The sequence below is a fragment of the Coregonus lavaretus genome (assembly GCF_964263955.1).
Source record: "Coregonus lavaretus genome assembly, chromosome: 3".
Classification (NCBI taxonomy): domain Eukaryota; kingdom Metazoa; phylum Chordata; class Actinopteri; order Salmoniformes; family Salmonidae; genus Coregonus; species Coregonus lavaretus.
Window position 1 is genome coordinate 10,517,210 of NC_139990.1, and position 72,089 is coordinate 10,589,298.

General features: G+C 44.5%; 4 protein-coding genes across 4 annotated transcripts; 3 read left to right on the plus strand and 1 right to left on the minus strand.

Moving 5' to 3' along the window:
• The first annotated feature begins 1,839 nt into the window (after positions 1–1,839).
• On the plus strand, positions 1,840–8,052 carry cdca7b (cell division cycle associated 7b). Its single transcript, XM_084157469.1, has 10 exons — positions 1,840–1,944; positions 2,546–2,683; positions 2,948–3,042; positions 3,177–3,435; positions 3,605–3,661; positions 3,912–4,094; positions 4,253–4,408; positions 4,522–4,671; positions 4,778–4,914; positions 6,952–8,052. Exons 1-10 carry the CDS (start codon positions 1,927–1,929, stop codon positions 6,974–6,976), a joined length of 1,218 nt encoding a protein of 405 aa, XP_084013595.1. The 5' UTR covers positions 1,840–1,926; the 3' UTR covers positions 6,977–8,052.
• A 1,561-nt stretch (positions 8,053–9,613) lies between these two features.
• LOC311125047 (transcription factor Sp4-like) lies at positions 9,614–19,689 on the plus strand. The gene is made up of 14 exons (XM_084158364.1): positions 9,614–10,138; positions 10,550–10,620; positions 11,405–11,509; positions 12,611–12,904; positions 13,089–13,219; positions 13,356–13,881; positions 13,987–14,055; positions 14,169–14,216; positions 14,314–14,400; positions 15,663–15,942; positions 16,222–16,420; positions 16,513–16,580; positions 16,955–17,086; positions 17,188–19,689. The coding sequence occupies exons 1-14, from the start codon at positions 10,132–10,134 to the stop codon at positions 17,466–17,468; spliced, it is 2,298 nt and encodes a 765-aa protein (XP_084014490.1). The 5' UTR covers positions 9,614–10,131; the 3' UTR covers positions 17,469–19,689.
• Positions 19,690–23,683: 3,994 nt separating this feature from the next.
• itgb8 (integrin, beta 8) lies at positions 23,684–40,709 on the minus strand (the record flags this gene model as incomplete). The annotated part of the gene is made up of 16 exons (XM_084158380.1): positions 23,684–23,815; positions 23,899–24,059; positions 24,685–24,798; positions 25,005–25,108; positions 25,278–25,500; positions 25,646–26,129; positions 26,652–26,795; positions 27,368–27,448; positions 27,748–27,843; positions 31,005–31,163; positions 32,331–32,496; positions 32,655–32,794; positions 33,030–33,136; positions 36,414–36,585; positions 39,343–39,428; positions 40,610–40,709. The coding sequence occupies 16 exons, from the start codon at positions 40,707–40,709 to the stop codon at positions 23,684–23,686; spliced, it is 2,469 nt and encodes an 822-aa protein (XP_084014506.1).
• Positions 40,710–62,976: 22,267 nt separating this feature from the next.
• Positions 62,977–67,610, plus strand: LOC311121144 (transmembrane protein 196-like; the record flags this gene model as incomplete). Its single annotated transcript, XM_084157928.1, has 5 exons — positions 62,977–63,141; positions 63,791–63,847; positions 66,916–67,051; positions 67,301–67,443; positions 67,542–67,610. The coding sequence occupies 5 exons, from the start codon at positions 62,977–62,979 to the stop codon at positions 67,608–67,610; spliced, it is 570 nt and encodes a 189-aa protein (XP_084014054.1).
• Between the last annotated feature and the right edge of the window lie 4,479 nt (positions 67,611–72,089).

Sequence of the window (72,089 nt, forward strand, 5' to 3'; positions counted from 1 at the left end):
AAAATAAATAAAAAATGTATTCACTAACTGTAAGTCGCTCTGGATAAGAGCGTCTGCTAAATGACTAAAATGTAAATGTAATGTAAATATTTGGGGAGTTTCTCCCATTCTTCTCTGCAGATCCTCTCAAGCTCTGGCAGGTTGGATGGGGAGCGTCGATGCACAGCTATTTTCAGGTCTCTCCAGAGATGTTTGATCGGGTTTAAGTCCATGCTCTGGCTGGGCCACTCAAGGACATTCAGAGACTTCTCCCAAAGGTACTCCTGCGTTGTCTTGGCTGTGTGCTGACTAGTCTCCCAGTCCCTGCCGCTGAAAAACATCCCCACAGCATGATGCTGCCACCACCATGCTTCACCGTAGGGATGGTGCCAGGTTTCCTCCAGACGTGATGCTTGGCATTCAGGCCAAAGAGTTCAATCTTGTTTTCATCAGACCAGAGAATCTTGTTTCTCATCGTCAGAGTCCTTTAGGTGCCTTTTGGAAAACTCCAAGCAGGCTGTCGTGTGCCTTTTACTTAGGAGTGGCTTCCGTCTGGCCACTCTACCATAAAGGCCTGATTAATGGAGTGCTGCAGAGATGGTTGTCCTTCTGGAAGGTTCTCCCATCTACACAGAGGAACTCTGGCACTCTGTCAGAGTGACCATTGGGTTCTTGGTTACCTCCCTAACCAAGGCCCTTCTCCCCCGATTGCTCAGTTTGGCCGGGCGGCCAGCTTTAGGAAGAGTCTTGGCGGTTCCAAACTTCTTTAAGAATGATGGAGGCCACTGTGTTCTTGGGGACCTTCAATGCTGCAGACATTTTTTGGTACCCTTCCCCAGATCTGTGCCTCAACACAATTCTGTCTTAGAGCTCTATGGACAATACCTTTGACCTCATGGCTTGGTTTTTGCTCTGACATGCACTGTCAACTGTGGGACCTTCTATAGACAGGTGTGTGCCTTTCCAAATAATGTCCAATCCATTGAATTTACCACAGGTGGACTCCAATCAAGTTGTAGAAACATCTCAAGGATGATCAATGGAAAAAGGATGCACATGAGCTCAATTTCGAGTCTCATAGCAAAGGGTCTGAATAGTTATGTAAAACATTTATAAAAACCTGTTTTCACTTTGTCATGTGGGGTATTGTCTTGTGGGGTATTGTGTGTAGATTGATGAGGATAAAACAAATATTTAATCAATTTTAGAACAAGGCTGTAACATAACAAATTGTGGAAAAAGTCTGAATACTTTACGAATGCACTGTATGATATGGTCCTCTGTAGCTCAATTGGTAGAGCATGGCGCTTGTAACGCCAGGGTAGTGGGTTCGGTCCCCGGGACTACCCATACGTAAACATGTATGCGCACATGACTGTAAGTCGCTTTGGATAAAAGCGTCTGCCAAATGGCATGTTATTATTATTATGATATGACAGAGATTTGTTCAACTTAGTCTTAATGTAGGCAAATCCAAAACAAGTAGGCGCCAAATGTTTCCTGATGCAACTTTGCTATTACTTCTTTGTCGCCGACAGTGCAGTACAGTAGTTGCATTGTAAAGCACAGAACGTTGAAAAAGCCAATTTCGCGGGACAGTGTGATTCTGCCACGCTTACATTGTCTTTTTGCCGCGAAACTGGGGAGAGGGCGGGACTCGGGCTGTTCCATTCTGGATCCGGGGGTGAAGGAGAGAGACTCGGAGTTGAAAAATAATTGTAATGATAATACAAATCAATCGGATAACTACTTCTACATACAATAAAAGTATTATGGGCTCACAAAACCAAGTCATCAAGCCTGAAAACCTATTTGATTGAAATTAAAAACTGGACTGCACCCCTGCCTTTTGAGCCAAGTACATGAACTCGTGTAAAAAAATGTTTTAACCATTCATTCTTTGTTGAGTGAACTGCATGTGACAATTCGTCTCTCAAACGAGTTAAAATGCAGTTATCATCAAAGGTAAGTGAGGTTTAACAGTTGCAGCTTTTATATCGCTACCCGGTACAGCCAGAAGAGGACTGGCCACCCGTCAGAGCCTGGTTCCTCTAGGTTTCTTCTTAGGTTCCTGCCTTTCTAAGGAGTTTTTCCTAGCCACTGTGCATCTGCATTGTTTGGGGTTTTAGGCTGGGTATCTGTAGCCTACAGCACAGTCCAGGGTCCTAATAAGGCCCTTTGGCTTTGCTCCACTGAAGGAAAAGGCTAGCTAAGTCAAGTCATAAAATGTCCAGTTCCTAATTTTATAAATTAAATGTAATATCGACAGCCTATCATAGAAATCAGTGCTACAGTATTTGAATAGGAGAAATGTAATAGGAATGCATTTGGTCTGTTTACATTTTTGTTAGTGGCCAACTCTTTGACTCACACTACTGAGCCGAGCTGTTCTGTACTGGCCTGGTTACACCTCCACCACAGACTACTTTCTGGAAAGGACAGTGTGAAAAGGGTATTATATATTAGTGTAGCTTTAACACAGATGAGTAGGGGAAACTATAGGAAAACAGCCAGAGTTAGTTATACAAGTATCTTTGGCTTTAATCTGTTGTTGTCCCTCCTTCAGACCCCCAGGGCCCTGGCGGCCATCTTTGAGAGTCCCAGTGATGACGAGGACTTCCTGGGTTTTGCCATGTCACTGCCTAGTGACAGTGAATCAGACGACGGCAGGGACAGCCTTGCCTCTGAGGACTCTGGGAAGCCGGTGAGTAGCTGCCAACCTTTACCACACACACAGACGCCCGGTGAGTTGGTAAGTCTGTTCAGCCATTCAGACAGTGAAGGGGATGAGTTTGAGGGCTTTGGTGAGGAAGAGAGGGTTCAGAAGCAGGATGAAGGCTATGGTATTGAGACCTAACTCTCTTTTCTCTTGGCCCAGCTTTTCTCCTGTTCTCTCCAGTGGTATGTGTGTATGGGGATGCTTGGTTGTACCATGACTCTTCTTCTCTCCTGTTTTCGGTCGCTCCAGTGCGTAGCGGAGGAGAGTGATGAGGACACAGGTTTCTACTCCGAGGGGGAGGAGCCAGACACACACAAAAGGAGGAGTCTCTGTGTTGCCTTTAGGTGAGTGTACGAGTGTTCAACTGTGTGTGTGTGTCTCTCTCTCAAATGGCACCCTATTCACTATATGATCCACTGCTTTTGAATACCGTCATATGGTTATTTTTAAATTAAAGTAATAATTCTCTCTGCTTCAGATTTCCCACCAAAAGACTCTCTGCCCAGAAAGGGGAGGCACCAAAGAAACCCCAGCCAATCACTACCGCCCCTCCGGAGAGGAGAACCAATGAAAGGCTGCATCTGAAAAGGGGTGTGTCTCAGGTGTCCAGTGGGATGGTGACACGGGGTCAGAAACAACCTCTAAAAAAAGAGGTAGAGGAGGAGAAAGAAGAGAAGGAGGTTGAGTCTCCAGTTCTAAATAAACGAGCCAAGAACATCCAGGAGAACAAGGCCATGGTACATGACCTCTAACCACTGACCAAGGTCGTGTTCCGTAGGCAGTTACACTACTGAACACAACCCTGCTGTCTACTTTCCCTGTACCACCTTCTTCCACTGCTCTGATTTCTCTCTTATTATTGTGTATATTAGAAGGGTTTTCTCATCCTGTATTGTTGTCCTTCAGTTGGCCAAGCTGTTTGCTGACCTGACCAATATAGCTGAACTCACCCCCTCTACCACGGTGAGTTAGTACATTACACACTGGACTGGGCTAATGGAATTGGTTCATATTGTGCATGTTTCAGATTAACTTACTACATTGTAGTTGGACTGGCGGAATCTGTAAATCACATTGCATCCCAAAGATAAGTGGCACTGCACCTCATCTTGTTCAAACTGATCCCCTGAAACACGCAGACTTTCTCAGGTGACTCATGACTTCTGGGTGTTGTAGTTCTGACTGGTGCATTGTGGGTGTTGTTGTGTTCCAGAAGAAGAGGCGTGTGAGTGAGAAGCCAACCCCTCGTAGACGAGGTGTGTATGAGGGGGGTGAGAGGAGGAACCCATCGCGTGCGGCCAGACCGCCAGAGAAGTTTGGGGTGGAGGAGAAGAGTACCTCCCCCTCACGACACAACAGATCTGTGAGGACTATTGATGTCAGGAAACTACTGGAGGTGCACACACACAGTCATAACGCACAGGCGTACACACACATAGCTTACATACGCATGCTCAAACAAATACACATACTCATTATGCACACCCTTTGCACAGGTAACTCTTGATCATTGTGATTGAACAGGTAGATGATGGTGTGTGTGTGTGTGGCTAGGTGGATGATGATTTGAGTAGAAGTGGGAGGAAGAGGAGGGCGAGCAGTGGGAAGAGGAGGAAGATTACACATGTGAGATCAGTCGACGAGATCACAGAGGAAGAGCTGGACAATGTGGCGGAAGGCGCCAAAGACAAGATACTGGACAAGGACCACGTAAGACACACACAGCAAGGCTTTTATAATTGTCACCTTTCATCAGCTGCTCAGTTCTACGCTATCCCATCTCCTGTCCTGTGATAGAGATGGAACTGGTTTGTGTGTTCCAGGGCAGCACGTGTCACCAGTGCAGACAGAAGACTCTGGACACCAAGACGGTGTGTCGTAGCGGAGTATGTTCAGGGGGCAAAGGTCAGTTTTGTGGGCCCTGTCTGAGGAACCGCTACGGAGAGGACGTACGCTCCGCCCTGCTGGACCCAGTTAGTATACACACACAGCCCATAACCTCGGCCCAATCAGTACACCGAATATATTGTTTTGTCACTAAATCATGTATTTTTTTTTTTCTCTCTCCTATCTATCTAGGACTGGGAGTGTCCTCTGTGTAGAGGTATCTGTAACTGCAGTCTGTGTCGACGGAGAGAAGGACGTTGTGCAACAGGACAACTCGTCCATTTGGCTCAACACAAGGGCCACAGCAACGTCCAAGATTACCTGGAGAGGTAGGTGCAGTGGTGGAAAAAGTACCCAGTTGTCATACTTGTGTAAAAGTCAAGATGCCTTTATAGAAATTAACTCAAGGGAAAGTCACCCAGTAAAATACTACTTGAGTAAAAGTATTTGGTTTTAAATGTACTTAAGTATCAAAAGTAAAAGTATAAATCATTTCATATTCCTTATATTAAGCAAACCAGATGGTATTTTTTATTTAGGGATAGCCAGGGGCACACTCCAACACTCAGACATGTACAAACAAAGCAGTTGTGTTTAGTGAATCCGCCAGATCAGAGGCAGTAGGGATGACCAGGGATGTTCAATTGATGTGTGTGAATTGGACCATTTTCCTGTCCTGCTAAGCATTCAAAATGTAACGAGTACTTTTGGGTGTCCAGTGGTATAAAGTACTTAAGTAAAAATACTTTAAAGTACTACTTAACTTGTTTTCTGGGGTATCTGTACTTTACTATTAATATTTTGGACAACTTTTACTTCACTACATTCCTAAAGAAAATAATTTACTTTTTACTCCATATATTTTCCCTGACAGTAGGCTACTTGTTACACATTTTGAATGCTTAGCACAACAGGAAAATTGTCCAATTCACACACTTGTTTGGGGATGCTTTGCTGCCTCAGGACCTGGACGACTTGCCTTAATAGAAGGAACCATGAATTCTGCTCTGTATCAGAGAATTCTACAGGAGAATGTCAGACCATCCGTCTGTGAGCTGAAGCTGAAGCGCAGCTGGGTCATGCAGCAATGATCCAAAACACACAATCAAGTCTACATGAAAATTGCTAAAAAGCAACAAATTTGAAGTTTTGGAATGGCCTAGTCAAAGTCCAGACCTAATCCCAATTGAGATGTTGTGGCAGGACTTGAAACGAGTAGTTCATGCTTGAAAACCCACACGTCACTGAGTTAAAGCAGTTCTGCATGGAAGTTATCCCACTGGCTATAGGGTGAACGCACCAATTGGTGAGTCGCTCTGGATAAGAGCGTCTGCTAAATGACGTAAATGTGCCCTTGAGCAAGGCACTTAACCCTAATTGCTCCTGTAAGTCGCTCTGGATAAGAGCGTCTGCTAAATGACTAAAATGTAAATGTAAGAGTGAGCCAAAATTCCTCCACAGCGACGTGAGAGACTGATCAACAACTACAGGAGTCACTGGTTGGAGTCATTGCAGCTAAAGGTGGCACAACCAGTTATTGAGTGTAAGGGGGCAATTACTTTTTCACACAGGGGCATTGGGTGTTGCATAACTTTGTTTATGAAATAAATGAAATAAATATGTAATTGTTGTGTTATTTGTTCACTTATGTTCCCTTTATCTAATATTAGGTTTTGGTTGAAGATCTGATAATGTTCAGTATCACAAATATGCAAAAGTAGAGAAAATTAGAAAGGGGGCAAATACTTTTTCATAGCACTGTAAGTATATTTAAAACCCAATACTTTTAGACTTTTACTCAAGTAGTATTTTACTGGGTGACTTTCAGTAAAAGTAATGTTCTATTAAGGTATCTTTACTTTTACTGAAGTATGACAATTGGATACTTTTTCCACCACTGTGGGTGTCAGGGGAAATGTATGGAGTAAAACATAAAAAGTACATTCTTTTCTTTAGGAATGTAATGGAGTAAAAGTTACCCCCAAAAACTACTTAAATAGTACATTTACATTTTAGTCATTTAGCAGACGCTCTTATTCAGAGCGACTTACAGTTAGTGAGTGCATTTATTATTATTTTTATACCCCCCGTGGGAATCGAACCCACAACCCTGGCGTTACAAACGCCATGCTCTACCAACTGAGCTACATCCCTGCCGGCCATTCCCTCCCCTACCCTGGACGACGCCGCCCCATGGTTCTCCCGGTCGCGGCCGGCTACGACAGAGCTTACTTTAAAGTATTTTTACTTAAGGACTTTACCACTGCATAGGTGGTGTGTGTGTTGGAGTTGGCTGTGTGTGTGTTGGATTCAGACAATAAAGGTTGTTTTAAATAAAACATCTCTCTACTTTTCTCTCTCCACAGCATCCAAAAAGATCTTAGAGCCTAGAGACAGACCAGACAAGCAGACAGCTCCCCCCGTTGGTCAGGACAGAGAATTACACCCTGGAGGCCCGGAGGGAGAGACCCAGCAGAGAGGGTGCGTCTCAATAATCTCACCTTTCTCCTGAAGTGTACACTCGTTCAATACTTCCCACACATCTGAAAGCATTGGATTTGCAGAGGCATGGGCTAAAGGGAGTTTCCACCATATTTCTTATACCAGTCATTTCCCTTCAAATCAATGAATGGAAGTGAACAAGTGCAAGCTTTGGGCAGAAGGAGAGATAATTAGGACGTAGTCATACTGCCACACAGCATTATCCTGCTTTAGTACTGCCACAGTTCAGACTAGAGTCCAGGGTTTTGGATCTCGAGGTAGTCTAGAACAGTGTTCCTCAATCTCTGCCACTTTCCTCTGACACCCTATTTAATCACAGTCATGTTCAGTAGGGAGACAACGTTTTGAAACAGGAGGTAGTACCTGAACCTTTCCAGTAAGAACATAGAATTAACATTTACTTTGCAAAATGTTTTGCTACGGTGTACACCACTGAATATGACCCAGGAAAAGCAGAACTTGTGGATCCCTGCAACACAGGTCTAGATGGATATATGTGGTTCCAAGGCTGTGTTTACACAGGCAGCCCAATTCGGAAATTCTTAAATCATCTTTTTATGCATCAGCAGTTAGGCAGTGGAGTTGAACTTTTATTAGACCAGGGATGAGACGGAGGATAAAGACTGTTAAATTGCATACCTTTTTAATTTGGGGAATAAAGTTTACGCACCTATTATTATGCTAAATTAGCATAGTTTACGTAACTCGAGAGTTAACGCACCTATTTTACCGCTGCATCCCTGGTAGTAAGACATGGTCTACCTTTTACTGAATGGAACATAACATATTCCCTTGATTATAGACCATAGCCAATACAATTGGACCTGTGACATGTATAGTGTACGGTTTAATACACTTTGTTTTAATGTTTTTTGTTCTATATTGAGTTAAAGTTTTAAGACTGCTTCTGAAAGTGGACACTGTATGTTAGTTGAATCTGAATAAATAACTGAATTTATAATGTTTACTAGTTTGTGTATATCTATTGGTGTATATGGCTGTAGTAGCAGTTCGGAATGGCTGTAGATCGATATAATCCTCTAGGGATAGTGAAGGAGAACACATTTCAGGAGGAAAGGGGAAGAATCTAAATTGGGCTTGAGAGGTCAAAGGGGGGTCAATTGTAGGGTCCTGAGATAGTTATGTGACCACGGCTAACAACCAGGTGCCTTCCCTGTCTGTCAGGTTCAAACTGATGTGTGTGTGTGTAAGTAACTTTTGGTAGATTCGTGGACACCAATTTACATTTTAGTAATTTAGCAGACGCTCTTATTCAGAGCGACTTAGTTATTGCATTCATCTTAAGATAGCTAGGTGGGACAACCACATATCAGTTATAGTAAGTAAACATTTTCTCAAAGTCAGCTAGTATGGAGGACGACACACCTGTTTGACAGAGCAAGTGAGAGACTGAGACAGAAAGAGGGAGACTGACCCTAATCAGGGAGAACTTATGATAGAGAGACACAGACTCTAGCCCTTATACTGAACAAAAACATAAACACAACATGCAACAAGTTCAATGATTTTACTGAGTTACAGTTCATATAAGGGAGTCAGTCAATTTAAATAAATAAATTAGGCCCTTATCTATGGATTTCACATGATTGGGCAGGGTGCGCAGCCATGGGGGAGCTTGGGAGGGCATAGGCTCACCCACTGGGGAGCCAGGCCCAGCCAATCAGAATGAGTTTTTCCTGTGTAATGATCATGCTGTTTAATCAGTTTCTTGATATGCCACATCTGTCAAGTGGATGGATTATCTTGGCAAATGAGAAATGGTCATGAACGGGGATGTAAACAAATTTGTGCACAAAATTGGAGAGAAATAAGCTTTCTGTGTGTATGGAACATTTTGGGGATATTTTATTTCAGCTCATGAAACATAGGACCAACACTTTACATGTCACTTTCTATTTTTGTTCAGTATAATATACAGTAGACAGACAGGGAGAGAGGCTGTATATTATAAGGGATAGTCTCTCTCTGCCTCTCTCTCTCTCCCTCTGTAAATCTGTCTGTATATTATAAGGTCCAGAGACTAGACCTTATAATATGCAGAGAGAGACTAGCCCTTATAATATACAGATAGGGAGTGTCTCTGAGAAAGGGAGATACACTGGCCGTGTAATAGAAGGAGCGAGACAGACTCACCCCTTTGATAGAGTGGGAGAGAGAAATTAAGGGAGCGAGATGCCGACCTTTATAAAAAAAAAAAGAGAGAGAGGGAAGGAGAGACTGGTCCTCTTGATAAAAAAGAGAACAAACGTTCACAGCTCTCCTATTGCCCAACCCCCACATCACACAGTCACTGCCCTTCTCTCTGCTTCTCACCCTACCTTGACAGTACGCCGCACCAGCCCAACAGCTGACCGCAAGGCAGGCTGGGAGATTAAGTCCCCGTCGCCACAACACATTTCGAAGGCGAGGCTTCGCCAAATACAACTCCCATCTCAACCCTCGCAGACCGAGTCCTGAATATGTGGGAGGAGCGCACCGCCCACAAAAAGCTACAGCTATCTGTCTCCAGCTGCAATTCTAAAATTCAACTATAAAAAATAGGCATAAAATAGTGGTATTAATGAGGGGTGCTTTTGCATGAAGATCGTTGGAAAGACTTGTTGTACCTAGAGGCAGAAACAGCAGCGGCAGAAAGAGAGGAGAGAGAGCGAGGGGTGTTGGTCTGATGGGTAAATGGAAGTGGGTGGGCCTACCGCGGACACACTACTAACTTGAATTAGAATACATTTTTGCAGTCGATTTTTCCGTTAATTTAATTAACGCGCGTCGGTCGTTAAAGGGTGTTTTAGGTTGGTTCTGAGAGGCTTCGGGCGCGGAAACCGGACTGTTTCCCGTTATAACGGGAGGTTTGATTGTTGCTCGAGTTTTGTACCGCCCTTCCTGCCGAGTGGGTGGTTTAGGTGCTAACCGGAGCGACGACACAGCCCAGCTCGAACTATTCGCGGAGAAAAAAGGCCGTCCTTACCCGGTGCTTCAGCCGGCCTTTCTCCCCTAGCCTCTCCTCTCTGGTTTATGAATGCGTTATGAGTGGTAGGTACCCTCCCCTCTCATCTCCGTCTCCACCCCTCTATCCCTCTTTTCTTTCTCCCTCGCTTTCTTTGCATACAGCCTGACAGATATGCATAAACTGTTTGGTGATAAAGAATAGCGTTTTCCTAAAAAAGAGGCAACACGTTTCCATAACTGATCTGTTTTGTTGTATTAGTCTCTAATCGGGTTCCGATCACTGTGTATGCCTTTTTGGCCAGTAGTTGAACCATATGGTGTCACTACTCTTATAAAACCATGTGCAGGGAAATATTGACATCTTCATAGCCTATTTCCATTAGGTAGTCTCCGTTTACTCACAGTGATATTTATAAATGTGATCACTAATCATTCAGTCCTACAGTGTTAGTCTATTGATTATTGATCAAGTATTGTTTGATGGATGGTCCTCAGATCAGAAGAAGGAAGTGTCGGGATCAGAAGGAGGGAAACCAGGCAAGAAAGGCAAACGTTCTGGATCACAGGTAGACTGGTACACACACACACACCACTTCCTGATTCTGTCTAGAGACCATGTTCAGAGGATTGCATTATGTCTTTCAACACCAATAATGGACTTGTGTCTTTGGCTCCATGTCAATGAGATGAGGTTTTTAACAGTATAATAAAACATGTATTTAATATTTTCATAGCATTTCCATAGCATGTGTTCTGACAGGGTTTCCAAATGCATGTTTGATTCTAGTGTTGATATAGACTGTTATGTAGCTTCTGTATAAAAAAACACACTAGCTGTCTATAAAGGCAGCTTTAGGGGTGTGTTTGTGTACGTGTGTATGTGTGCGGGTGATATTAAATATTTGCCCGCGACCTACACAATGGTTCTTTGGCTGTCCCATAGGATAACCCTTTGAAGAACCCTTTTTGGTTCCAGGTATAATCCTTTTGGTTTCCAAGTAGAACCCTTTCCACAAAGGGTTCTGCCTGGAACCAAAAAGGGTTCTCCTATGGGGACAGCCGAAGACCCTTTTGGAACCCTTTTTTCTAAGAGTGTAGTTCCTTTGTGACTACTGCTCTCTCTCTCTCTGTCTCTCTCTCTGTCTCTCTCTCTGTCTCTCTCTCTGTCTCTCTCTCTGTCTCTCTCTCTGTCTCTCTCTCTGTCTCTCTCTCTCTGTCTCTCTCTCTGTCTCTCTCTCTGTCTATATGCATGTTGTCTCTGTGTGTGTGTGCATTCTATGTTTGAATTCCCCCTATCTGCCTGTGTGTGTGTGTTCTGTGTGTGTGTGTGTGTATTCTATCTCTCTCTAGGATTCCCAGCCATCTCCCCTAGCACTACTAGCTGCGACCTGCAGTAAGATAGGAGGTCAGGGAGGAGTGGAAGGACAGGTCCAGTTGCAAGCTGGTCAAATACAGGTAACAATTATTATCATCACAAGTTTTGTTATTCCTTGTATTAATGTTCTTGTTATTGTTATAGTTGTTACAATGTTGGTAATGTAAGTTCTGAAACAATAAGACATTATAAAGGCTCATACATGCTTTATAACATGGTACATACACTACATGGCCATTATAAAGGCTCATACATGCTTTATAACATGGTACATACACTACATGGCCATTATAAAGGCTCATACATGCTTTATAACATGGTACATACACTACATGGCCATTATAAAGGCTCATACATGCTTTATAACATGCTACATACACTACATGGCCATTATAAAGGCTCATACATGCTTTATAACATGGTACATACACTACATGGCCATTATAAAGACTCATACATGCTTTATAACATGGTACATACACGACATGGCCATTATAAAGGCTCATACATGCTTTATAACATGGTACATACACTACATGGCCATTATAAAGGCTCATACATGCTTTATAACATGGTACATACACTACATGGCCATTATAAAGGCGCATACATGCTTTATAACATGGTACATACACGACATGGCCATTATAAAGGCTCATACATGCTTTATAACATGGTACATACACTACATGGCCATTATAAAGACTCATACATGCTTTATAACATGGTACATACACTACATGGCCATTATAAAGGCTCATACATGCTTTATAACATGGTACATACACTACATGGCCATTATAAAGGCTCATACATGCTTTATAACATGGTACATACACTACATGGCCATTATAAAGGCTCATACATGCTTTATAACATGGTACATACACTACATGGCCATTATAAAGGCTCATACATGCTTTATAACACGGTGTATATCTGCAGACTTTCAGTGTACTGTGTGTTGATTGTACTTCCAGATCCAGAGACACATAGATTCACCTGGGAACCAGACTCTGGTTCCTACTCTAGTACATGTTTATTCAATTATGTTTATTTATTGTTTATTTATTATTGATGTATTGTTTATTTATTGTTTATGTATGTTTATTTATTTTGTATTTATTGTCTATGTATGTTTATTTATTGTATATTTATTGTTTCTGTATATTTATTTGCAGTTGCAGGGTGGGCAGATCCAGGGTCATATAGTTGTAGACGCAGCAGGTAATCAGACTCTGGTTCAGCAGCAGTTAGAACTGGTTCCTGCCCAGTTCACTGGTAATGGCTGGCAGATTATCACTACCGCTCCCCAAATGGCCAATGACACTGCCAATCAACCCGTCGCCGTAACGCTGGCCACCACTTCAGCCAATGACAGTGCTCCAGCAGGCCGTAAGGTGAAGGCGGTGGGCGGGACTAAAACCATAGCTGCCAATCAGCAGCAGCAGCAGCAGCAGTTCCAAATCATCCAGGTGTGTGTGTGTGTTTGTAGAATGGAAAGTTGACTGGAGGGATGCAGTCATGTATTTTTCTTATACTTGGGGAATGGAGTACTATATACTGTATAGTATACTATTTCTGTTTGTGTGTCCAGGTTCAGCTAATGCCCACCTAATGTCACAATGTTTCTAAGTAATATTATGTTTGTCTCTCCAGGTGCAAAATATGCCTTCGTCAGGGGGTGGGGTCCAGTACCAGGTGATCCCCCACCTGCAAACGGCAGACGGCCAACAGATCCACATCAGCCCCCAGACCGCATCCCTGGGGGGGCAGCACATCCAGATCAGGTAGGTGGCAGCTGTTTTAAAGGTTAGACTGGTAGTCTGCATGTTAGAGGTTAGACAGGCGGTTTGGGCGATTAAAAAAGTGGGAAAATTACCTTTTTACAGATGAAAATAGATGAAGTGTTTCTATTCTATTCAGTCCGGCCCAGGGCGGTCTACCAGAGCAGGTCCAGCTGATCCAGACCCAGAACCAATCCCAGACCCAGGCCATCCTACAGCCGGCCAACCAGCAGGCCATCCTCACTGGCTCAGCCAATCAGACGTTGCAGCTTCGTCCAGCCCAGTCCTTCCCGCTACAGATGCAGACCTTACAGGGCTCCCAGACCCAGGTAATGACTACAGTACCCATAAACATTGGCGGTATGACCCTCGCCCTGCCGGTCATGAATAATTTAGCGGGGAGCGGAGCCGTGCAGCTTATCCAAGCAGCCGACGGCAGCTTTACCGTAGCTAACAGCAACCAGCTGGTGACAACAACGGCGGCGGCGGTGTCCGGGGCAGCTACTGTTACCGGGTCATCTGGCGGTACCATAACAACTATTGCCGGGGGCGATGGAGCATTGTCGGACGGAACACAGCTGAGTTCTGTAGCCGGGTCGGACGGAGGGGCGGAGAGAGACTCACAGAACCAACCCAGCGAGCAGGACTCACAGAACTCACAGATGGTACGTGGGTGTGTGTTTGTGTGACTTAACATTCGTGAAATAAAAGGATATATTGATTGATTGATTGGTTGATTAATTAATTGGTTGGTTGATTGACATGTCCAGAGCCAGGCCAACGGACTGCAGGGCCAATCAGATCCTCCAGGGACCATCCAGCAGGTCATCGTGGGACAGGTGGGTTCTACTCAGCTGCTTTTACCTTTTGACCTTCCATTCTATTCTATTATGATATGATATGGTATTATACTATAATTATATTATAAGTTGTTATTATCATCATTGTCCAGATGGGCAACCAGGTGTTGCAGCAGATCCAGATCCAGCCACAGAACCAGGTAACACACACACACACACACACACACACACACACACACACACAGGGACCATCCAGCAGGTCAGAAAGTGTGTAAACCCTGTGTTTGTTTCCACCAGATCCAAGGCCAGCCGCATCAGATCCAAACCTTTCAGTTAGGACCAGGCGGGACCCTACAGCCCATACAAGCCTTCCAGAACCAACAGGTAGCTAGCTGCTCTCTGCTGCTCTCAACAGTTTGGGGAAGGGCCTTCCCCAAACTGTTGCCACAAAGTTGGAAGCACAGAATCGTCTAGAATGTCATTGTATGCTGCAGCGTTAAGATTTCCCTTCACTGGAACTAAGGGGCCTAGCCCGAACCATGAAAAACAGCCCAGACCATTATTCCTCCTCTACCAAACTTTACAGTTGGCACTATGCATTCAGGCAGGTAGCGTTCTCCTGGCATCCGCCAAACCCAGATTCGTCTGTCAGACTGCCAGGTGGTGAAACGTGATTCATCACTCTAGAGAACGTGTTTCCACTGCTCCATAGTCCAATGGGGGCGAGCTTTACACCACTTCAGCCAACGCTTGGCATTGTGCATGTTGATCTTAGGCTTGTGTGCAACTGCTCGGCCATGGAAACCCATCCCTACTAACAGTTCTTGTTATGACATTGCTTCCAGAGGCAGTTTGGAACTCGGTAGTGAATGTTGTAACCGAGGACAGGCGATTCTTAAGCCCTACGCGCTTTAGCACTCGGCGGTCCCGTTCTGTGAGCTTGTTTGGCCTACCACTTTGCGGCTGAGCCGTTGTTGCTCCTAGATGTTTCCACTTCACAATAACAGCACTTACAGTTGACCGGGGCAGCTCTAGAAGGCTATGTGCTCGATTTTATACACCTGTCAGCAACGGGATGAAATAGCCGAATGCACTAATTTGAAGGGGTGTCCACATACTTTTGTAAATATAGTGTATGTTATCAGCATACAACAAGATGCCCAGGAATATATCCACAACTTCAACACCAAATTTAGCATGTTTGATTTGTAGGGCTAAATCATTAACATATAGTGCAAATAAAGTGGATGAGCGTAGGTCTCCCTGCGTTACACTGTAAGGGGTTGGAAAGCAGCCAGTCCTGAGGTCATTGACCTGAACACAGGCAACTGGAGCCCGATCGAGAGCTTTGATGGGATCATAGAATCTTCCATCAATTGAAAGTCACTGAGCTCTTCAGGAAGGACCATTATACTGCCAATGTTTGTCTATGGAGATTGAATGGCTGTGGGCTCGATGTTATACACCTGTCAGCAACGCGTGTGGCTGAAATAGCCGAATCCACTAATTTGGAGGGGTGTTCACATACTTTTGTATATATATATAGTGTATTTCTTCTATCCTCTATGATTTTAATGTGTGTTGTATTGATTTGAATTGAATGTCTGAATGATTGATATACTTTTTTTATTAATTGATTCCTCCAGGTTCTGATCCGGACCCCAACCCTCTCCTCGTCGGGCCAGATCACATGGCAGACCCTGCAGCTCCCCGGGGGGATGTCTGTGCCCCAGCAGCTGACCCTGGCCACTGTGGGCGGAGGGGCTGTGGGAGGAGGGGGCTTCGTGCAGCTGGGGGGGGCTCCCCTGACGCTGAGCGCGGCCCAGATCAACCCTGGGTCAGGGGTGCAGACGGTCAACATCGCTGGACTGGGCACCGCTGGGGTACAGATGCAGGGGGTACCCCTCACCATCACTGGACTACAGGGTGAGAACAGAGAGACACAGAGAGAGCAGGAGAGGGACAGTGTGTGCGTGTGTGTTGAGTGTTGTTCTCCAAATGTGTATTTGTTTATTTTCTGGGGGGTTGGGAGCAGTGCATATTATACTCTACTATACCACAATTGAAATACGCCTCTGGGCTTTATTGTGTTTTTATCCTCAATAATTGTTTATTAATGTAATGTTGTCTTTGGCTGGAGCAGTCTACTACTTTTAATTATCCAATAAATAAAATTAAAATTAAAATACTATATTCTGCCACCAGGTCAGCCGCAGGGTCAGGAGGGCGGGGTTAAGGTCCAGTCCTCCCCAGTAAAGGTAACCATGGGTAACGTGGCTGGGTCGTCACTAAGTCCAGACCAGATGGGTTCTGTCCAGAGTTCATCAGACCAGGAAGGACCGCCCAGCAAGAGGCTCCGCAGGGTGGCATGCTCCTGTCCTAACTGTAGGGACGGAGAGGGGAGGTACGGACACATGCACGCACGCACACACACACACACACACACACACATGCACACTCTCACTGTCTCTCTCTGACTGTGTGTGTGTGTTGCAGGACCAGTGGAGACCCATCTAAGAAGAAGCAGCATGTGTGTCACATGGAGGGCTGTGGGAAGGTCTACGGTAAGACCAGTCTATACTGTGGAAAGGTCTACGGTAAGACCAGTCTATACTGTGGAAAGGTCTACGGTAAGACCAGTCTATACTGTGGAAAGGTCTACGGTAAGACCAGTCTATACTGTGGAAAGGTCTACGGTAAGACCAGTCTATACTGTGGAAAGGTCTACGGTTAGACCAGTCTATACTGTGGAAAGGTCTACGGTTAGACCAGTCTATACTGTGGAAAGGTCTACGGTTAGACCAGTCTATACTGTGGAAAGGTCTACGGTTAGACCAGTCTAAACTGTATGAAATAGAGATTTACCAGTCTATGGAACCAATAAAATATAGAATATTAATATGATATTAACAATCTGTAATAATATTCTATCTACCAGGTAAGACCAGTCACCTGAGAGCTCACCTCCGCTGGCACACAGGAGAACGACCCTTTGTCTGTAACTGGATCTTCTGTGGCAAGAGGTTCACACGCTCGGACGAACTGCAGAGACACAGACGGACACACACAGGTACGCACTCCCAAGCGCGTGCGCGCACACACACACACACACACACACACACACACGTCCTGTGTCTATGTTGTTCTTATTCAGATGTACCCATCCTCCAGGTGAGAAGAGGTTTGAGTGTCCAGAGTGTAGTAAGCGTTTCATGCGAAGCGACCATCTCTCCAAACACATCAAAACCCACCAGAACAAGAAGGGAGGGGCTTCTCTCGCCATCATCACCACTGACGACATGGAAGATTCCAACCAGGGCTTAGGCTCGTCCCCTCGCATCGTAACTGTGGAGACGCTCTCCCAGGACTCCGCCCCCACCACTCCAACAACCTCCTCGCCCAATCAAATGGAGGGAGAAGAGGAAGAGGAGGAAGAGGAGGAGTTTGAGTAGTGACCAGTGACCACTTCCTGTTTAGGGAGAAAGCAGGGAGAGCTGACTTCCTGGTTGGTCTCCATGGTTACGCTGTGGCTGTGGAGGTCAGGTGGCCTATTGTTTTTTTAGTTTTTTTTTAAGAAGAAAAATATGATGAACTGAAAATGACATAAACAGACAGAGGTATCTGAACTAATGAATGAATCTAACGACAGACTAAAGGTATGAATTAGTAGAATGGTGTTTATAACAGAACAGAGGTCAGGGGAAAAGGTATAATATAGATTTAGGGTGAATCTGAACTCGCACCCTATCCCCTATATAGTGCACTACTTTTGGCCAGAGCCTTCTGAGTAGCGTTGTTATGTAGGGAAGAGAATGCCATTTTTGGGATAGGCTAATTAGACTAACACAAGACAGAACCCTAGAGTTCTAAAATATCAAGAAGAGACATTGGATGTGTCCCAAATAGCTAGGGTGCCATTTGAAACGCAGCAATTGTATCTCTATGCACAAAGATGTTCCTCTGCTAATACTGTAATGATGATGATGAAGAAACATGATATGTGGCATGGTCCAGACTGTAGGACAGACAGGTGAGAGGAGCAGGGACAGGTGTGTGTATGTGCGTACGTACGTGTGTGTGTGTGTGTGTGGGCATGTGTGTGTGTGTGTGTTTGAGAGTGTGTGTCAATGTATCTCGGTTCAACAGGACTATAGTTCAGGTAAAGACCAGTCTGATAAACTCTTACTGAAGAAAGACAAGAAAAAGAGGAATAAACCTCTAAATGGTTGAAAAAAAAGCACATAGAAAAAAATATGTATAAATGATGCATTCCTATAGAAACGCTCTGCATTTGAAATATTAATAGTTTCTATAAAACAAACAATCTAGCTTTCTGCAACAGGCTGTTTAGTGAAAGCAATACTATAAGACAATCCTAGTGAAACCATGTTTACATTAATGACAGTAGAGGAAAAGGTTTCCCTGGTATGAAACAGCCAGTCAGCTCACAGCATTAAAGGTACACTCAGCAATATGACATCATACACAGCAGGTGACCTCCTGCTTGATGATGCCATATTGCTGAGTGCACCTTTAAGAAGTAGCTCTCCTGGGGTTGGTGGGTGGGTAGGACAGTGTCAGTAAGCAGTGCTAATGTCAAAACACATCAGCTATTGTCTATACTAGAACCAATTTAGAATACAGCAGTAATGTGACTCAATCATCGTATCTAAACTCGAAACTTGTATAAAGTATCAACGTCTGAGATAAACGAGATACATTTCAGTAATTTGACATATTCCAAATAATATATATTCGAGATATTTCATTAACAGTAAAAGAGTTCCAGTGTGATTTGATGTTGGTGCTGCTTTCTCTGCATTGTGAAGGTAGAGCCCCCTGTGTGTGTCTTGGTACTACAACGCCTTAAAACAAGCAGTATTACACACACACACATACACACATTTGGGGAGGGGGGAATGAAGAGAAGGTGTGATGAAGGGGAGAGAAAGGGTTGTGGGAGGGGGGATGTTATTACCATGTGGTTGTTATGACATGTTTCTGGTGATGTTGCTCTATGTTAGTGTAAGTGCATACGTTTTTTTATTGTATTTTTAGCTCTTTATTTTCTTAACCCCCCCCCCCCCCCAGTACATTCTGACACAGATGATTACGGAGTACAGCTAATTTATTATCTGTCCTATTTTAATATCTGCCTTTTGCTGGAGTGTATCGTACGTAAGCGTTGATCAGAGGTGTGTGTACAGCATGTTGCCTTTTAGTGCTGTTTTCTCTCCTTTTTAATTAATCGTAAACTTATTTTGCTAAGTCCGTCGTCGTCATGACTGCGGCCCGTTATTTCTACTACTCTTTCGCGCCATAATATGTTTAAAAAAGAAAATGAAAGCAAAAAATTAATAAAATATAAAAATCATATTTGAAAATTAAATGGTTAATATACCAATCAGATGTGGATGTTTACGGTAATATTTTGTGTGACAACCAGTTTTCTTTAATATTTTCTAGTGACATCTCATTTGTAAAATGTTTTTCTAAGCAGTTTGTGGATCTCCATGATGATTGATAAGGCTGGCCTCCAAGGCTGCAGGTTCTTGATTATTGATATTTTATTGATATTTTTAAATCAACTTTGTACAAATGTGGTATGTGGCTGGGATTAAAGAAGTGAAAAGAGAAAAAAAGACTTTGCCTGCATAACACTTAAAATAAAGTGATGAAATCAGTCTAAACCAGTCTCGCTCACTCCTCCCAACCGTCTGTGTGTGTTCTGTTGGTCATGTTGTAAAGAGTAAACACTGACCTCTTGCTATGAAGTTTCTCTGATAACACTTTAACATACAGAGGACTTTGGCAAGCTCTCTCTTCCCTCTCTCTTTCTCTCAGTTCTCAGCTGTGTTGTGAGTGTGACAGTGGTCTGGTCCCGTGATTGTGATGACTGAGACTGATTTAAAATGCACAATTTTGCCATCTCTCTTCACACACACCTGCGGTGCCCTAGAAACATGTCTGCTGGTGTGTACTCTGTAATTACCTCGGAAGCGGAACCTCCTCCGTCCCGCCCTTCTCAGCGGGTTGCTAGGCAACGAAAGTAGTCTGCAGGCTAGAGGCATGGCTGGTTGTGTGTTTGTGTGAGCAAATGTAGCTGGTTGTGTGTGTGTGTGTGTGTGTGTGTGGAGGCGTTGTGTGTGTGTGTATGTTGATTGGAGGGGAAGGAGAAACCACACAAACCATGTAGGAATAGAAAAGGTGAGGTTATAAAAAATCAGAATGAGTTACACATCAGTTTAAATCTAACACTTAAAAATGTCATTCAAACATTCATGTTACAGGAACTCTTAATCACATGCATTTACAGAAAATATACACAAAAGTGCTTTTATTATACAAACACAATGCCCAGTTAGCAGTCTGAGGTCAAATACACGTCAAATAGCTGAGCTTTAATTTAGCTTGGATTTGAACTTTTGGGACTATTGCAACTTTTGGGACTACCGCACAAACTCAGTGATGTGCTGAAATTATCAACTTGACATAAGAATTTTGTAAACACAATTTAAGTACTGCTTATGAATGACTTATTTGTGGGTTATGAACGTGTAACGAAATCCTTATGTACAGTGCATTTGGAAAGTATTCAGACCCCTTCCCTTTTTCCACCTTTTGTTACATTACAGTCTTATTCTAAAATGGATTAAATAAAAAAAATCCTCATCTACACACAATACCCCATAATGACAAAGCAAAAACAGGTTTTTAGACATTTTTGCAAATTTATTGAAAATAAAAACAGAAATACTTTATTTAAGTAAGTATTCAGACCCTCCTGTTTCCATTGATCATCCTTGAGATGTTTCTACAACTTGATTGGAGTCCACTTATGGTAAATTAAATTGATTGGACATGATTTGGAAAGGCACACACGTCTATAGAAGGTCCCACAGTTGACAGTGCATGTCAGAGAAAAAACCCTGGGGAAGGGTACCAAAACATTTCTGCAGCATTGAAGGTCCCCAAGAACACAGTGGCCTCCATCATTCTTAAATGGAAGAAGTTTGGAACTACCAAGACTCTTCCTAAAGCTGGCCTCCCGGCCAAACTGAACAATTGGGGGAGAAGGGCCTTGGGAGGTGATCAAGAACCCGATGGTCACTCTGACAGAGCTCCAGAGTTCCTCTGTGGGGATGGGAGAACCTTACAGAAGGACAACCATCTCTGCAACACTCCACCAATCAGGCCTTTATGTTAGAGTGGCCAGGCGGAAGCCACTCCTCAGTAAAAGGCACATGACAGCCCGCTTGGAGTTTACCAAAAGGCACCCAAAGGACCATGAGAAACAAGACTGAATGCTTTGGCCTGAATGCCAAGCGTCACGTCTGGAGGAAACCTGGCACCATCCCTACGGTGAAGCATGGTGGTGGCAGCATCATGCTGTGGGGATGTTTTTCAGTGGCAGGGACTGGGAGACTAGTCAAAATCGAGGAAAGATGAACGGAGAAAAGTACAGAGAGATCATTGATGAAAACCTGCTCCAGAGTGCTCAGGGCCTCAGACTGGGGCGAAGGTTCACCTTCCAAGAGGACAACGACCCTAAGCACACAGCCAAGACAACGCAGGAATGGCTTCTGGACAAGTCTCTGAATGTCCTTGAGTGGCCCAGCCAGAGCCCGGACTTGAACCTGATCGAACATCTCTGAAGAGACCTGAAAATAGCTGCGCAGCGACGCTCCCCATCCAACCTGACAGAGCTTGAGAGGATCTGCAGAGAAGAATGGGAGAAACTCCCCAAATACAGGTGTGTCAAGCTTGTAGCGTCATACCCAATAAGACTCTAGGCTGTAATTGCTGCCAAAGGTGCTTCAACAAAGTACTGAGTGATGGGTCTGAATACTTATGTAAATGTGAATTTTAGAATAAGGCTGTAACGTAACAAAATGTGGAAAAAGTAAAGGGGTCTGAATACTTTCCGAATGATTGCACTGTGTAGGTAGCCTTCATTGTCTTCCGACATGCCATGAACTATGCACTGCAGAAAGGGTTGTCAAGCTTTCTGACGTGAGACAATGGGTACCGTTCTAATAATGGGATACCAGTCTTTGAAAGTATTTGACCCAGGTCTGCCAGTTAGAGAGATTATTTTTTATTATTGCTGGCCCTGTAGCCAGTCAGTACCTTTAATGAAAAATATAATATAATGAAAAAATAAACAATAAAACAATTGAAATAAATCACAATAAATAATAATAATTAGTGTTATGGACTAAATAAATTAGCAGCTAATGCTCTAAACATCAGACATGATGTAGAGAAAAACTGAACATGAAACAAATGTATTATTCAATATTATTCATAGTTTTGTTTACTGGAATTCTTGTAGATAGAAGTGTAATATGGAACGTTCAGGATCCAATCAGGAGCCTTCACAGTAGTTTAGGAGCCAATCAGCAACCTTCCCAATAGTTCAGGAGCCAATCAGCGCTCAGTAGTCTGACAACACTACGACCCTATCATGCTACGTAACGATGCTAGTGCACATTTCTACTCTGTCTCTCCACAAGTATGCTAATTTTTAAAAAACGAATGCTCGTTTCATATATTAAAACTAGATACAGACGGTACATTAACAACCGTTGGAAGCTACCCGTCCTCTCAAAACTCCAGTTATGCCAGGCACACCTACTCATTCCAGGGTTTTTCTTTATTTTTACTATTTTCTACATTGTAGAATAATTTTTGCTTATTTGAGCTGTTCTTGCCATAATATGGACTTGGTCTTTTACCAAATAGGGCTATCTTCTGTATACCACCCCTACCTTGTCACAACACAACTGATTGGCTCAAACTCATTAAGAAGGAAATTCCACAAATTTACTTTTAACAAGGCACACCTGTTAATTGAAATGCATTCCAGGTGACTACCTCATGAAGCTGGTTGAGAGAATGCCAAGAGTGTGCAAAGCTTTCATCAAGGCAAAGGGTGGCTACTTTGAAGAATCTCAAATATAAAATATATTTTGATTTGTTTAACACTTTTTTGTTTACTACATGATTCCATATGTGTTATTTCATAGTTTTGTTGTCTTCACTATTATTCTACAATGTAGAAAATAGTAAAAATAAAGAAAAAACCTTGAATGAGTAGGTGTCTAAACTTTTGACTGGTACTGTAGTTTTGGTGTCAGGCAAAAAAAGGTAATGATTGTGGAGTGTCACATATTCACACTTTACTGCTGCTGCAACGTCACCATTCATTCATTCATTCGTTCATTCATTCAATTATTCATTCTGACCACTAGGTGGCAAGCTAACACAGGACCCACAGGTTGAGTGGAGCGAGAGAGAGATCAAGTAAACTAATACACTTTTAGTGTTCTCTGTGATAAAAGCATACATATTTAGCATTGATAATTCTATCAATGATCAATGTTCAGTACCTTTCAATGGCTGCCAGTCCATAAAGCCACATAAAATGACAGTATCAGTGTTACCCTGTCCAGTTTTTCATGATTTAGTATCCTTCCCCTAACCTGTAACCAGTGCAAGTGGACTGAGAAAAGATTCCTGTAGGCCTGCCCACTGTAATTTTACCGTACCTGGGCTTAGTTTTTCAGAGTTGCTGGTTCTCAAGCAGTATAATATTAGAGGTGCTGCTTTTTTGTACCTGTCAGCAATGGCCCACTTCAACCTTTGACCTCTAACCCCTGACCCCTCACTGCCAGGGTTCGCCCAGGGGCATCTTGGGAACGGTGATATGCATCTCCATCGGACGGTCAGGGCTCGGGGGGCGGTCCCTCCGGTAGGATACCGTCTTCTCATTGGTCGCTGGGATGTGTGACAGATCCTAATGATACAACATGCACAAGCAGTCAGAAACACGCACACAAGTGTGTTCCTGTGTGTATCTAAAATATTGGAGAATCTTACCTTGCCAGTGGGGTTGTATTGTTGGTCAGTGGCGCCACTCTGTGGCAAAGATCGTCTCTGCAGCAGCAGCACCAGTACAGCCAGCATCACCAAGCCAGGGAGGAACGTCAACACACACACACTGAGGAAGGTCCCCACATACCGCCTACTGGATACACACTCTGGAGACACACACACACACACACAGTTGTGAGTACTTTATCTCTATCCATTGTAGTATACAGGGACACACAGACCCAACACACCAATATTTGACCCTGAAATAGTTACAAATTACCACTGTCCGCAAACACACACATGCATGCATGGGCACACACACACACACACACACACACACACACACACACACACACACACACACACACACACACACACACACACACACACACACACACACACACACACACACACACACACACACACACACACACACACACACACACACACACACACACACACACACACAAAGGGCTCATCCTCAGACAAAGAGACTAAAGTTCTACTCTGACATTTATAACTGTTGCCATGGAAACTTGGCTTCCGCAACCGGGAGTGTGAGTGTTTGGGAATACAGTGGGGAGAGGCGGGAGGAGAGTGGGGGAGGTATGGGGGGAGGAGGGTGTGGGACAGGGAGAGAGGGTGGAAGATTGGGGAGAGAGACAAAGGGGAGAGTGGGACACACACAATGAATAGTGCTGTTTCCAAGAGAGGTGGTGGGGTGCAATTGTTGCAACTTACACTTACACAGTGTGTGTGTGTGTTTGTTTGTGTGTGCGTGTGTCTCACCAGGTTGTGTGTTGAAATGTAGAAGAGTATTTCCTGAGACAAGTGCAGTGTGGAAGCGATAGTTACAGTTGTCTTTCTTATACACACACTGTCTCCATTCCTGACCTACTAGGACTAGAGAGAGAGAGAGAGAGAGAGAGAGAGAGAGAGCGAGAGAATATATTAATGTTTATCCCATCAACTCTTAACAAGAGAAAGAGAGAGAGAATGAACTGAACGAATGTCATGGACATTTTTTATATTTTTTTGCAGACCATCATGACATGTTTGTGTGTGTGAGTGTGTGCTTCTCTCTGGTATAACCCCTGACCCCATTCTACCTGTGACATCATTGACGTAACCCACTAATGGGGCGCAGGTATGGTTGCACTGCCCCGCCTCTCTCTGAGACAGACCGTAAGACAAGTGACAGTCTATACACCTCCTAATAGAGCGAGAGAGAGGATGAGAGAGCAAGAGAGAACGAGAGAGAGGGAGAGAGAGGGAGAGAGAGAGTGATTACCAGGGTGGTTGACGTGACCGACCACGTATGAACCCAGGTCATCAGAATACACAGCACCAGATTGTGTTAGCTCGCTGAGCTGAAGCCTTACCAGTGTGACTGACAGGAGCTGTGGCAGGTGGGACATCTCTCACAAAACGCTCCGGAATATTGATGGTCGTCACACACACACCTGCCACACACACACCTGCCACGCCCGCTGCATAGCACCCCGTTGTCGGACAGGCAGGTTGCTGTGGAGACTGGGCACATGCAGCTCTCCCCTGTCCAGTCCTCCTCACACACACACTCACCAGACACACACATACCTCGCCCTGAAGGAGAGAGGGAGAGAGAGATTGTAGTCTCTACCACCAGTTACACAGTGAATAAGAATTAGATCGTAAGATGCGAAATGTACAGTCTTGGGTTCTGTGTGTGTGTGTCTGTGTGTGCACAACGTGTGTGTGTCTGCATTACCTCCACACAGTAGTCCGTGTTGGTAGGGGCAGGAGTAGTCGTCCATCTGACAGTACTGTCCATAGACTGTTCCCAGACTGTTCCTCTCACACACACACTTCCCACACACACACACTCCCCGACCGTTACAGTCCACCCCCGATCCCCCCTCACGACACTGCCACGACCACGCCGGTCCGTGTGTGTGAGGGTGTGTGGGTGTGTGCTCTGGGTCTAGGTCCGGTGTGCGTGTGTGCATGTCCGGATTGTTCAAGTCTTGATTATTATGGTCTGTATCTGGGGTGTCCTCTCCACACGTTGACTGATGTGTGGTATCGTCGTGGCAACGCCAGTCCGGTCCACAGTGACAGCGACATCGTGAGTGAACCTTGATGATGGCTGACTCATTGTAACCCACGGGCCTGACGAAGACCTGGACCACGTCATCTTCATCATCATGATCGTCAGGACAGGAGTGCAGGCCGATGGTGATGTTGAAGTAGACCTACATAGAAATAGAATGAGTAGAGAGTAGACTAGAGTTAGAGTTATAGCGAGCAGAGCCGACATTCAACCTCAAGACATTGGCCCTATTCATACATTTAAAGGTAGACTCAGCAATATGGCATCATCACACACAGCGGAGGGATGTGCTTAAACACTATTTTCATGAGTTAGGGGTGAATCCTTACTGTAAGGGGTGAATCCTAACTTACTTCAATGGGAGACTATGAGAAAATTCAGACTTTGCTCCTAAGATTGTATATGCTGAAATAATATATCCGATAAAGGAGCTTTTCATAAACAATAACAACAGGTCAGCTGATAATCAAATGACAAGTTAATGTGTTGAGTCATAATCTACTCAGATCAGATTATTCACTAATATGCCTACCTCTGTAAGAAACACGCACATGCACATACATACGCACGCATGTATACACACACAGACCCACCGCCACTTGACAAGTGCGTGCGTGCTTGAGTGTGTGTGTGTTTGTGTGCGAGCATGCGTGTGTGTGTGTACCGTCTGGTTGGGCTGGACGTTGGAGCAGCTGCGGTTGTCGTGGGATACAGATCCTTCCGGACAGAGAGGAGAGACACTGACCAGGAAACGACTGAACGCTCTGTCCTCCACTGACACGGACACCTGGACAACTGACAACAACCTCTAGAGGAGAGAGAGATGGAGAGAGAACGAGAGAGAGTGGTGGAAAGAGAGATAGAGAGGGAGAGAGAGAGTGAGGGAGAGAGAGGGTGAGGGTGAGGGAGAAAGAGGGTGAGGGAGAGCGAGAGAGAGAGAGAGAGATGGAGAGAGAACAGGTTGTCACATGTCCTCAGAAAGCCTCCATTGTTCTCCGGTCCTCTGATCAACAGAGAGGCTGATGGGAAAGAAGGAGGCAGGTCTAAAAATAGTGTCTTTGTATTCGTCGGTGATTAGACTGTGTTACCGTGGAGAAGGGATAGCCTTAATAATGCCAGGCTCTGTTCTGCGGATTCACTGTGTGTGTGTGTGTGTTTGTGTGTGTGTATCCGTGTGTGTCTGTGTGTGTGTGTACAGACAGAGTGTGCAGATCTGTGGAGTTGGCAGATTCCCGTACAGAGCAATGGTTTGTTCTGTGCCCCGGGGTGTGATAGATTATACTGGGCCATGCCAAACCTTCACCCTCCCCTTACTCCTCCACCCACCCAACAACGTCCCGCTCCCATCAGTGTTTTTTCGTTTCTGTGTGTGTGTGTTACCTTGTATGCGTCCACCACCACGTCTATAAGGTTGGGAGCCTGGAACAGAAGATTAGAGCCTGGTAGCAACCTGACCAACTCCTAGAAAGAGAGAGAGAGAGAGAGAGAGAGAGAGAGAGAGAGAGAGATAGTTAGAGAGAGAGAGAGAGAGAGAGAGAGAGAGAGAGAGAGAGAGAGAGAGAGAGAGAGAGAGAGAGAGAGAGAGAGAGAGAGAGAGAGAGAGAGAGAGAGAGAGAGAGAGATGTTAACTCCAGGGCCAGAGAGAAAGGGACACAGAGTCTGGGGTACTCAGTTTGAGACAATGTTAATTAATGAGTGTGCGATGGGTTTGTGTGTGTGAGAGATCAGCAAAGAGAGAGTCGTGTGTGTAGAGAGATTACCTCATACCACTGATATTGTAGTTGTTCCACAGCAAAGAGAGAGTAGATGTGGTTCTCTAGAAGCTTCTCGGCCAGCAGGCCTAAACTGGGATGGTCCTAACAGAAACAGATAGACAAGCCATGTTGGTGTTCTCTGTGTGTATGTGTGTGTTCACCATGTGTTCATAGGTGTGTTTGTTTGTGTGTTTGCGTGCACGAGTGTGTGTTCTCCACGTGCATATAGGTGTCTGTGGACATGCCTGTGCGAGTGTGTCTCACCATGGTAGTGTGAGTATGTGTGTGTGTGTATAGGTGTGTATAGGTGTGTATAGGTGTATATAGGTGTATATAGGTGTGTATAGGTGTATATGGGTGTGTATAGGTGTATATAGGTGCATATAGGTGTGTATAGGTGTGTATAGGTGCATATAGGTGCGTATTTGGTGTATATAGGTGTGTGCATATAGGTGTGTATAGGTGTGTATATTGGTGTGTATAGGTGTATATAGGTTTGTATATAGGTGTATATAGGTGTGTATAGGTGTGTATAGGTGTGTATATAGGTGTGTATAGGTGTGTATAGGTGTGTATATAGGTGTATATAGGTGTGTATAGGTGTGTATAGGTGTGTATATAGGTGTGTATAGGTGTGTATAGGTGTGTATATAGGTGTGTATAGGTGTGTATATAGATGTGTATAGGTGTGTATAGGTGTGTATAGGTGTGTATATAGGTGTGTATAGGTGTGTATAGGTGTGTATATAGGTGTGTATAGGTGCGTATAGGTGCGTATATAGGTGTGTGCATATAGGTGTATATAGGTGTGTATAGGTGTGTATATTGGTGTATATAGGTGTGTATAGGTGTGTATAGGTGTGTATAGGTGTGTATATAGGTGTGTATAGGTGTGTATAGGTGTGTATATAGGTGTGTATAGGTGTGTATAGGTGCGTATATAGGTGTGTGCATATAGGTGTATATAGGTGTGTATAGGTGTGTATAGGTGTGTATATACAGTGAGGGAAAAAAGTATTTGATCCCCTGCTGATTTTGTACGTTTGCCCACTGACAAAGAAATGATCAGTCTATAATTTTAATGGTAGGTTTATTTGAACAGAGAGAGACAGAATAATAACAAAAAAATCCAGAAAAACGCATGTAAAAAATGTTATAAATTGATTTGCATTTTAATGAGGGAAATAAGTATTTGACCCCCTCTCAATCAGAAAGATTTCTGGCTCCCAGGTGTCTTTTATACAGGTAACGAGCTGAGATTAGGAGCACACTCTTAAAGGGAGTGCTCCTAATCTCAGCTTGTTACCTGTATAAAAGACACCTGTCCACAGAAGCAATCAATTAATCAGATTCCAAACTCTCCACCATGGCCAAGACCAAAGAGCTCTCCAAGGATGTCAGGGACAAGATTGTAGACCTACACAAGGCTGGAATGGGCTACAAGACCATCGGCAAGCAGCTTGGTGAGAGTGACAACAGTTGGTGCGATTATTCGCAAATGGAAGAAACACAAAATAACTGTCAATCTCCCTCGGCCTGGGGCTCCATGCAAGATCTCACCTCGTGGAGTTGCAATGATCATGAGAACGGTGAGGAATCAGCCCAGAACTACACGGGAGGATCTTGTCAATGATCTCAAGGCAGCTGGGACCATAGTCACCAAGAAAACAATTGGTAACACACTACGCCGTGAAGGACTGAAATCCTGCAGCACCCGCAAAGTCCCCCTGCTCAAGAAAGCACATATACAGGCCCGTCTGAAGTTTGCCAATGAACATCTGAATGATTCAGAGGAGAACTGGGTGAAAGTGTTGTGGTCAGATGATACCAAAATCGAGCTCTTTGGAATCAACTCAACTCGCCGTGTTTGGAGGAGGAGGAATGCTGCCTATGACCCCAAGAACACCATCCCCACCGTCAAACATGGAGGTGGAAACATTATGCTTTGGGGGTGTTTTTCTGCTAAGGGGACAGGACAACTTCACCGCATCAAAGGGACGATGGACGGGGCCATGTACCGTCAAATCTTGGGTGAGAACCTCCTTCCCTCAGCCAGGGCATTGAAAATGGGTCGTGGATGGGTATTCCAGCATGACAATGACCCAAAACACACGGCCAAGGCAACAAAGGAGTGGCTCAAGAAGAAGCACATTAAGGTCCTGGAGTGGCCTAGCCAGTCTCCAGACCTTAATCCCATAGAAAATCTGTGGAGGGAGGTGAAGGTTCGAGTTGCCAAACGTCAGCCTTGAAACCTTAATGAAGATCTGCAAAGAGGAGTGGGACAAAATCCCTCCTGAGATGTGTGCAAACCTGGTGGCCAACTACAAGAAACGTCTGACCTCTGTGATTGCCAACAAGGGTTTTGCCACCAAGTACTAAGTCATGTTTTGCAGAGGGGTCAAGTACTTATTTCCCTCATTAAAAAGCAAACCAATTTATAACATTTTTGACATGCATTTTTCTGGATTTGTTTGTTGTTATTCTGTCTCTCACTGTTCAAATAAACCTACCATTAAAATTATAGACTGATCATTTCTTTGTCAGTGGGAAAACGTACAAAATCAGCAGGTGATCAAATACTTTTTTCCCTCACTGTAGGTGTATATAGGTGTGTATAGGTGTGTATATAGGTGTATATAGGTGTGTATATAGGTGTATATAGGTGTGTATATGTGTGTATAGGTGTGTATATAGGTGTATATAGGTGTGTATAGGTGTGTATATAGGTGTATATAGGTGTGTATAGGTGTGTATATTGGTGTATATAGGTGTGTATATAGGTGTGTATAGGTGTGTATATAGGTGTGTATAGGTGTGTATAGGTGTGTATATAGGTGTGTATAGGTGTGTATAGGTGTGTATATAGGTGTGTATAGGTGTGTATAGGTGTGTGTATAGGTGTGTATAGGTGTGTATAGGTGTATATATAGGTGTGTATAGGTGTGTATATAGGTGTGTATAGGTGTGTATAGGTGTGTATATAGGTGTGTATAGGTGTGTATAGGTGTGTATAGGTGTGTATATAGGTGTGTATAGGTGTGTATAGGTGTGTATATAGGTGTGTATAGGTGTGTATAGGTGTGTATATAGGTGTATATAGGTGTGTATAGGTGTGTATATAGGTGTGTATAGGTGTGTATAGGTGTGTATAGGTGTGTATAGGTGTGTATATAGGTGTGTATAGGTGTGTATAGGTGTGTATAGGTGTGTATAGGTGTATATTGATGTGCGTGTTCTCCGGTATGTGTATGTCTGTGTCTCACCATGGTAGTACTCTCCATATAGATGTTGTTCTCCAGATGACAGTGGCCGTCGTGGGGTGTGACTATGCCAGCCAGTCTACTGTCCAACGCCAGGTGAGAAGGCTGGTCTGTCATCAACAACAACAGACGCTTGGCCTCCCCACGCCAACCCACCTCACCCTGACAGAGAGAAAGAGAGGAGGGGAGAGAGAGGGGGGAGAGAGAAAGAGAGAGGGTAGAGAGGAGGTGGAGGAGGGAGAAAGAGAGAGAAAGAAAGAAAGAAAGAAAGAAAGAAAGAAAGAAAGAAAGAAAGAAAGAAAGAAAGAAAGAAAGAAAGAAAGAAAGAAAGAAATACAGGAAGAAAGGGAAGGGAGATTCATTCGTATTATATTTTCATCTCATTGTCTATTCAATCATTTCCTGATCAGTCAGGATAAGTCAATTCATTTTAAGCTACTGGAAAGAAAGGGTCCATAAAAAGTGTAGCCTGCCATTCCACACAGATGGTGTCACCCACTGTATGAGCTACTGGGAAAGAAAGTGAGGAGAGGACGGAGTGAGTGTGTGTACCCCCTGTAAGCTCTGACTCAGGTCCCCTGAAGGGTCCTATTCCACATTGATGGTTTCATCCACTGTGTGTGTGTGTGTTTGTGTGTGTGTGTCATACCCCAGTGATGGTGCCAGTAGATGCCAGCAGCACTACTCATTGCTGACCCAGCATGCCAGCATTCTCCCTGATACATACACACTCACTCACTCACTCACACACACTCACACACACTTACACCCACACACACAATTGCCCACACATGCACAACTGCACGGACATGCACACGCACACACACACACACTCACACACACCCCTCTTCAGTGAGTGACATCATCGCGAAGGTATGGGATGCCTTCTCGAATGGGGGTCTGAGTCAAAGCATGCAGGGGGCACTAAACACACACACACACACACCCACACCGACACAGACACAGACTGTCACGCCCTGACCTTGAGAGCCCTGTTTTCTCTAGTTGGTTTGGTCAGGGTGTAAATTCTAGATTTTGTATTTCTATGTTGGCCGGGTGTGGTTCCCAATCAGAGGCAGCTGTCGATCATTGTCTCTGATTGGGGATCATACTTAGGCAGCCATTTTGCCTACCTTAGTGATGGGATCTTGTTTCTGTGTTGGCTTGTGTTTGTGTAGCCTGTTGAACTTCACGTTTGTTTGTATTTTGTTGTTTTGATCGGTATTCAGTTAATAAAGGAATATGTACGCATACCACGCTGCACCTTTGTCTGATCTGTCTATCAACGAGCGTGACACAGACACACACACACACACATGCAGTACCTACCTGGCATACAGTAGCTTGCAGCATAGCATCTAACCCTCCCTCTGGTGTGTCCATGTTGCCTGATATCCTCTGTCTCTTGATGACGCGTGTAAACTCAGACATGTTTGCCGTCATACTAAGAACATGGTGGAAGCCATGGGCTGGTCGACACTTCACCTCAAAGTCACTGTGAGAGAATGGGGCGGGGGCGGAAGGGACGGGGAGAGAGGGAGAGTCACTTATCATTGAAAGAATGAAGATACCGGTAGTCCAGCAACTTGAAAGGGTTCTGTCAGTGAGTTGGTGTGTCTGAGTTGGTGTGTCTGTGTGTGTCCCCCACCCTACCTGCAGGGGTTATTTATCTTAGAGGGGTGTACGTTGATGTAGGGGGAGACAGGTTTGTCAACGAAGGAGCCGAACCCCAGACGCAGATCACTGGAATGTTCTCTCATACGGTGGGACAAGGCCACGCCCACCGTCTTCAGCTGCACCAATAGGGAAACATCAGGGAGATTTACATACTGTACACCCAACCAATCACGGTAAAGAGTAAACACTTACCTAGCCCAGGTAATAAAACAAATGTCTTCATAAATCAATCTATTTCAGCTGAAATCTTATCAAAGTTTATTTCGAGAATTAAAAGTGCTAAGAGTTGTATTGTAAAAACATTGTACTGTAGGTTCTATAGATTACGTAGATAGGTAACCAGTCACTCACCTGGTCCAGGTTTTCCTGCATGGATGCTGATACGTCCACCAGGTAGTACAGATCAACAGGATACCTCTCCAACTGCTGTACTGCTACTATCACACTGGCCTCAGCACCTACACACAGTTTCATGTTTATTCTACTATCACACTGGCCTCAGCACCTACACACAGTTTCATGTTTATTCTACTATCACACTGGCCTCAGCACCTACACACAGTTTCATGTTTATTCTACTATCACACTGGCCTCAGCACCTACACACAGTTTCATGTTTATTCTACTATCACACTGGCCTCAGCACCTACACACAGTTTCATGTTTATTCTACTATCACACTGGCCTCAGCACCTACACACAGTTTCATGTTTATTCTACTATCACACTGGCCTCAGCACCTACACACAGTTTCATGTTTATTCTACTATCACACTGGCCTCAGCACCTACACACAGTTTAATGTTTATTTGGAATAAAACAACCATTGGAAATATCACTCACCAGAGTTCTTGCAATAAAAGCAGCAGTAAAAATGGGAAATAAAGCTCAGGATAGGGCTGTTGCGGTGATCGTATTATCGCCACACCGGCAGTCATGAGTCATGACCGCAGTAAAATTCCACGTGACCGTTTAGTCATGGTAATCTCCTCTTATGCACTCTGAACATGCTTTGGTAGTACCCAACTCGCTAACGACCATCAGATCCTAATGGCCTGTTACTCAGGGCTCTATTGGCCCTCTAACCACTCTGACATCAATGCAAATGTAATTGGAAATCACATCTAACACTTATCATCAAAACAGTATCGTGCTTTTAAAACTCACCTCACTGTGATGATCTATTTGAAGAAAGAAGTTCAACAGCAGGTTGAAACTGAGTGGAAAACATAGTCATTGTGGATGTTGTTTCAAAGCCGAACACAATGAAATGGACAGCGCTTTCTAAGGTGATGATTCATTAATTCAAAACACCCATATGCATATTAGAGCTTATGCATAGGCTTATGAGACCAAGACCAAAAAAAAACGGAATAAAAATTATGATTGTGCCTTTATACAATACATAGCATACTGCATATTACGCATGGCAGAAAAACATAAAACAGAACTGATTTAAGATGTCTTTGGTACATAATTGGTCTAGCCTATTCTCCAAAATTAAACAAATTTGAGTAATCACCTTTGAATGTGGACTGTATTATTATTCATACTGGATGGACTGGTTACCTTATGCTATGCTCCAAAATGTATATCCATGAGTCTGGGAGAGAACATATATAGCCCTAGGCCATGCTGTTGGTTCATTGATTGTGCAGGGCGGCTTACAGGCAGCCTACAATTATAGTGAATTTGTATTTGATTTTGAATAGCCTAGTAATAGGGATTTTTTTCTATTTTCATAATTAATTGGGTGGCACATTACCTTTAGCTATACATAATATCTCACCACCATGCGTTTCAATCTCCTCCTCTCTACTTTATTCCTTTCTCAACCGTGCAGAGGGGCTGTCAACAGTTTTGTGAAATATGATTTGTTGCAAAAACTTGTCACTATCGATGTTCCCGAACAGACTTCACTTGGTTTCCCAAATTAAGCACTGGGTAGCTGCAGGAACAGGGTTGGAAAGCCCATGGCATTTAGAGTTGGGGCGGAATTTCACCTGTTGCACAGCAAGAGCACGCTTCTCAAACAGTGGTTGATGCGTGGAGTGAAATAAGTGTTCTTATATTTATTTCTCAGCAGCTCATACTAAGCACAGCTCCGCTATAAAAACCGAAGTAGCATACCAGACATCATTGAAAAAAGGACCAGCGGGAAAGTGCACGGCCTACATTCGCTAATCGAGTGCATACAGAGTACGTATTTTTACCCTGCCCCTGTTCCTGCCCATTTCATAATGGGCCATTCTAAATCGAAACTAATTTTACATATTAGTAAAGACAGAATTAAATTGAGAATAGTCTGATGGGTGAAAATATGAATGATGAGAGAACAGCTGTGCAGCCTGAGGCAAGGAACAGAGCGCAAGCTTTTTTTGCAACTTTCTCAAATCATCAATAGGCTATAGTCGCACCATGCAGCCCATATATGTTTTGATTTCTAAGACATTCTAAGGTTTGTATCATTCACAACTAATGTTGCCAAATAACTCTAAATCTAGCATATAGGACCTGTTTCAAATGATCACAGTTACGCTCAACATAGCCACTTCATATGAACACTGTCTCTGGAATGGGAAAAATATCCTTTCTGTTTATTCAGTTCAATTATATTCTTCTCACTATAAAATCATATAATATAAAATAATGGCACGGGACTTATAAGTATATCTTATGGCATGGCGCATAGCCAGATAACATACAGTAGGCCAACTCATATTCTGTTCTTCTGAAATACATTTTCTTCATATCATAATGTTTCTTTAGAACTGACTAAAATAAATATTGGATTTATTGCGATTGTGATTTATTTAACTTTTTTAAATGTAGATGTTCCAAAGGCATAACAATAACCGGCTGACAAAATGTCATGACCGCCACAGCCCTAGCTCAGGACAATATACTGAACAAAAATATAAACGCAACTATCATGCTGAAACATGAGGTGATGGCAGCGGATGAATGGCACAACAATGGGCCTCCGGATCTCGTCATGGTATATCTGTGCATTCAAATTGCCATCGTTAAAATGTAATTGTGTTCGTTGTCCGTAGCTTATGCCTGCCCATACCATAACCTCACCGCCACCATGGTGCACTCTGTTCACAACGTTGACATCAGCAAACCGTTCACCCACACGACACCATACATGTGGTCTGCGGTTGTGAGGCCGGTTGGATGTACTGCCAAATTCTTTAAAACGACGTTGGAGGCGGCTTATGGTAGAGAAATGAACATTACATTATCTGGAAACAGCTCTGGTGGACATTCCTCCAGTCAGCTTGCCAATTGCACGCTCCCTCAAAACTTGAGACATCTGAATCATTGTGTTGTGTGACAAAACTGCACATTTTATAGTGGCCTTTTATTTTTCCCAGCACAAGGTGCACCTGTGTAATGATCATGCTGTTTAATCAGCTTCTTGAAATTCCACACCTGACAGGCGGATGGTCTTGGCAAAGGAGAAATGCTCACAAACAGGGATGTTAACAAATTTGTGCACCACATTTAAGAGAAATAAGCTTTTTGTGTGTATGGAACATTTCTGGGATCTTTCATTTCAGCTCATGAAACATGGGACCAACATCTGTTGCGTTTATATTTTTGTTCAGTGTATGTACAACATTCAGCAAATAACTGGTAAAGACGTACATCAAGACGTACAGTATAACAGGACTATGTGCAGTCAGCATTCAGTGAGTTATTCAGTGGCAGCTATACTCTGCCCCTCACCTGGTCTGAGTGTGATGGTGATCGCTCCAGGTGACACCTGAGTGCTGCTGGTCGTAGCGTTGACCTCCACCATGACCTCTGGATGCTCTATGAACTCTAGGTCACACCCCCTCCTTGCCAGGGTCCCAGCCAAGTCGCAGCGCTCTCCCATCTCTGCTCCATCCAGGAAACCCTGTTAGGGGTCAGAGGTCAGGGGTCAGGGGTTAGAGATCAGGGCCCATACCGTTCTCACTGGACGTTATATCAGGGGTCAATTCCTATTTCAATTCACTCCATTCAGGAGAGGTGTACTATATAGCAAGTGTAATTACACTGTAACTAACTCTGTAAGTGATGTAGGTTATTACCATTCATTTTCGATTTTCTTGAAATGGGATTTTAATCTCCTGAATTGCCTGAATAGAAATTGAGTCAGTTGACTGTATGTTTAGTTGTATAACTGGAAATAGAAGAGATTAAACTGAGGACGTAGGACTGTGTGCGTGTGAGTTGTAATTATTGTTTAGAAGCTGGGCAGTGCCTTGCAGTGACATAACACAACACAGACAATAATCCCAGTATAGAAACCCACTTCTGTGAGTTGGACTGTGTCAACTGTGTCATGGTTTAGGGCTTTAGAGTGGCTGGTCAAAGAGGATTACAGACCTCTGATACCCTGGTACTACTGACACAAGACAACAGACCTCTGATACCCTGGTACTACTGACACAAAACAACAGACCTCTGATACCCTGGTACTACTGACACAAAACAACAGACCTCTGATACCCTGGTACTACTGACACAAGACAACAGACCTCTGATACCCTGGTACTACTGACACAAGACAACAGACCTCTGATACCCTGGTACTACTGACACAAAACAACAGACCTCTGATACCCTGGTACTACTGACACAAGACAACAGACCTCTGATACCCTGGTACTACTGACACAAAACAACAGACCTCTGATACCCTGGTACTACTGACACAAGACAACAGACCTCTGATACCCTGGTACTACTGACACAAGACAACAGACCTCTGATACCCTGGTACTACTGACACAAGACAACAGACCTCTGATACCCTGGTACTACTGACACAAAACAACAGACCTCTGATACCCTGGTACTACTGACACAAAACAACAGACCTCTGATACCCTGGTACTACTGACACAAGACAACATACCTCTGATACCCTGGTACTACTGACACAAAACAACAGACCTCTGATACCCTGGTACTACTGACACAAGACAACAGACCTCTGATACCCTGGTACTACTGACACAAAACAACAGACCTCTGATACCCTGGTACTACTGACACAAGACAACAGACCTCTGATACCCTGGTACTACTGACACAAGACAACAGACCTCTGATACCCTGGTACTACTGACACAAAACAAAACAACAGTAAATACTGCTATGAAGAGTTAGGCCTGAACATACACCAGAGCCAATATTCAATAAAAATATTCTATAAGAGGTGTCTGTAATCAAGCAGTAAAACATAGTCTAAGAGGCAGTCCGAACTATGAGTCATGTTCAATTGAGTATGGATTTAATCTGTGTCTGGGAAACCCGCCCTCCGTAGTGGTCGGCTCCGGCCCACTTCAAACTTTGGTACTGTTAAGTCCCTCTAAACCACAGTCATACAGGGACTTTCCTACCAACAGACCCAATAGACTGGTACTAACTGAAACTAACAGTGTGTGTTGGAGGGGTTTTCAGAATGAGCTACCCCACTCCAAGACAGGGTGTGTGTGTGGGGGGGGGGTGCTTTCCAATTCAAACACCAGTGAGCAAACACACTCAAGGTCTCAAGACTAGTGACCCAGGTAATGATAAGGTGTGTGTGTGTGTGTGTGTGTGTGTGTGTGTGTGTGTGTGTGTGTGTGTGTGTGTGTGTGTGTGTGTGTGTGTGTGTGTGTGTGTGTGTGTGTGTGTGTGTGTGTGTGTGTGTGTGTTGTCTTCAGGAGGTCGTGATGTGCTAGTTTACAGGTTCTCATGGTCACATATTGGGTCAGATTGGCACTTTACGAGAACCCAGGATTAAGGCAGAACCCACACACACACCAGGGAAGGGTTATCACCAGGGTGTGTGTATGAAAGTGTGTGTGTGTGCATTATCTATGACAGACTAAACACATAGATAGAGCCAGAGCCTGTAGAAGTGTTTAAATTACCAATCACAACTGGCCTTGTCACTAATCTATCTGGCGACATGTCAGAGAGAGCACCTACACAAACACACACCGCACACACACACCACACACACACTAACGTGCTGTTGAACACACACATTATACACCTCCCTAAACAACATCAAAGAGTGGCTGCTTCTCTACAGAGGAATGTGAATGCTGTACTCGTCACTCTCCATTCTTTCTCTCTGTGTCCCCCTTCTCGCTCTCTCTCTGTCCCCCTTCTCTCTCTCTCTCTCTCTCTCGCTCTCTCTCTCTGTTTCCCCTTCTCTCTCTCTTTCTGTGTCCCCTTTCTCTCCCTCTCTCTCTCTCCCCCTCTCTCTCTGTGTCCCCCTTCTCTCTCTCTCTCTCTCTCTGTGTCCCCCATTCTCTGTCTCTCTCTCTCTCTCTCTGTCCCCCTTCTCTCTCTCTCTTTCTCTCTCGCTGTCCCTCTTCTCTCTCTCTCTCTCTCTCTCTGTCCCACATTCTCTCTCTCTCTCTCTCTGTGTCCCCCTTCTCTATCTCTTTCTCTCTCTGTGTCCCCCTTCTCTCTCTCCCCATCTCTCTCTCTCCCCATCTCACTCTCTCCCCATCTCTCTCTCCCCATCTCTCTCTCTCTCCCCATCTCGCTCTCTCCCCATCCCTCTCTCTCCCTATCTCGCTCTCTCCCCATCTCTCTCTCTCCCCTTCTCTCTCTCTCCATCTCTCTCTCTCTCCCCAACTTGCTCTCTCCCCATCTCACTCTCTCTTACCTCCTCAAAGCACCAGGCACACTGTGGTCCGCGTCGGAGGCACTCTGAACACGACGAGACAGGAGGAGACGAACACACACTCTCACCTGTGGAGAAGGATAGAGGAGAGGAGAGGAGAGGAGAGGAGAGGAGAGGAGAGGAGAGGAGAGGAGAGGAGAGGAGAGGAGAGGAGAGGAGAGGAGAGGAGAGGAGAGGAGAGGAGAGGAGAGGAGAGGAGAGGAGAGGAGAGGAGAGGAGAGAGAATTAACACATGAAAGACTGACTGTGTAAACAGTCATTAACCATGCAGCAGTAAGGCTCTGTCAATTACCATGTTTAAATCAGGAATGTAGAGGCACAACATAGACTCACAATAGATCAGTGTGTGTGTGTGTGTGTGTGTGTGTGTGTGTGTGTGTGTGTGTGTGTGTGTGTGTGTGTGTGTGTGTGTGTGTGTGTGTGTGCGTGAACAGGTGCTTCAGTGTAGTTCATTCACACATTTATTCACAAGCTCAGTAATCACCATGCAGTCACATTAATCTGACTAGTCCTTCTACAGACGAATTATTCTACAGACAGTAGAGTATATTGTGTTTCTAAACAATGTCCCACATCCATAAGAACTATGGACCTAATTCCACTACTAAGCCAATCTATGGCTCAGATCCCATGTATTCCCTGTGAGACTGGTGTTGTTCAGTAATGTAGGCCATGTGAGGAATGCTGCAGGTCTCAGTTTACTAATTTGTGAAATACTTAATGATAAATTATTGAATTAACAAACAGCTCTGACCTAATTACTGTGCCAGTTACAGCTGGATAACACAACACTATAGGCTACATCAGTACCTGATCAGTCGAAGCTGATCACATCCCTGATAGATCAATAAAAATATAAATACCATGATAAACATAACCAATGCCTTTTGAATGCCTGAAGAGATGTATAATATAAAGCTGGGAATATAACAGTATGATAAATGTATTTGATAGATGCAGTGCGTTGATAAGCCTATGTGATTGTTACCGACTGAAACGTGCGAGTGTGACATTCCGTTGTGGACGGTGACAGATGACCAGCCGAGTGACCAGCCGAGACATTGACAAGCAAGGACTACTGGCGGGCCATTTATAGCTATCATCATTATCTGACAGTTCATTCATTCTTGAAGATTATTTCACTAATTCATCTGTCACACCCATTCACACAATGATGATGTTTCCATCTATTAGTGCATTCATTCCACAGTAGACTAACCTACCTATCCAGGTATATTCTGTCACTCACCGGAATGAGTGTTCCCGCCGATGATGTTAGCGGCCAATGCCATGCAGAGCAGCACGCGATGCAGAGTCGGGTTACCGTATTTATGTAGCCAGGAAGTCATATCTACACCGGGGGCAGGCTGTAGGAAGCGGATCAGCTCGAGACACCGGCAGCAGGCAGGCAGCTCCGGTCACCGCCTACTACTGACACTCTGCAATAATGGGAATGAACTGGGAAATGCCGCACGTCCGCGTGAACAAGAGGCAGCGCCAGGAATGAACCGTGCGTCGGTGTGGCATTGTTGTTTGTTTTCTTTCCACAGAATAACCTTCTTATCCAATCAGCCGATTATTCCCAGAAATCTCCTTCACGTGGAATTCACTTGGCAAGCTCTTTAAAGCGCGAAGGATAAAATGAAAACGAGACATCTCTCTCTCTCTCTCTCTCTCTCTCGCGCTCTCCCTTGCATCTAGTCTAGCCCGCAGCAGGTGTAGTGCGGTTTAGTGCGTCCCCCGTTACATACTATGTCCCGGGAGAGACTTCACTGAGCTCATTCGAACAACACCAGTATCTCAGCGCGCTATCGTTCCTCTCCTTTGTTTCTGTCGTTTTCTTCTTTGCAATGTTTCAGAGTTGAGCGTCTTACGACCATATGCTGATTGAGCTGATTGTAAAGCCCAGCGTGAAAAATCTCTCTCGCTCTCTCTTGGTTTTATGCTGCGCACTGACTCAGGCACCGTCATGGCAACGATGCTTCCCACACATGTGAGAGAGAAAGGTTCTACAGTATTTTACTGTGTGAGTGTGTGTGTGTGTGTGTGTGTGTTTGTGTGTGTGTGTGAGAGAGAGAGACATTTCACATTTGAAATGTCTTCATTCTTTTGGAACGTCTGAGTGTAATGTTTACTGTTAATATTTATTGTTTATTTGACTTTTGTTTACTATCTACTTCACTTGCTTTGGCAATGTTAACATATGTTTCCCATGCCAATAAAGCCCTTAAATTGAATTGAATTGAGAGAGAGTGGGTGGGAGGCTTTGACACTACTGTTTGACTAAGTTCTTCAGACCCATTGTGTCTGAAGAGGTGTCTCACTAGTGTTAGTCTAATGTTGTTGTTGTCTGACACCAGGCGGGGGAGTAGTGTGTGTGGGGAGTAGTGTGTGTGTGTGTGTTTGTGTGTGTGTGCGTGTCTGAGAGAGAGCGTGCCAGTTGGGGTAATAAAAACAGAGAGTAGTTCGCGGTCCCGTGTTAAGGGGGTTAGTCTATTATAAAGAGGGATTCCTGCGACATGCAGTAACCTCCACTAGCCAGCTGGACTTCTAAACAGGAGCCAGATAGAGTGGGAGAGGGGAGAGAGAGGGAGGGGGAGGGGGAGGGGGAGGTAGAGAGGAGTAGAGGGAGGGGGGAGAGAGGGGGTTGTAGTTAACAAATGGGTTGTCCAAAAGAGAAGAGAGGAACACGGCTTCAATGTTTCTTTTAAAGAGGGAACAAAATCAGAGACACAATAGAACAGCCAGTACCTAAACAGAGACAGAGACAGAGAGAGAGAGAGAGAGAGAAAGAGATAGATATAGAGAGACAGAGGGAGATAGATAGAGAGAGACAGAGGGAGATAGATAGAGAGAGCCAGAGAGAGGGCCCTCTGTAGCTCAGCTGGTAGAGCATGGCGCTTGTAACGCCAAGGTAGTGGGTTCGATCCCCGGGACCACCCATACACAAAAAAATGTATGCACGCATGACTGTAAGTCGCTTTGGATAAAAGCGTCTGCTAAATGGCATTTATTTATTTAGAGGGAGATAGGGAGATAGAGAGAGAGAGACACAGAGAGTGATGGAGATATATAGATAGATAAATAGAGGGAGAGAGGATAGATAGATGGAGAGAGGGAGATAGACATAGATAGATAGAGGGAGACAGAGAGAGATAGAGAGAGAGATTGAGGGAGAGAGATAGATAGAGAGCTATAGAGGGAGAGAGGGTGTGGGGCGCGGTGAGTGCCCCCAATAGGCTCCTTATATCCTATTTGTGACACTCAGGGCTGGAGTAGAATCAATTAGTAATTCTTCTATTCATTTAACTACAATATATCTTCTGCTTTTCACACACGCAGGCACGCACACACACACCTGTACACATCTGCACACACATACACGCTCACACACATACACACAACACACTTCAATGAAAGCTCATTGGGTGTGCCAACTTTCCCTCACCCCATTACACTCTTTCTCAATTATGGTAATGAAGCATTACACACATCATACCAGTGTGCGCATGCGTGTGTGTGTGTGTGTGTGTGTGTAGTGGATGGGGCTATTTCTAGGACTAGGGATGTAGAGAGCTTGGAAGACAATGGGTGTTCTTATCCCCCTGTCAGCCCCTTAAGGGAACTCTGGGATGGGGGAGAGGGGGATGGGAGAGAGGGGGATGTTGGAGAGGTTTGGAGAGAATTTGGGGGCAGGGCAAGAGAGAGAGAGATGCACCCAATTCCAAATTGACCCCCAGCTGTTATGGTGAAAACTCCAACAAGTTCCAACTAGAGCAAGATGTCCCTACTAGCATAATACCTCAGTATTATATAGGGCAGACATATGACAGACTATTTCAAGTTTCTAAAAGTAGAATTGAGACGTTTCCTCCTCTGATCTAGTCCTCTTCCTCTTTTCTGTCTAAATATTAAACCTGCCTGTGTGGGTGTCTATGTGTCACAGATCAGTCTTCACTGTCAGTCGTCATGTGTTTAATAGATGACATTCAAGATTTCTAGTGGAAACGAAAAACTAAAAGGTGGTTTTTAGCAGTAGTGAGATGCCGTGTGGGACACTATCTGACACTTTAACCATGATTCTCAAAGGTCACCAGGCAGACGAGTCTGTTTCCAAAAGGTCATTTCCCAGAGCTGAACTGAGTTGATGCTAGTGGACAGGTAGCCTATCAGGTGCCAGTGAACAGTCACTTCCTGAATACAAACCAGGGAAACCCCGCGGTCCTCTAGGCTCTGACCAGTGAGCAGTGTTGTCGTGTTAGGGTTACACACACCCTACGCATTCACACATGCACGCACACACACACACACACACACACACACACACACACACACACACACACACACACACACACACACACACACACACACACACACACACACACACACACAGACACACACATACTGCTGCATCATTCCGGTCATCCCAAAGGGGTGATTAGTGGTCTGGTGTTCACAAACACACCATCAGCATATATATGGTTAACCACAAAGACTCTCTCTTTGTCTCTAAAATGATGTCACAGCTGTCACTGCATTATGACTATTCCAGGGGTGTATTCATTACGTCTTGTAACAGAAACTGTTTAACCAAAAGGAATCAAACAGAGCAAACGGAACAAAACAGGGAAGGACCTACCTGAATTTGTCCAATTGAAACTCTAGTTTTGTGTGTGTGTTTGCAACAGAGGCTCTGATTGTCCAAGGGAAATAACGCTTTGATACCGCACGGAGGGGAAGCACTGGTACGCCATCTTATGGTCATACACACACACACACTCCTTTGGTTGTGTTAAATGTGGTGAGACTACACCCAGACTATGCACATTCCAATGAAAAAACGATGCATATTTGGAAATACTGTGTGTGTATGTTTACTACCTCAGTCAAGTTAAAAGCTTGAACAGTAGCCAGCCACTTAATAAATCCTAACACAAACAGAAGGAACACTTTTCTGGAAACAATATACTTACTTTCAATGACAGCTGTAATGGCATCAAGTCTATTGTCAATAAGCAATGTTATGTTCTATCATCAGACACCTCTTTAAATTCTGCTTTTCAGAATCCACCTTTATTTACCTATAAAACGATCAACAAATCTATCAAACATGTTGATCAAATCAGATGTGGTCAGAGAGAGAAAAGAGGAATTAATAAAAATATGTTTCCCCTGTAGATCATGTACCTCATGTAGCACCATAATGAAATGTGCTGCAACAAGATCTCACGGTCTGACCAATTTGACTTCAGATTCTGACGTTTGTCCACGTTTGTCCAAACATCAAATGTAGAAGTTGCTCCAGAGACCCTCGGAACCAGAGCTCGCGGCTTACGGCCATCCGCAGCCCCTGTCCAAAACGCCCTAGCATAACCCAAGCCTACTTGGTGGTAATAGCGCCCGTTGCCCCTAGTGGCCGGATTTGTAGGCATCTCCCGATGTCCTGGGTACCTGGGCGGACGTCAGATTTTGAAATGGATCTTGAGTGACCTGGCTGATGTACTAGCTTTGTATGCCCTCAGACTTCTAGGACCTATGAGATAAAGTAATGTATAACATTCACTACTAAAATACTTATTGATATGTTACAGTGTTCTTGTAATAATATATATATTGGAAAAAAATCATCCCGCGCCTTGAAAGTAGGACTTGGAGAACATAAATCCGCTATCAGACATCAAGATATTACCTTGCCAGTTGCGAGACACTTTATAGAATAAAACCAATCTATTAATGAATTGCGTTGCGTCAGGATCTAAAAAGTTTATCCACCATGCAGAGGTGATCACGACAACAAATTACTCCAAAGGGAAGCCATTTGGATCAATAATTAAGATCTGTATCACCACAAGGTTTAAAGGAAGAACTAGATTTGACCTCCTTCCTATAGGCCAAATTTAGACTCTCATACAAGAACACTGTACATATCATATTTTTCATATAATTTATGAGTTATCCCCACATATTGATGAATGGCCTATGTGAGTTATCCCCACATATTGATCTCATGAATTGATATAGTTGATCCAAGTGAGCGGACACCTAAGGCAATTGATTCATGAACGTTTCACACCTGATACCCCAAATTGGCCTACTGTAGGTGCCCGCTCCCATACCCTATAATTCTGTATTTCTTTAGCTGTGTTTAGACAGGCAGCCCAATTCGGATATTTTTTCCACTAATTGGTCTTTTGACTAATCACATCAGATCTTTTCACAGCTGATCTGATTGGTCAAAAGACCAATTATTGAGAGAAAAAATCATAATTGGGCTGCTTGTCTAAATGCAGCCATAGTGATTGTAACATGTATACAGGTAGACCAGAGAAGCCCATAGAGATGGATAGAGGACTCATCTTTGTATCTGTGCCATTATAGCATCTGGGACAGCATGGGCAGCACCATTGAGGCTATTTACATTTTAAAGTAGTACATTTTCTTCTTCACAATTGGCTGTCCTGATGACCCGGTTGGACATGACTTCAACAGGGTCACCAGGAGGGATCAGCCAATGAAGTTGGAAGTCCCACCCAGTTGACTACGTTAAAATGGTGGAAGCCCTCAATGGCGCTGTCCATGCTAATATGGCCTTTTGGCCACTAAAGGCCTCTATCATTGGAGAAGCCACATCTCTGATTGGCAGATGAGTGACAACCCTGATTAGAAGCACCTGTGTTCCCTATTGACGTTTTAGTCATTTAGCAGACGCTCTTATCCAGAGCGACTTACAGTTAGTGAGTGCATACATTTTTCATACTGGCCCCCCGTGGGAAACGAACCCACAACCCAGGCATTGCAAGCGCCATGCTCTACCAACTGAGCTACAGGGGACCCTATAAATGCTGTTTTGAATTAAAAAGATTTGTACCTACACACTGAAGGCGGCTGCAAAGCCAAAACGTCTGTGTGTGTACGCTATCCCTGATGCAGTTCAAATCATTACAAAAATGGAAAGAAATGAAGTAAGCTTTTTTACTCCATCTTATCTAACCTCAGTGGGCCACATCCATCCTCAGGTATTCAACAGCAGCAGCAAATCACATAATAGATATTACTAATCTGTTGCTGTCAAACCAAATCAAGTCAAATGTTATTTGTCACATGCTTCGTAAACAACAGGTGAAGACTAACAGTGAAATGCTTACTTACGGGTCCTTTCACAATAATGCAGAGTTAAAGACATATAGAAATGTAATATATAGAAATAGTGACACGAGGGATAAATATATAATGAATAACAATAAGGGGTAAAAAATAAAACGTCTATATACAGGGAGTAGCAGTAGAGTCCATGTGCAGGGGTCCAAGGTAATTGAGGTAGCTACGTATCACGACTCAGGACAAGACCCAGATGCAGACAGTTCGAAATAGCAAGTTTATTTACAAAAACAGGGGTACATGCAAATGACAGGTCAAGGGCAGGCAGAGGTCAGTAATCCAGAGCAGAATCTGAAAGGTACAGAAACGGCAGGCAGGCTCAGGGTCTGGGCAGGCAGAGGTTGGTAATCCAGAACAGTGTCACAAGGTACAGAACGGCAAGCAGGCTCAGGGTCAGGACAGGCAGAATGGTCAAAACCGGGAAAAACTAGAACACAGGGGCTAGAGCAGGGTTCTTCAATTCCGGTCCTGGAGGGCCGAAACACTTCTGTTTTTTATTTCTACCTGGTAGTTAATTGAACTCACCTGGTGTCCCAGGTCTGAATTAGCCCCTGATTAGAAGGAGAGGATGAAAAACAGAGGTGTTTCGGCCCTCCAGGACCGGAATTGAAGAACCCTGGGCTAGAGCAAAACAGGAGTATGGGAAAACCGCTGGTAGGCTTGATGAGACAAGACGAACTGGCAACAGACAAACAGAGAACACAGGTATAAATACACAGGGGATAATGGGGAAGATGGGCGACACCTGGAGGGGGGGAAGCACAAAGACAGGTGAAACAGATCAGGGTGTGACAGCTATGTACATACAGTGGGGAAAAAAGTATTTAGTCAGCCACCAATTGTGGAAGTTCTCCCACTTAAAAAGATGAGAGAGGCCTGTAATTTTCATCATAGGTACACGTCAACTATGACAGACAAAATGAGAATTTTTTTTCCAGAAAATCACATTGTAGGATTTTTAATGAATTTAATTGCAAATTATGGTGGAAAATAAGTATTTGGTCAATAACATAAGTTTCTCAATACTTTGTTATATACCCTTTGTTGGCAATGACACAGGTAAAACGTTTTCTGTAAGTCTTCACAAGGTTTTCACACACTGTTGCTGGTATTTTGGCCCATTCCTCCATGCAGATCTCCTCTAGAGCAGTGATGTTTTGGGGCTGTCGCTGGGCAACATGGACTTTCAACTCCCTCCAAAGATTTTCTATGGGGTTGAGATCTGGAGACTGGCTAGGCCACTCCAGGACCTTGAAATGCTTCTTATGAAGCCACTCCTTCGTTGCCTGGGCGGTGTGTTTGGGATCATTGTCATGCTGAAAGACCCAGCCACGTTTCATCTTCAATGCCCTTGCTGATGGAAGGAGGTTTTCACTCAAAATCTCACGATACATGGCCCCATTCATTCTTTCCTTTACACGGATCAGTCGTCCTGGTCCCTTTGCAGAAAAACAGCCCCAAAGCATGATGTTTCCACCCCCATGCTTCACAGTAGGTATGGTGTTCTTTGGATGCAACTCAGCATTCTTTGTCCTCCAAACACGACGAGTTGAGTTTTTACCAAAAATATCTATTTTGGTTTCATCTGACCATATGACATTCTCCCAATCCTCTTCTGGATCATCCAAATGCACTCTAGCAAACTTCAGACGGGCCTGGACATGTACTGGCTTACTGCAGGATTTGAGTCCCTGGCGGCGTAGTGTGTTACTGATGGTAGGCTTTGTTACTTTGGTCCCAGCTCTCTGCAGGTCATTCACTAGGTCCCCCCGTGTGGTTCTGGGATTTTCGCTCACCGTTCTTGTGATCATTTTGACACCACGGGGTGAGATCTTGCGTGGAGCCCCAGATCAAGGGAGATTATCAGTGGTCTTGTATGTCTTCCATTTCCTAATAATTGCTCCCACAGTTGATTTCTTCAAACCAAGCTGCTTACCTATTGCAGATTCAGTCTTCCCAGCCTGGTGCAGGTCTACAATTTTGTTTCTGGTGTCCTTTGACAGCTCTTTGGTCTTGGCCATAGTGGAGTTTGGAGTGTGACTGTTTGAGCTTGTGGACAGGTGTCTTTTATACTGATAACAAGTTCAAACAGGTGCCATTAATACAGATAACGAGTGGAGGACAGAGGAGCCTCTTAAAGAAGTTGTTACAGGTCTGTGAGAGCCAGAAATCTTGCTTGTTTGTAGGTGACCAAATACTTATTTTCCACCATCATTTGCAAATAAATTTATTAAAAATCCTACAATGTGATTTTCTGGAATTTTTTTCTCTCAATTTGTCTGTCATAGTTGACGTGTACCTATGATGAAAATTACAGGCCTCTCTCATCTTTTTAAGTGGGAGAACTTGCACAATTGGTGGCTGACTAAATACTTTTTTCCCCCACTGTATAGGTAGGGTAAAGTGACTAGGCAACAGGATAGATAATAGCAGCAGCAGCAGCATGTGGTGAGTGTGAAAGTGTGCCGTTGGGGTGTCAGTGTGTGTACTTAGTCATTGTAAGAGAGAGTTAGTGCAGAAAAGGGTCAATGCAAGTAGTCCGGGTAGCCATTTGATTAGCTAGTTATTTAGCAGATTAGCTCAGATTAGATTAGTGATCAACTCACCACACACACACAGATGTGGCTGTGACTTTACCTCCTTACTGCTCCTGGAAGTGATTATGTCACCAGGCCTAACACTGGGTGTGTGTGACTCCCTCTGTCTTCTAGATAATGTTACTCACACACAAACAGTTGCCATTCTGCAGTTCAGTGATAATTTCTCCCTTACTGTCTTTTCTTTCATGATGCATGAAGGCCACTGTTGGTGTGTGAGTAACATTCTCTAGAAGACAGAGGGAGTCAAACACACCCAGTGCTCATCAGGATGGGGAAAGCCTGTTTCTGACCACACAGCGTGCTGGGATTCTTTTTACATTTGAGTCATTTAGCAGACGATCTTATCCAGAGAGACTTACAGGAGCAATTAGGGTTAAGTGCCTTGCTCAAGGGCACATCGACAGATTTTTCACCTAGTCGGCTCGGGGATTAGAACCAGCGACCTTTCAGTTACTGGCACAACGATCTTAACCACTAAGCTACCTGCCGCCCACCAAGGCCATTGATAGGCTGAACGAGATGTGGTGATAAGTATTTGACGTGACCTTGACCAATAAGACACTAGCAAAAGTGGGGGTCCTCTGAATGGGAGACTAAGCTGCCCGACTAGAACTAACCAGAAGGGATGGCTAGAATCAGCTGACTGAAGCTGGACGTTTTAGCAGTTAGGATTAAAATTAGGTTTAGGGTAAGGAGCTAGGGTTCGTTTTAGGATTAGAGTTAGTAGCTAGGATTAGGGTTAAGGTTAGGTTTTGGGGTTAGGGTAAGGATTAGGTTTAGGGTTAGGGTATAAAAACACAGAAACAACACACACGCACACGCACACAAAGCCCAAGGACTTATCCTTTCCACTTTCCTTTCCATAGAGAATCTAGACTGATACTGTGAAACCTTGAAGCTAACATAAACAGTTATTAGTTCTAAATTGTTTTCAGCTCTGTCTGGGCTAAACTCTAGACAAGGATGATAAATTATAAACTTTTCTACAATTAATTGGTTTAAGAACTGTTACCTTTTAATAGAAAAACTGAAGAAAAAACTAAACTGAAGAAAAAAAAAATTATATATATATATATAAAACAAAAAGCGTTACCTTTATATATTGTTAGCAAAAATAATTCACCATGATTCGGATAGAAATTCAGTATAACATTATAGAACAGACATGTTTTGGCCACATATTGAATAAATACAGCTCATGTTGTCTCATACACCATTATACTGGACACCCAGCATGAGCTGCAGAGTATGAGACAGCAGTACCCTCTTGTGGTCAGAGCTGGTATAGCAGACCAGCCTGCTAGTACTTTAGTTACTGGATATGATTAGAGTGATGAGAGGTATGAGAGAGACAACTCACAGGGTTTGAGGTTTTGTGGAATATGTACTATCTATGTCATATATCCTACATATGTTAAGTGGGCAGATCTTATTTCACTGAGTTGTGGAGAATGAGGAGAGAGATTCTCTCTTTCCCCTCCTGTACCTCAAACCTCTTCAGTGGGTATTTTCCCAGGTCTCAGGAGAGAAGGTGTGTGTGTGTATAAGTGTGTGTGGTGTCTAATGTGATAAATAGTTAATAAGGCAGTTCTATACTTGGCGAGGATGGTGCCTGACACAGCAGATGTCACTCAGTCTTGTAATGACCCAGCTGGTCTCAGAGGATTAACAGAGTCTTGTAACAACCCAGCTGGTCTCAGAGGATTAACAGAGTCTTGTAACGACCCAGCTGGTCTCAGAGGATTAACAGAGTCTTGTAACGACCCAGCTGGTCTCAGAGGATTAACAGAGTCTTGTAACGACCCAGCTGGTCTCAGAGGATTAACAGAGTCTTGTAACGACCCAGCTGGTCTCAGAGGATTAACAGAGTCTTGTAACGACCCAGCTGGTCTCAGAGGATTAACAGAGTCTTGTAACGACCCAGCTGGTCTCAGAGGATTAACAGTCTTGTAATGACCCAGCTGGTCTCAGAGGATTAACAGAGTCTTGTAACGATCCAGAGGTCTCAGAGGATTAACAGAGTCTTGTAACGATCCAGAGGTCTCAGAGGATTAACCTTACACATGAAGACTTGTGTCCTAGCCTAAGCTAAGGCTTTAGCTTACAAGGCTAACACGGTAAAGTGGCACACAGAAGACCCATGTTTGAATCTTGGTTCGTCAAAAGAGAGATCAGGGTCCAGAGTAACGCCGAGGTCCTTCACAGTTTTATTTGAGACTACTGTACAACCATCAAGATTAATTGTCAGATCCAACAGCAGATCTGTTTCCTAAAACAGATCTCTGGACCTAAAACTAGCATCTCTTTTTTTGTCCGAGTTTAAAAGTAGAACATTTGCCGCCATCCACTTCCTTATGTCTGAAACACAGGCTTTCAGGGTAGGCAATTTTGGGGCTTCACCATTTTTCATTGAAATGTTCAGCTGTGTGTCGTCCTCTGTTACGGATACAGGTGTCTTTTTGTGTTTTTCCTCTCCTTCTGCCCTAATCACAGGTGTCCTGTATGTTCCTGATTGGTGGTCGTTGGGGTGTCTGCTGATTGCTGAGGTGGACATTCCTCTGCATTGCACCACCTGTTTCTGGTTTTTCAATCACACATCCCATTGTTTAAAAGCCGGTCAGTTGTGTTTGTTGTTAGAGACTATTTTCCGTATGTGAGTATGGATACTGTGGTGTCCTGTGTACTCACTCACTCACTCACTCACTCACTCACTCACTCACTCACTCACTGAAATCACACGCTTCTCCAAGTGCTGAAGATATTATTTTGAAATAATCAATAAAAACATAGATAATTAGAGAACTAACCAATATTCTGATCAATGTGATTTCAGCCTGGAACATGTTATCAACATTATAAAGAAAAATAAGTTTAATCGATTTAAACAGTAGTTAGCTGCATAATTTGCTAGTCTGTGCAGCAATATTGACTTTTTAAACATTTCAACTTTATACACTAGCGGTCAAAAGTTTTAGAACACCTACTCATTCAAGGGTTTTTCTTTATTTTTACTATTTTCTACATTGTAGAATAATAGTGAAGACATCAAAACTATGAAATAACACATATGGAATCATGTAGTAACCAAAAAAGTGTTTACAATTCTTCAAATAGCCACCCTTTGCCTTGATGACAGCTTTGCACACTCTTGGCATTCTCTCAACCAGCTTCACCTGGAATGCTTTTCCAACAGTCTTGAAGGAGTTCCCACATATGCTGAGCACTTGTTGGCTGCTTTTCCTTCACTCTGCGGTCCAACTCATCCCAAACCATCTCAATTGGGTTGAGGTCGGGTGATCGACTGTAAGTCGCTTTGGATAAAAGCGTCTGCTAAATGGCATATTATTATTATTATTATTATTGTGGAGGCCAGGTCATCTGATGCAGCACTCCATCACTCTCCTTCTTGGTCAAATAGCCCTTACACAGCCTAGAGGTGTGTTGGGTCATTGTCCTGTTGAAAAACAAAAGATAGTCCCACTAAGCGCAAACCAGATGGGATGGCATATCGCTGCAGAATGCTGTGGTAGTCATGCTGGTTAAGTGTGCCTTGAATTCTAAATAAATCACAGACAGTGTCACCAGCAAAGCACCTCCACACCATAACACCTCCTCCTCCATGCTTTACGGTGGGAAATACACATGCAGAGATCATCCGTTCACCCACACCCCGTCTCACAAAGATACGGCGGTTGGAACCAAAAATCTCAAATTTGGACTCCAGACCAAAGGACAATATTCCACCGGTCTAATGTCAATTGCTCGTGTTTCTTGGCCCAAGCAAGTCTATTCTTCTTATTGGTGTCCTTTAGTAGTGGTTTCTTTGCATCAATTCGACCATGAAGGCCTGATTCACACAGTCTCCTCTGAACAGTTGATGTTGAGATGTGTCTGTTACTTGAACTCTGTGAAGCATTTATTTGGGCTGCAATTTCTGAGGCTGCTAACTCTAATGAACTTATCCTCTGCAGCAGAGGTAACTCTGGGTCTTCCATTCCTGTGGTGGTCCTCATGAGAGCCAGTTTCATCATAGCGCTTGATGGTTTTTATGACTGCACTTGAAGAATCTTTCAAAGTTCTTGAAATGTTCCGTATTGACTGACCTTCATGTCTTAAAGTAATGATGGACTGTCGTTTCTCTTTGCTTATTTGAGCTGTTCTTGTCATAACATGGACTTGGTCTTTTACCAAATAGGACTATCTTCTGTATACCCCCCCTACCTTGTCACAACACAATTGATGGCCTTAAACACATTAAGAAGGAATGAATTTCCACAAATTAACTTTTAAGAATTGAAATGTTAATTGAAATGCATTCCAGGTGACTACCTCATGAAGCTGGTTGAGAGAATGCCAAGAGTGTGCAAAGCTGTCATCAAGGCAAAGGGTGGCTATTTGAAGAATCTCAAATATAAAATATATTTTGATTTGTTTAATACTTTTTTGGTTATGTCACGCCCTGATCTAGAGAACTCTTGTTGGTTGGGTCAGGGTGTGAGTTTCTGTTGAGATCTATGTTATTATATTTCTATGTTGTAGATCTAGGTTGATATTTCTATGTTTGGCCGGGTGTGATTCGCAATCAGAGGCAGCTGTCGCTCGTTGTCTCTGATTGGGGATCATACTTAGGTAGCCTGGTTGCCTACCTTAGTTGTGGGTTCTTGTTTGTGTTCCTGTTAGGCTTGTTGTGTGTATAGCCCATAGGACTTCACGTTTTCGTTATTTTGTCAAGTGTTTACTCGTCTTAATAAATATGTACGCATATCACGCTGCACCTTGGTCTGACCCGTCTCTCAACGATCGTGACAGGTTATTACATGATTCCATGTGTTATTTCATAGTTTGGTTGTCTTCACTATTATTCTACAATGTAGAAAATAGTAATAATAAAGAAAAGCCCTTGAATGAGTAGGCATTCTAAAACTTTTGGAATGATGCACATACAGTGTGAAGACACATTTCTTCTTAGTGGGACTCAAATAGAGAAAGGAGAGAGAGGGATAGAGAGAGAGAGGGATAGAGAGAGAAGCTACGGCTGTGCCAGAGTGGTGGGGAATGTCCTTTAACTAAGAGCAGTGTTTGGGACAGACATTGCGCCATCCTGTCCCAGGATCAGAGAGGGACAGACCCTGTCAGGTCTCCAGTGACAAGGTTACTGTGTGTGTGTGTGTCTGTCAGCGAGGGAGAGTGAAGGGCTCACCTCTTCCGTCCATCAAGTGTGTGCGTGTGTCTGTGTGTGTCAAATCACATTACATCACCACCCTCTGTTGACAAGTCACAAGATGATGTCAGATCACAGTCTGATTAGACTGACAGACTGTTGCATGCACGCACGCAGACACACTCTTACACACACAGACATACACACACACTCGCAAAATCGGAGGTCAGTTGACCTCAACACTGGTACTGAAGAGAAAAGAGAAGTTCTAGAATCTATGTGTTCTATTCAGGAACCCTTGGTGATGTCCCTGATTAGGATGGTCAGAATGTTCAACAGATACTTCTGACCTATACTGCCACTTCCTGTAGTTACCTGTCAGCGCTGACAGGGAGAATGCAGGGTATCGCAGAGGGGATTGATTATTGAACTAGTTCTCTCTCTTACAGCTCACACTCTAAGACCTCCTCATCAATCTCTCTCTCTCCCTCTTTCTCTTTCTCTCCCTCTTTCTCTCTGTCTTCCTCTACTCCTCTTTCTCTCTCCATCTACTTTTCTTTCTCCCACCCTTAGTCTCTCTCCACCTCTCCCTCTTCGTCTCCCCTTCTCCCCCTTTGTCTCTTTCTCTCTCTCCCTACCTCTGTCCCTCTATCTCTCTCGCTCTCTCTCCACCTCCCCCTCTCTCCCTCCCTCTCGCTCTCTTGCTCCTTCTCGCTCTCACCCCCTCCCTCTCTCTTTCTTTCTCTCACACTCTCTGTTTTTCTCCTTTCAGGTTCAATTCTTCTCTAAGTCATCAGTGTGAGGTGAAATACAACTCCTCTCCTGTACTCCAGCAACCCTCACAGGACAAAGAGAGTGGTGTGACTGTGTGTGTGTGTGTGTGTGTGTGTGTGTGTGTGTGTAGAGTAATGGTGTGTGTAACATGGTCCTCTCACCTCATTGGGTAGATGACCTGCCGTCCACTCTGCTGCAATGCACACTGGGATGGCAGGCTGTTGTGTCCCTCAGCGAGCAATGTGCTTCTGTCCCATTGGACAGGGAATCAGGCAGTGTGAGTGTGTGTGTGTGTGTGTGTGTGTGTGTTGTGGTGTTTGCTTATGTATTTCAAATATGAGTCATTCATAAAAATGAATTATAATCATCATCAAAGTAATCATCATCAAAGTAATCATCATCATTACCATCATCATCCATAATTACCTTTCTGTAACTCAAAAAATAAATAAACCTACCTAAGATCTGGAGAGTTGTTAGCTTCCGAAACCAAACCAATGCCTACAGGCTCATGGTTTAAACCTATATGAAGTTTGTATTTTGTATGTGTGCATGCGCATGTGTGTATGTGCGTACGTGTGTGTGTCACGGTTTCGGCCGAGGCTGCTCCTCCTCCTTGTTCGGGCAGGTTTCGGCGGTCGTCATCCCCGGAGTACTAGCTATCACCGTTTGATGTTTTTGATGTCTGTTTGGTTTTGTCTGATTGTGTACACCTGTTTCCTGTTTGGTTAATTATGTCTCCTATACGTTTCTCGTTTGGTTAGTCTTGTGTTGTGTGTTATTTTGTCCGCATGTCGGTAGGAGCTGCGAGTTTCTGCTCTGTTTATTTGTTTGGTGTTTTTACGCACAGTTTGCGTAATCGCTCGCCTCTGTTTGTTTCGAGACCCGTGTTTTGTATTTTGTCTCTTTATGACTAGTAAAGTCTGTTGGACTAAGCCTCAGTGTCCTGCGCCTGACTCCTACACCACATCCACATCAGTTCCTGACAGTGTGTGCCCACAGGGCAGAGACAGCTCTCCTGAGGGGAGAGGCTATGGCTCAGGGGAGTCTTGTCTGTTTCTAGGGTGTTGCTAGGGAAGAACTAAGTCAGTTTACCTCTCTAGGAATGATAGTCAGATGTTGTGTTCACATGGACGCAGTCTGGGACTGACACAACGTCTCGCAGCAACTAAGAAATAAGTATTTTTTTATTTGTAATGTTTTTTTAGGTACTTTTTTAGCCCTTTTCTCCCCAATTGGTAGTTACAGTCTTGTCCCATCACTGCAACTCCCCTACGGACTCGGGAGAGGCAAAGGTCGAGAGCCATGCATCCTACAAAACACGACACTGCCAAGCCGCGCTGCTTCTTGACACACTGCTCGGTTAACCCGGAAGTCAGCTGCACCAATGTGTCGGAGGAAACACCGTACAACTGGCGACCGAAGTCAGCGTGCATGCGCCCGGCCCACCACAAGGAGTCGCTGGAGCACAATGGGACAAGCACATCCCGGCCGGCCAAACCCTCCCCTAACCCGGACGACGCTGGGCCAATTGTGCGCCGCCTCACGGGTCTCCCGGTCACGGCCGGCTGCGACACAGCCTGCGATCGAACCCGGTTCAGTAGTGACGCCTCTAGCACTGTGATGCAGTGCCTTAGACCGCTGCGCCACTCGGGAGGCTAGACATACGTTTTATTGACGTTTCTTCTGCTTGTTTCATTGGAGAACTAGATTTCATAAATAATCCTACATCTCACAACGATCCAACAACATCTCACAACAATCCTACAACATCTCATGATGATCCTACATCTCACAACAATCCTACAACATCTTAACAACGGGGACAACAGGATTCCCAAACTGCTGATGGTGACCCCTGACCTCGTATCCCAGAGTTCACTAAGAGAAAACAACAAATAACAATGACTTCAACAGAACAGAGGGCACCGTGGGGAATGAACCACTCTGTCCTGTGAGACACACACACACATACATACACACACAAATGCATACACACACACACACACACATACTCACTGTTCTTTTAGGGTGATTCTCATAGGAGTTAATACGTCCAGTAGAGCAGAGCTGGGAGACAACACTGATGGCAGCGGGAACACACACACAAACAAACACACACGGATCTCTGCAGGTCTGATACTGCGACTAATTCAAGCGAACACATATTTGAGTCTCTCTCTCTCTTCCTTGCACCTCTCTCTCTCTCTCTCTCTCTCTCTCTCTCTTCCTTCCCTCTCTGTCTCTCTCTTCCTTCTCTCTCTCGCTCTCTCTCTTTCTTTGTCTGTCTCTCTCGGTCTCTCTCTCTTCCTTCCCACTCTCGTTCTCTGGCTTGTGAGGAAACAGAGGTGGACATTTGCTTTCCTGCTGATGTGCAATGTGAGGGATCGCCCCTCCGTTCACCTCATATAACACACACACACACTCCTCCTCATTATGTAACAGTGAGTGACAAGTGGCTAAGAATGGTGTGACCCCACTTCTGTTCCCGTTTACTGTGATCGGAACAAGGGTTCCTATCCGACAATCACACACACACACATGCACACAAACACACACACACACACATGCACACAAACACACACACAAACACACGCATGCACACACGCACACACACAAGCAGCCGCACACACACACACACACACACTCACACACACACACACAGTACTATTCCAGTCCCTGCATTCTGAGTGATCGGAACAAGGGTTCCTATCTGACAATCACACACACACGCATGCACACAAGCACACACAGAAGCAGCCGCACACACACACACACACACACACACAGTACTATTCCAGTCCCTGCATTCTGAGTCACATCAGCACTTTTATTTTTAACTCACAGCAGTTTAAAGAAAACCTGAACAAGATTCACACAGGGTGGGAATGGGAGTGTGTGGCTTGAGTGTGAGCGTGCATGTGTGTGTGTGTCAGCAGATCTGAGATTGATTAGTAGATCACAAGCGGCCCAAGAGCCCTGTTCAATAAAAGCTGAATGCTGAAGCTCAGGTTGAGGGAGAAAAAACATTATTCTCATTCAGCCATTGAGGGAGTCTGTTTGAGCGTTATGTTTCCTTTTCAGACTTTGCTTTATTCTTTTCAAACCCTGCACCTGGGAAATTGTTGGTTGTGCGTCCAGTACTTTAGAACACGGTTAGAGTTAACCAGATCTCCTGGCCTTCCAGGTTTGATCATGACTGATGCCTATAGGCCTACTGATATAGCACTGACTGTACTGTTCTGAAACAGACCGAGACTGACAGGGCTGGTGATATGAGCGGCCAGGTCACCCGTGATACAAGTCAGTATTCGACGTCCATCCATGTCTGAGGACGTCGGGAGATGACGTGGAAACCGGACACTATGTTAAACAGTGGGCGCTGTTACCTTCAAGTAGGTTTCGGTTTTGGTAGGGCGTTGTGGATGGGGATGCCTCTGATTCCAAAGGTTGAAGTTTGAATCCAGTGATGGAAAGTTGTTTTTGAGATTTTTGTTTTAAGCCTATCCCAAACCTCAACCCTTACCTTAACCATTCTGAGTTAATGCCTAACCTTAACCATTCTGAGTTAATGCCTAACCTTAAACCTTAAAAATTCGGAGTTAAAGTCTAAACTTAATCTTATACACCTCGAAATTTGACGTTTGCAACAACTTCGAAATTTGACGTTAGAGAAACATGGATGAATGTCTAATTCTGATGTGAGACTGTGAGAGCTAGTTCTGAGACAGAGATAGATGCAAGGACAGACAGACCTAGTGATATGACACAGGTCTCTGTCTCTCGCCCTCTCTCTCGCTCTTTCTCTCTCTCTCTCTCTCTCTCCCTCTCTCGCTCTGTCTCTCTCTCTCTCTCTCGCTCTGTCTCTCTCTCTGTCTGTCTCGCTCTCTCTGTCTCTCTCTCCCTTGCTCTCTCTCACTCTCTCTCTGTCTCTCTCTCTCTCTCGCTGTCTCTCTCTCTCTCTCGCTCTGTCTCACTCTCTCTCTCTCGCTCTGTCTCGCTCTCTCTGTCTCTCTCTCTGTCTGTCTCGCTCTCTCTGTCTCTCTCTCTCTCTCTCTCTCGCGCTCTGTCGCTCTCTCTCTCTCTCTGTCTCGCTCTCTCTGTCTCTCTCTGTCTGTCTCGCTCTCTCTGTCTCTCTCTCCCTTGCTCTCACTCTCTCTCTCTGTCTCGCTCTCTCTCTCTCTCTCTCTCTCTCTCGCTCTGTCTCACGCTCTCTGTCTCGCTCTGTCTCGCTCTCTCTGTTGCTCTCTCTGTCTCTCTCTCCCTTGCTCTCTCACTCTCTCTCTCGCTCTGTCTCTCTCTCGCTCTGTCTCTCTCTCGCTCTGTCTCACTCTCTCTCGGTCTCGCTCTCACTCTCTCTCTCGGTCTCGCTCTCACTCTCTCTCTCCCTTGCTCTCACTCTCTCTCTCCCTTGCTCTGTCTCACTCGCTCTGTCTCGCTCTCTCTCTCTTTCTCTCTCTTTCTCTCTCTCGCTCTGTCTCACTCGCTCTGTCTCGCTCTGTCTCGCTCTCTCTGTCTCTCTCTCCCTTGCTCTCGGTCTCACTCTCGCTCTCTCTGTCTCGCGCTCTCTCTCGCGCTCTCTCTGTCTCTCTGTCTCTTTCTCTCTCTTTCTCGCGCTGTCTCACTCACTCTCTCGCTCTGTCTCTCTCTCTCTCTCTCAAACCAACGGAAGTAAAGGTGTCATTGTTCTTTATTGATCAGTGATTTTCTAAAGTTAGATAGTCAATGTCCTTTCCTGTCCCTTCCTGTCCTCTATTCCACATTCCTCTGACCTGCTTTGACCTGAAACTGGCCTGGTGATGAGAGAATTCTGCTTGACCGGGCCAGGTCAGAGAGGGCCACAGTCAGCCTGAAGCAGGAGATGAAACAGATGTCTGGACAGACGGTGATGAGTCAGAGAGGGAGACACTGAGGGACACGCAACAGTGGCTGTGTGTGTGTGTGTGTGTACGTGCATGCATGCTTCACCCTTTAAGGTCTTTGCTCAGCAATAACAACATGCAACTAGCCCTTTCAAATAAAGTATTGTTATTATTAACAATATAGGAGTAATAATCATGAAACGTGCATTAAGCAGCTACTAAAAATAAAGCTCTGTGGATTCAGTAGAGGACTGCTGGTTCAGCTGGTTTCTATGGCTGCGTCATAGAAAAGGTAGTGCACTACATAGGGAATGTGGTGCCATTTGGGACGCAGCCTAGATGTGCCTCTGGGGTATTTTGTTTGCTTTAGGTATAAAGCTTTTAAACGCTCCAACAGACTCTAAATGCCAACTCACACTGTCACACAGTTACAGCTTCCCTGGATGCTGAGTCAAAACAGCCAAGCTTCTAGGTAAATAATAAACTATTAACAACCTAAATTACTCATAAACACTGTACAAACCTGTACATTGTCTTTGAAAGCACCTAGTAAGTGTCTCACTGGAGAATGGAGAATTCTAGAGGGGTTCTAGTGCAGTAATGGTCTTCTTGAATGTGTGTCGAAGATCTTGAGAGTTCTACAGCTCGAATTTACGATGCAGTTCCAGAGATGCCACCAAGCTGACACACACACACAGAGAGAGAGAGGGAGCGAGAGAGGGGGAGAGAGAGAGGGGGAGCAAGAGAGGGGAGAAAGAGAGGGGGAGCGAGAGAGTGAGAAAGAGTGAGAGAGAGGGAGCGAGACAGAGAGAGAGAGAGAGAGAGATTGAGAGAGAGGGGGAGCGAGAGGGGGGAGCGAGAAAGAGCGAGAAAGAGCGCGAGAAAGAGAGAGAGAGAAGGGGAGCGAGAGAGAGAGAGAGAGAGGTGAAGGGGAAGTGAGAGAGAGAGAGGTGAGGGGGAAGTGAGAGAGAGAGAGGTGAGGGGGAAGTGAGAGAGAGAGGGGGAAGTGAGAGAGAGAGGGGGAAGTGAGAGAGAGAGAGAGGGGGGAGCGAGAGGGGAGCGAGAAAGAGAGAGAGAGAGAAGGGGAGCGAGAGAGAGAGAAATAGAGAGAGAGAAATAGAGAGAGAGAGAGAGAGAGAGAGAGAGAGAGAGAGAGAGAGGAGAGAGAGAGGGGGAGCGAGAGAGAGAGAGAGAGAGAGGGGGGAGCGAGAGAGTGAGAAAGAGTGAGAGAGAGGGAGCGAGAGAGAGAGATTGAGAGAGAGGGGGGAGCGAGAGGGGAGCGAGAGAGTGAGAAAGAGCGCGAGAAAGAGAGAGAGAGAAGGGGAGCGAGAGAGAGAGAGAGAGAGAGAGAGAGAGAGAGAGAGAGAGAGAGAGAGAGAGGCCGGGAGGCGAGAGAGAGGGGAGAGAGAGAGGCTGGGAGCGAGAGAGAGAGAGAGCACGAGAGGGAGCGAGAGAGAGAGAGAGCGAGAGAAGAGAGCGAGAGAGCGAGAGAGAGAGTGAGAGAAAGAGGGTGGAGCGAGAGAGAGAGAGAGAGAGAAAGAGAGGGGCAGCGCGAGAGAGAGAAATAGAGAGAGAGGAGGAGCGAGAGAGAGAGAGCGTGAGATAGAGTGAGAGAGAGAGAGAGAGAGAGAGAGAGAGAGGGGGGAGTGAGAGAGAGAGAGAGAGCGAGAGAGAGAGAGGGGGATAGAGAGAGAGAGAGAGAGAGAGAGAGAGAGAGAGAGAGAGAGAAGAGAGAGAGAGAGAGAGAGAGAGAGAGAGAGAGAGAAGAGAGAGAGAGACAGAGAGAGAGAATGAAGAAGATGTTTGTGGAGTGCCCCATCCAGGCATTCTCATTTCTGCCTATATATTAATTTATAACAGTAGGCTATAACAGTAAAAAGCAGTTTAGTTTAATAATCTATGTTTCTTAGATTGCTTCATCCCTTTCATTACTGCACACAGGTGAGAGAGGCTCATATGAACTGACCGTTATGTAACAGTGGACCAGAGTCAGCAGAAGAAGCTAGACAGATAGATATAAAACTGTTCTATATCTATGTTGGTGTCAACATGAACACAATGCATTAGCCAAGACAAACAGAAAAAAGTGGATTGATTTAGAAACATAAAGAAGTTCAACCATGAACCAGTGTGTGTGTGTCTTTGTGTGTGTGTCTTTGATAGAGAGATCATCTCACTGTTATTGTATTTACCGGGGTTGTGCTAATGACACCAGCTTGTGTCTGTGAATCTGCCCGGGGGTCACGCGGGGACCGGAGAGTCTCTAGAGTGTAATTTAAACTGAAAGACCGGAGAGGAGGTGTCACACTGTCCGGGGGAGTCTCTCTCGCTCTCTGTGTGAGTGTGTGTGTTTGAGAGAGAGAGAGAGAGAGAGAGAGAGAGAAAGAGAGGGCACGTGGGTCGGGTCGCCGAGGGGTGTTGAGTGTGTCTGCGCAAGCGTTTAAGCACCTTGGACAGCAACCGCGCGCCAGTCTCGTTAGCGACCGACCAGCGGGAAGTTCAGAGTAGAATGCTCTCCTCGCATTATTGACGGGGGGAGCTCCCGTTCTCAGCGACAGCAACTGGACGACTCACTTTTGGATTTGATCTATTCTTTATTCATGCAGGTTAGTCTCATTGATAAAAAATAGCTAGACTAAATAAGAAACATATAACATCTACTCTACATGACAGAGATGTCCGTGGAAGGCAGGCCTACTCTCTCACGGATTTACCTGATCTCCTGCCCAGAACTTTCCTCATCAGGATATGGACATCAAGCCGCCCTACAAGGGCTGACTCCCTCTCCTGCTCTCTCCGACTGCGTCGGATCCTCCAGGGTCGGGTTGCTAGTTGGCACAAGTACCGGAAGGTACCTGAACTTATCCAGTTCATCTTTATTTAACCAGGACAGTCCACTTATCAACAACCGTGACTGTTTTCCGGGAAGTAGCCTAAGAAACGCTTATTTTCGTTTTTTCCGTTTCAAAACGTTTTGCTGCCTACCCGTGTGCCCTCCTTACTAAAGCCGAACTAGGAGGGCAGACAGGCGGACTGGTCTCCAGGAGGATGCCTGGGAAGGATGTGTTCCAGCCGGATGATTCTGTGGAGCCTGCTGCTGCTGTCAGTTTTGGAGGTGGGGCTGGGGGTCGCCAGTATCGTCCTGGGAGCCGTGGGGCTCAGCTGGGTCAGGGAGGAACACAAACCACAACAAGGAGACGCTTCACCTATCTGGAGCGGCCTGTGTGTATGTAGAGCTTTTAGTTTACCATATCTCTCTCTCTCTCTTCTCTCTCTCTCTCTCTCTCTCTCTCTCTCTCTCTCTCTCTCTCAATTCAATTCAAATGGCTTTATTGGCATGGAAACATATGTTTACATTGCCAAAGCAAGTGAAATAGATAATGTGTTGAATGCATGCTTTTGGTTTGTTGATTTAAGTAGCTGTAATTTTATGCACACCCTCATACAGTGAGAACGCGCCCCCGCGCGCGCCTACAGATGACTGCCTCATTGTCTCAATTTCCTTCTCCCGGTGAAACGTTCCATGGAGGTCTGTCCCGTTAATATTTGCCAGATGAGCTACGGAAGAGCTATAGTTTCTCATCATTTTACTAAAGAAAGGTTATTAAATTATTTGATAGTTTCCATGCTGTCATAATTTCACAATTTTGTCCCTTTTGAACTTGGACATCTGAAGTTGTTTTCTCTCTCTGATCCAATTCTAACTTCTGATCTAGTTCTGATCCAGTTCTGAACCGGTTCAGATTCGTTCGGTTCTGATCATGTCCTGAACCAGTTTTGATCTGGTTCCTCTCTCTCTCTCTCTCCTCTCTCTCTCTCTCTCTCTCTCTCTCTCTCTCTCTCTCTCTCTCTCTCTCTCTCTCTCTCTCTCTCAGTTTCTCATCTGTGGGATGTGTGGAGTCCTGTGTGCTAGGAAGAGGACTGGACTCATCGTAAGTACACATGCACACAAACACACACACACACAAACACACACTTAAAACCAAAACGCACACACACACGTATGCACGCACACGCACACACTGCAGTGCTAAAAGCCACCGCACCATACACCAGAGTACACAGACACAGGACTGCAGGTCAGTGAGTTAGGTAGTGTAGCACTGTTGTCCTCTGTATGAGGGTGTGAGCACGTGCAGAAATATATCCAGGACAGAAGGTAGGAGTTACTCAGGTCCTTCAGAGAGAGAGACTAGAGGAGACAGGGAAAGTCACCTCTTTCTCACCCCCACCCTCTCTCTCTCTCTCTCTCTCTCTCTCTCTATCTCTCTCTCTATCTCTCTCTCTCTCTCTCTCTCTCTCTCTCTCTCTCTCTCTCTCTCTCTCTCTCTCTCTCTCAATTCAATTTTATTTAAAGGGTTTTATTGGCATGGGAAACATATGTTTACATTGCCAAAGGAAGCGAAATAGATAATACATAAAAGTGAAATAAACAATAAAAATGAAGAGTAAACATTACACTTACAGAAGTTCCAAAGGAATAGAGACATTTCAAATGTCCTATTATGTCTATATACAGTACAGTGTTGTAACGATGTGCAAATAGTTAAAGTACAAAAGGGAAAATAAATAAACATAAACATGGGTTGTATTTACAATGGTGTTTTTTCTTCACCGTTGCCCTTTTCTTGTGGCAACCGGTCACAAATCTTGCTGCTGTGATGGCACACTATGGTATTTCACCCAGTAGATATGGGAGTTTATCCAAATTGGATTTGTTTTGAGGGAAATATGTGTCTCTAATATGGTCATACATTTGGTAGGAGGTTAGGAAGTGCAGCTCAGTTTCCACCTCATTTTGTGGGCTGTGTGCACATAGCCTGTCTTCTCTTGAGTGCCAGGTCTGCCTATGGTGGCCTCTCTCAATAGCAAGGCTATGCTCACTGAATCTGTACATAGTCAAAGCTTTCTTTAACTTTGGGTCAGTCACAGTGGTCAGGTATTCTGCCACTGTGTACTCACTGTTTAGGGCCAAATAGCGTTCTACTTTGCTCTGTTTCTTTGTTAATTATTTATAATGTGTCAAGTAATGATCTTTTTGTTTTCTCATGATTTGGTTGGGTCTAATTGTGTTGCTGTCCTGGGGCTCTGTGGGGTCTGTTTGTGTTTGTGAACAGAGTCCCAGGATCAACTTGCTTAGGGGACTCTTCTCCAGGTTCATCTCTCTGTAGGTGATGGCTTTGTAATGGAAGGTTTGGGAATCGCTTCCTTTTAGGTGGTTGTAGAATTTAACGGCTCTTTTCTGTATTTGGAATCATTAGCGGGTATCGGCCTAATTGTGCTTTGCATGCATTATTTGGTGTTTTACGTTGTATACAGAGGATATTTTAGCAGAATTCTGCCTGCAGAATCTCAATTTGGTGTTTGTCGCATTTTGTGAATTCTTTGTTGGTGCGCGGACCCCAGACCTCACAACCATAAAGGGCAATGGGTTCTATAACTGATTCAAGTATTTTTAGCCAGATCCTAATTGGTATGTCGAATTTTATGTTCCTTTTGATGGCGTAGAAGGCCCTTCTTGCCTTGTCTCTCAGATCGTTCACAGCTTTGTGGAAGTTACCTGTGGCGCTGATGTTTAGGCCAAGGTATGTATAGTTTTTTGTGTGCTCTAGGGCAATTGTGTCTAGATGGAATTTGTATTTGTGGTCCTGGCAACTGGACCTTTTTTGGAACACCATTATTTTTGTCTTACTGAGATTTACTGTCAGGGCCCAGGTCTGACAGAATCTGTGCAGAAGATCTAGGTGCTGCTGTAGGCCCTCCTTGGTTGGGGCAGAAGCACCAGATCATCAGCAAACAGTAGACGTTTGACTTCAGATTCTAGTAGGGTGAGGCCGGGTGCTGCAGACTGTTCTAGAGCCCTTGCCAATTTGTTGATATATATGTTGAAGAGGGTGGGGCTTAAGCTGCATCCCTGTCTCACCCACGGCCCTGTGGAAAGAAATGTGTGTGTTTTTTGCCTATTTTAACTGCACACTTGTTGTTTGTGTACATGGATTTCATGACGTTGTATGTTTTCTCTCTCTCTCTCTCTCTCTCTCTCTCTCTCTCTCTCTCTCTCTCTCTCTCTCTCTCTCTCTCTCTCTCTCTCTCTCTCTCTCTCTCTCTCTCTCTCTCTCCTCTCCTCATCCAATCTCTCTCTCCTATTCTCCTCTCAGAAGTCACAGAGCTGTAAATGGCTGATCAATACCAAAGTGATTGCTCCTTCCTCACTCTGTGTTATTCACTCTTTCCATCTCCTGGCCTATGCATCACCCTCTGTCTCCCTCCATCACACCTTCTTTCTCATCCTTTCACATGCTCTCTATCTCACTGTCTCTCAATCTCACTTTAGTAAAAGCCATCCTCTCTTCTCTTCTCCTATCTCCCCTCACTCTTCTCCTCACCTCTCCTCCCCCTTTCTCCTCTCCTCTTCTCTTCTCTCTGTGTGATGATTATGTTATGGTAGGTTAGTGTATCTCTGGAGTCTGATGTGTTTGCAAATGATGGATAGTGACTGAAAAAGGAGCTTTGGTTTGTAACATTAGGATCCTGACGTGTGTGTATCCACACACACACACACACACACACACAGACACACACACACACACACACACACACACAATAATAAAGTTGGGATACTTAGAGGCCAGTTCACTGTAACTGAGCTACCAGGAAAAGTCAGAAATGTGTGTGTGTGGGTGAGAGAGAGAGAGAGAGAGAGAGAGTGAGTGAGAGAGGATAACTATGCAGTACATAATAATAAAAAATATTCAACAACAACACAATATTTACAGTGATATAGTAGGAAACTATAAACGGTGTGTTCCATCTCGTTCCCTCCAATCTCAGCATGTATTGTTTACTGCTGACAAGGTAGCTACAGTATGAGGAGGTGCAGTAATTTAAGCATTTGTGTATCTCTCTCTCTCTCTCTCTCTCTCTCTCTCTCTCTCTCTCTCTCTCTCTCTCTCTCTCTCTCTCTCTCTCTCTCTCTCTCTCTCTCTCTCTCTCTCTCTAGATGATTCTGTTCTCAGCCTGCTGTATCTGTGGTCTGATTGGAGGGATTCTCAACTTCCAGTTTGTTAGGGCGTTGTCACGACGACCGGACACTCTCCGCTCACTACACCTGGCGGCCATGACCATTGCCTGCCTGGGTGAGCAACGCTACGAAACACAGTTAAACATTATATTACAGGCAAATCAACTCATTCCTACTCCAGGTAGTTGAAGTAGGGCGATGCTGACCCAACATCTCTAATCTGCATGATAACCTGTCTGTCTGTATATGAAAGGGTTATTATAGAATACCTGCTCTAAAATATGAACTGTGGTACAGTAACATTCAACTTCTGGCACCATTCAATTCAGTAGGTCTCTCTCCCCCTTCTCCCTCTCTCCTGTAGGTATCTCTTCCTGTACTCTCTCTACCTGGTTGACCTGTCGTCTGGCCAGTTCAGAACAACAGAGGATGTTTCTGGAGAGAGAACACTCACTGCACCACTCACACGAAATGGCTGAGAAGGAACCATACACACACGGATCTTTTGTAAGAAACTAACACACACTCACATGCATGCGTGCTCACACATTGCTATTGATTTCTCCTAATTTGTGTGTGTGCATGCGTGAGTGTGTTTCTAACAGGAGATCCTGGACAACTCCAGCAACGGGATTCCCCAGATCTCCTACAACAGCAACACCACCTCTCTTTGACAACAGACACGCCTTGTTGCCCTGACAATGGACACACTTTGTTGCCCTGACAACAGACACACCTTGTTGCCCTGACAATGGACACACCTTGTTGCCCTGACAATGGATACACCTTGTTGCCCTGACAATGGATACACCTTGTTGCCCTGATAATGGACACACCTTGTTGCCCTGACAATGAATACACGTTGTTGCCCTGACAACGGGCACACCTCATTGCCCTGACAAGGGGTGATATCATCCAACAGAGCTGAGCAGCACTATTACACAGTTGTGTGTGGAGAACTTCAGCACAGATGGAAGAAGTTGTTTCCCAAAATAAAACTTAAATGAACGCTCTTCTTGTTACTAGTTCTGATAGTCCTAACAGACAGTCACATGACCTCTGACCTCACAGACCGGAGGGCCAGCCAGCCGCTCCAAACTAATGAGCACAAAAGAAGCATGCAATCAATTTGTAATCTCTCTCTCTCTCCCTGGCTATATGAATGCAGGTATACTGTGTTTGAAGGAACAATGCTATAGCTATCCAATGTAGAGCAGAATATGTAATGCTTTAAAATATGATATATGCAACCAACGATGCAAACTGAAGATCAGTGGTGGCCAACCATCCTCCTGGAGAGCTACTGGGTTTGCAGGCTTTTGCTCCAGCCCTGCTCTAACACACATAGTTAAGTTCATCAAGATCCTGGAGCAAAAGCCTGAACACCAAGAAGGTCTCAAGGAGGAGGGTTGGCCAACCCTGCTGTATGTTCATGCTTTTATATCAGGAAAACAATCATTATCTATGGAGTTCCAATATTTTTCTATAGGCTTCGTATAAAATAAAAAGAAAAAACTATAGAAATGTTAGATGGTGTTGTAGATTTCATAGCCAGTTCCAGAGACGGTTGTTAGCTGTCACACACACACATGCATGCATGCGCATACGCGCACACACACACACAGACCTCAGGCATCCATTCTGATATTTAATGAGAGGAGACATGCTCTCTGCTAAGGGGACTATTGTCTGTGGGAGTACAAGAGATTGATCTCACACGCCAGTGTGTGTGTGTGTGTGTGTGTGTGTGCATGCATGCATGCTAATTGAGCATTAAATCAAAGTGCTCCTCAAATGGTCCCCTGAAATATCACTAAGTTAACCCTATTCACAGACATGTCTCACTATCCGCTACCATAGACAAGGTCAACACAGTAACCAGAGTACTTAGTTAACCCTATTGATATGTCACTGTCCACTACTACACACAGGGGTAACACAGTACCCAGGGGAAACACTCTGATACAGTAACTAACCAAGGTAAGACACATTAGGCTTCTTGACAGACTACATGTCCATGGGTCCTTAACCTACACACACACACACACACACACACACACACACACACACACACACACACACACACACGCACAGCTGAGACCTGTGACCTCTCAGATAGATATACAGCTACTTTGTGTAAGGTTCTGTATTTATTTTTCTTAGTTCACCTTGTGTTCTTGAACGTAGCCCTGTTTCTTTGTGTTCTTGAACGTAGCCCTGTCTTTCATTTTTGTTCATTGATTTCACCTGTGTTAGTTACTCACCTGGTCTCATCAGCTCCTTATTTAGTTCAGTTCATTCTATTTGTGCCTTATGAGGTATTTTTGTTTTGACTCTACTAAGCTTTTTCCTAGCTCGTTTGTGAGAACCAGTTATAGCCTTCAGTCCTAGTTTTGATTCTCCTGCCTGTTTGCCTACCTGTGTATGACCATTGCCTGCCTGTGACCACGATTCCTGCCTTCTGCGAAGGCGAAATAAACACCTGCCGCGCTCTGTGCGTGAATCTACACCTTTTTCTCCCTGAGTATTCATTACACTTTGACTACATCAATGATGTTCAATAGCTCAGTACGCTGTTTGCTTACATCATCCAGCATGTGAGTGTGTTTGTGTGTGTTGACAGGGACCACAGCAGCAGACTCAGCCAGGGGCTCTCTCGCTGACTAAGGAGCAGTGTCACTATTTATCACTGTGACAACGACAGACAGGCGACGCCAAGGAGAGTAGCAGGACCTGTTGTGTGTGTGTGTGTGTGAGCATGCATGTGCATGTAATATCCTATATTTCACTGAGTAGTGGCTGAACAAGGAAATTGGTAATATACAGTTAGCTGGGTTTTCCGTGCATCGGCAAGACAGAACAGACTTTATTAACAACAGCTGGGGCGTGATCTCTAATGTGAAGTCTCAAGGTTTTGCTCACCTGAGTTAGAGTACCTAATGATAAGCTGTAGACCATACTATTTACCAAGAGAGTTTTCATCTATGTTCTTCGTAGCTGTCTATTTACCACCACAAACCGATGCTGGCACTAAGACTGCACTCAGTGAGCTGTATTAGGCCATTAGCAAACAAGAAAATGCTCATCAAGAGGCGGCACTCCTAGTGGCTGAGGACTTTAATGCAGGGAAACTGAAATCCGTTTTACCTCATTTCTACCAGCATGTCACATGTGCAACTAGGGGGGAAAAAACTCAAGATCACCTTTACTCCACACACAGAGATGCGTACAAAGCTCTCCCTCGCCCTCCATTTGGCAAATCTGACCATAACTCTTATCCTCCTGATTCCTGCTTACAAGCAAACATTCAAACAGGAAGTACCAGTGACGCGCTCAATTCGGAAGTGGTCCGATGAAGTGGATGCTAAGCTACAGGACTGTTTCGCTGGCACAGACTGGAATACGTTCCGGGATTCATCCGATGGCATTGAGGAGTATACCACAACAGTCACCGGCTTCATTAATAAATACACCGACATCCGTCCTCTCTCCACTCCTCTCCACCTGTGTTTGGGCAGTAGCCAGTCAAAGAACTGCAGGGCATATTGCCCAGCCAATCACTGCCTTGACAAGACAACGAGCCTAAGGTGGGCTCCAATCCGGGCTGGGAAGTGGTGCTGGAAGGGCGTGGCAGTTATCTAATTTGACCATGCCAGTAAGACTTTAACAGACAATACAAAAAAGTCATCCTGAACACAATTATAAAAGACAGGTTGGGACTGGCTGAGTAGGCCTACTATGTCAAGAAAGACATCAACACACGCAGTACTATGATCAATCATCTTTATTGTAAGCTAACAGGATACAGACAGCGGGAAGATGACATGTGATCATTGGACCAATAAGGAGAATATCAGTGTTTACTTTTTAACAGGTATATGCTGATCTCTAGTGGTTAGAGTGGGACTTACACTACATAGAGGAGAGGGAACATCTGTACATCCAACAGGGTAAAACACAACTCTATTCACCTAACTGCCTGTAGGATAGATTCTAGTGGAAAACCACATCATGTCAAACTGTAACATTTGAGTTTGGGAGGAGGAGAGGGGGTGGGGCGGCAGAATTGCTGGGACCGGGGTTGCACAGAGTCAATGCATCTTCAACCCAAAACCCTGGGTAGAGGGGCTCTGTGAATGTGGCCTGGAATGTGTGCAATTGGGTCAGAGTGCTAGAGGAGACGCTGTAGAAGGACAGAGTGCCGAAAAGCCAGTCCAGATACACTCCTACTCTGTTGAATTGGGAAGAGAAGGCAGGAATAGAGTTTTTCTTGTAATTGTGCCAAGCAATATAACTGTCATCAGAGCAATACAGACTCCAAGACTTGTCGTTGTATCCTATCACAGTGTCATTACGGTCTGGACTCCTGCTAATTCCTTTGTATGTCACTCCTATAATAGCCACTTCCCCACTCCACTCTGCCTCCCAGTAGTAGCAACTAGTCAGACCTTCTCTACACAGCACCTGTTGCCAACAATCAAATCTATCAGGGTGATCCAGATACAGCTGCTCCTCTCTCACTTTATTCACCTTTCTGTTCCCCTCAGACAGAGAGAGGTTTCTGTTTGCTGTGTTTGGATCCAGTGTTAGCTCACTGGCATCTGTGTGAGAAGACAAAATGAATAGAAAAATCAATACCTTTCACATCATGATGTGGTTTAGTCACTTTTACTACTCCACTAACCACTAAATCTATTCCATTCCATTTCCACTGTTTTAATGAGTGAGAAAGCTAATCATCACTTACAAAAATTACAGGCAGAATATTACTGTCAAACATTCACTATATATATATAAAAGTATGTGGACAGCCCTTCAAATTAGTGGATTCGGCTATTTCAGCCACACCTGTTGCTGACAGGTGTATAAAATCGAGCACAGAGCCATGCAGTCTCCATAGACAATCATTGGCAGTAGAATGGCCTTACTGAAGAGCTCAGTGACTTTCAACGTGGAACCGTCATTGGATGCCACCCTTCCAACAAGTCAGTTCGTCAAATTTCTGCCCTGCTAGAGCTGCCCAGTTCAACTGTAAGTGCTGTCATTTTGAAGTGGAAAGGTCTAGGAGCAACAAAGGCTCAGCCGCAAAGTGGTAGGCCACACAAGCTCACAGAACAGGACCGCCAAGTGTTGAAGCACGTAGCGTGTAAAAA

Coding starts and splice junctions, on each gene's coding strand:
- cdca7b (XM_084157469.1), top strand. Junction 3,662..3,911: donor AACTCACCCCCTCTACCACG/GTGAGTTAGTAC, acceptor GTTGTGTTCCAG/AAGAAGAGGCGTGTGAGTGA. Junction 4,915..6,951: donor GTCCAAGATTACCTGGAGAG/GTAGGTGCAGTG, acceptor CTCTCTCCACAG/CATCCAAAAAGATCTTAGAG.
- LOC311125047 (XM_084158364.1), top strand. Junction 10,621..11,404: donor GCAAACGTTCTGGATCACAG/GTAGACTGGTAC, acceptor ATCTCTCTCTAG/GATTCCCAGCCATCTCCCCT. Junction 12,905..13,088: donor AGCAGTTCCAAATCATCCAG/GTGTGTGTGTGT, acceptor TTGTCTCTCCAG/GTGCAAAATATGCCTTCGTC.